General features: G+C 48.3%; 1 protein-coding gene and 1 long non-coding RNA gene across 4 annotated transcripts; one reads left to right on the forward strand and one right to left on the reverse strand.

Moving 5' to 3' along the window:
* Positions 1–1,019: 1,019 nt before the first annotated feature.
* On the reverse strand, positions 1,020–27,250 carry XCR1 (X-C motif chemokine receptor 1). 3 transcript variants are annotated; one of them, XM_045199877.2, is made up of 5 exons: positions 27,142–27,250; positions 18,390–18,466; positions 17,801–17,980; positions 10,855–10,958; positions 1,020–7,167 (listed from the first exon to the last, which is right to left on the reverse strand). In XM_045199877.2, the coding sequence occupies exon 5, from the start codon at positions 6,328–6,330 to the stop codon at positions 5,317–5,319; it is 1,014 nt and encodes a 337-aa protein (XP_045055812.1). In that variant the 5' UTR covers positions 6,331–7,167; positions 10,855–10,958; positions 17,801–17,980; positions 18,390–18,466; positions 27,142–27,250; the 3' UTR covers positions 1,020–5,316. The 3 variants fall into 3 exon arrangements, with proteins under 3 accessions (XP_045055812.1, XP_045055813.1, XP_045055814.1); XM_045199878.2 differs by lacking the exon at positions 27,142–27,250 and having other exon boundaries at positions 1,020–6,347; positions 17,801–18,911; XM_045199879.2 differs by lacking the exons at positions 10,855–10,958; positions 17,801–17,980; positions 18,390–18,466; positions 27,142–27,250 and adding an exon at positions 8,749–9,905 and having other exon boundaries at positions 1,020–6,347.
* On the forward strand, positions 20,129–28,451 carry LOC123480311 (uncharacterized). Its single transcript, XR_008427494.1, has 5 exons — positions 20,129–20,866; positions 21,703–21,913; positions 23,620–23,892; positions 24,505–24,663; positions 26,996–28,451. It is a non-coding gene; the product is annotated as an uncharacterized lncRNA (long non-coding RNA).
* Positions 28,452–50,806: the final 22,355 nt, after the last annotated feature.

The raw sequence follows: 50,806 nt of genomic DNA on the forward strand, positions 1-50,806 counted from the left end.
ACTGGGGGTTAGGACTTGGACATGTGAATTTGGGAAGGCACAATTCAACTCATAACATGCCCTACGCTAATGGAGATGCAACCCATGACATTATAGGCCCAAAGACTTTACTTTTTAATCATGGGAAGGGATCTTTGACATCACTGAGTTCAAACCTCTCCAATGAAATTGAAAAAATACTCTGAAGGAGGGAAAGTGCCTTGCTTAAGAACCCAGCCAGAAAAGTGGGTGTGGCTTCCTATTGCGACCAAAATGTGTGGATCCTCTAATTTTGAAATAAGCAGAAGATACTTTGAAGAATTAGCAATGTTTGGTGTTATTGTTCTTTTAACTTGTATTTTCTTTACTATTGGATGAAATCAGAGGCAGATTATTGAACTAGTCGTAATCAAAGTGGGGGGAGCAGATACAGGTGGGTCCTTCCTTCCCCAAACTCCCATAGTTCATTGCAAAGTTCCTTGGAATAGTTTCAGTGGCAAGTTTAAGGTGTGTATTCCCAGTTGTGTGGACAATCAGGCCAGGTTGTTTTCTCAGAGTCCAGAGGGTTCATTCAGATTATCTGGGAAAAGGGCCAGGAATCCCCCGGGACTGGGGTGGTCCCTATGGAAACCTTTCTCCGAAGGGGAATGGCTGGAGGATGACCAGCTTGAGAGTAGGGTTAATTCATCTCTGCCGTCTCCCTCCCCCCAACACAGGCTTCACACTGGCTTGGCATAGAGCAGGCCCTCTGCAAAGGAGGCCAGGAACCACCTAGAGGTCTACACCTCCTCCTGTCAGGCCCCTCCCTAGTCTCTAATCCCTGCAATCATCCAATGTCCCCTGTCCATCTGTCGCCCATTTCTTCTGACTATGAATGATGCTCAAGACTGATTTTCTGAAATGGTCAAAGTCAAGGAATTGGGCTGTTTTTGTCTTCTTGTGATCCTTACTTGCCACACTTCCTTTTGTGGGGGCTGGGGAGGCTATGCGGGAGGGGACTGCAACAACCTCACACCTGAAATCTAGACTGTAATCCCACTTCCCCTTCCCAAACTCCTCCCCAACCTATGAAGTATCTCCTACCAGATCTTCACATGCCTGAAATTCCCAGCAGGAAGCAGTATCATCCCTTCTGGTTAGAGGGAAATGGATCATGAAATAGAAAAAAAGCCCTGGACTTGGAGACAGAACACTTGGGCGTTCGGCCAGAGGAGAGATAGGAACAGAAAGGCGAGCCACAGAGCACTCAAGGCACACTCGGCTTGAGACAATTTTTTCTGAGGCCTAAATGGAGCCAATTTCTCACCATCCTAATGCACACGGAGCTTGTTCCACTCTTCATCTCCCTTCACTCCATATCCTAACCCAGTGCCCCCTACAAGCAGAGAGCTTTGTGGAGTCTTATGTAATGATCTGGGCTAGAAATTTATTTGTGCATATGATACAATGAAGCTTTCTGTTTTCATAAGACAATCACAAGAGTAATTCATGTTAGTCTGCGGCCGCATACTTTACAAAGCAAGTATTTGTACACACATGACCTCAAGTACACCTTTATTATGTGGTTAGAGTCTGTCTTTGTGTTGTTGACATTTATACAGTTTAACAGATGGGGACATGGAGGCTCTGAGAAACCCAAGGTCACAGTGAGGGAGTACAAGAGCTTGGATTTGGGGTCTGGGTCCAGGGCTCACATTCCAAGAGCCTGCTCAGTTTACTTTGGGAATGTGTTCTATTAGGCTTCCCATACTTGGGAGTCTCTTTGTCGGCTTTCCTGAATCAAAGCCTTCAGGACTTCAACGCACCAGGTGATGTCTGGGCTGGTGGGCTCCAGAAGAGAATTATGGGAAGCCCATGGGTGGTACCAGGCATTGACTGGAAGATGTAATATAAGCAAAGTATCGGAAGAGGAAATGGAAGTAGAAAACAAAATAAAACAAAAGATGGTCTCCTATCCACTTACTCGGCCAACTACAAATAGTTCAGGGCACCAAGGAAGGTTCTAGACATGCAACACAGATTGTGCTCTCAAGGAAGTTCCACTCTGGCTGGGGTCATTGGAGGTCGGGGGCTGCCCTGGGCTTGGAGGCCCATCCCTATTTGGCAATCAGCAGTTCCTCTCCTCTTGCTTTTGTTTGAGAGAACGTGCAGATGGAAATGCTGTGATGAGGGTCTTCCTTAGGTACCGCTGGGGACATTTTAGGCTCCAGAAGGGTAGGTCTTCAGCCCAGTGTCCGGGACATCATTTTTTAACTGTTGGGAGAGCAATAGTCCCACAAGAGTCTAGCTGAGGTTGAACAGTGGTTTCAGTGGGTGGAGGGAGGGGAAAGCAGGAGGTTGTGGCGAATGGAGGGGGTAGTCAGAGAATGTAGAGTGTGGTCCCTGGTCTCATCCACGCCCCCTTTCTCATAGGATGTCCATCTGTCTTCCCGTTTCTATCTGTCTGTCTCCATGCCTCTCCCCTTGGATTCTCAAGGAGCTGGATTAGGAGAGGACTCTTGGTTAGAGATCTCTCTGAGAGCTGGTCTATCAGGAGTGCCCAAACATCACTAGAAATGTAAAGAGATAAACATGATCATATTTAATGAAGTGCTCCTAGGGATATGGCTGTACATGTTGAAGGAAATACTTGGATACACATCTTGGGATTGAAGGAATGGGAGGGGGCAAGGAGACAGTGGATCGAGCCTCTCAAAGGGTATGCTCCATGGTGTCACAAGACCTCCCAAACCTGCCTCCTAAGAAGAGTGGGCTCAAAACCCACTTTGGTTTGGCCAAGTAGGTGTGTGAGCTGGAAACTTCTGTCCTTCTGCTCCTTCGGCTCAGCCTGCCACTAAATAAGAGTTGAACAAATTTTAATACTATCCATTTGAGGGGTGCCGAATGATGAGCCTGACAGAAGCCCCCAGGCTTAGCTCTGACCCTGAAACCACCTCACCGTCTCCTTCCTTTTGCTGTTTCTTCCATCCATGGTGAGTGACGGCCCCACCTGCTGGTTAGCTAGTCCCTTCTCTGGTTCACTGCCCAGCCCTCCCCAGCAGGTGTTACTGACCTAATTCTTAAAATTAGACCTTCACTCTTCCCCAGCAAGGTCAAACTCCTCCATGGCTGGTCACCCAGTGGCAACTGGATCATTGAAATTGTAGCTGGAAATGGAGGAGAAAATGCCGTGTAAGCTCTCTAGGCTCCAGCCCAGGGCGGTCTTTGTACTTTATTCAACAAGCATATATTGAGTGACGCTGTGCAAAGTCCTGCTCAAGGAACTGTGGAAGATCCTGGAATTCCCATTTTCAAGGAGTTGTGGCCAAATGTTTCTGACTAGGGCGCATGCCTGGATCACCGGGGGGGCTTTTGCAAAGGCTTCACTCAGGAGCTGAATCAGGTGACAGATTGGGACCAGATCTGTGTGTATGGGAAAGTTTAGAGGGTGGCTTTTACCTCTGTCCTTGGATGTGAAGCTATGGAACCATGTAAGAGACAGGCATGTGTACCATGAACTAAAAAGCAAGGTCAAGTATAGTCACTGTCATGGAAAAGATTAAGTAATGTACCCTGAGTGTAGACTAGGAAAGAAAGGCTAATATCTATAAAGAAGCAGCCTGGGGCAAGGAAGGTAGAAGGTCCCCAGGGCACAGCTCTTCAAAAAGCACAAATTAGAAGAAGAGTGACAGCTGTCATTCTTTGCTCCCACTTAGTACACTGTGACAGACCACCAGGGTCCCTGCTTGGCAGGGCGTAGGACCAAGTTCCTGCCCTCAGGTGGCTTGCAGTCTCTTGGGGCAGGGAGATAAGCCATGTACGTGCGTAACTATGACATGTGGTAGAAAGGACAAATAATATTTTTGAGGGCACAAGCAGAGTGCCACAACAGCCCAGAGAGGGCTCTCCTGATCTGAAGATTGGGGAGGGCTTTCTGAAGGAGCTGGCCTTTCAGCTGGGGCTTGTACATTAGGGAGCAGAAGGACAAGTGTCCAGGCCCAGGTGACAGCATGCCAGAGGCCCAGAGGAAACTGGGAGAAGGATGTCTGGAAAAGAGCCCGTGTGTGGTCTTTTGTGGTTGGATCCCCAGCTAGTGGGAGTGGGGCTTTAGCGTGGAATGTGAATGGAAAAGTCAGTTGGCACTGGATTGTAGGGGCCTTGGAGCACTTGCTAAGGTGTTTGGCCTTTATTTCTGTGTGATAAGGAGCCGCTAAGGGTTTTGAGCACCCTGATTTCAATGCAGAGGACACCGGTGGGGAAAGAGATGAGCTGCAGGAAGACACCAAGGAAGTGAGGCCATTCGGGGACGGATCCGTGGGTGTGCAATGGCAAGAACAACTGTGAGAGATCCTGGGAAGGCGGAGTCAATGGAACTTGGCCATGGGAGTGACGGGAAAGGACAGCAGGGCTTGAAGATGACTCAGGTTTGGAGGGTGAGCGACTGGAGGGGAAGCTGGTGCCATCAAGCGGGAGGAGAACATTTCAGGTGGAAAGTGATGAATCTGAAGTGTCTATTCAACATCCAGCTGGAGAGAATGAGATGTGGGAGGCATCTGCACCTTAGGTGCCTTCACCGAGGTGGGTACTTACTTATCTGCACCTTCGGAGCTGGGCTGTTGGCACCTGGTGGGGAGCAGCTCTACCTTGTTTATCTTTATCTCCCCCAAATACATGCTTCATGCAGAAGACAGCCTTATTGCATTCATTTCTTTCAATAAAAGACATGGACTAAACAGGCAAAGCCAGTTCTTGTGCTAGAAACTGTGCTAGAATTATGATACAGAACACATCTCCAGCCCAGCTGCCGGCTTTTAGACTCCAGACTTCACTCTGACTATGATTATTTGAGACTAGGGTTACTTTTTGTCCTGCAGACAGTCTCATCCAGTCGTCACTGAGGCATACAGAACCAACGCTCTCCGAAATCAGCTGGGACAGCCCTACAGTCAGGATTGGCAGAGACTGCCTTGCCAGCAGCCTTCACTTGCACAATTATCACTCACAGTGAGTTTCGGCCCCTCATCAAGTCTTGAAGAATGCTCCTTTCAGGCTTTAGATTCATTTAGAACCTTCTGAAGTCAGCAATGATAAGAAATACAGGTCTACGTGAATGCGTCCATGAAGGAATGAATAATAAACTCAGAATGCCAGAAATGTTTTTCTCGAGAGCAATATAAAATTTCCGGACAGTGAGCCACTTTTCTGCAGAAGAGGGGGCGTGATGTATTTCGTTCGCCCCCACCCCTGCAGCCGGTAGCATCGCCAATGTTGCGCCTTCTGCGATGCTCCTTCCCGTACCACTTCTCTTTGCTCCCACCCAGCTCCTCTGTCCACCTCAACCTGCAGCAGCACTCTCTTCTAATAGAAGGAGGCACCCTCAGAGTGGAAGGCACGTGGGGAGTGAGGTGACGAGGAAGGGCCGGGTGCCTGTGATCGGCAGGGCCAGAAGTTCTGGAGCAGACGTTTGAGGTGTCTGCGGAACTTGACGCCCACGAAGACGTAGAGCACTGGGTTGAAGCAGCAATGGGAGAAGGCAAAGTTGCGGCAGATGAGCAAGGCGTAATGCAGCTGCTCGATGACCGTGCAGCTCTGAATGACCTCCAGTTTCTGGAGCGTCTGCAGAAGCAGCACCAGGTTGTAGGGAGCCCAGCTGATGAAGTGTGCCAGGACAATGGTGAGGATGAGCCTGACTGTCCGGTGGTGCCGTTTGGACGGGGAGCGGAACAGGGTCCTGAGGATCTCCACGTAGCAGAACAGGATAACGCCCATGGACAACAGGAAGAAGACGATATGCTGGTAGGCCGAGGCTAGGAACCACTTGGTTTCAGAATAATCACATCTTGACGTTTCGGGATCATAAAACACTTTGTGGAACATGGTGTCGGGGACGGAGGACAGGATGCTGGCTGCCCACACAGCTGTGGTCACCAACACTCGGCGTCGGAGGGTGTGGACCCGCAGGGACGAGAGGGGGCTCACCACGGACTGGTAGCGGAGGATGGTCATGATGGTCAGGAAGAAGATGCTGCTGAAGAGGCTGGTGGAGAACATCATGTTGGAGAGCTTGCAGAAGAAGTCTCCCAGCACCCAGCCCCAGTGGTAACCCAAGGTCCACAGAGGCAACAAGCAGGCGAACACCAGGTCTGAGAGGCACAGGTTGAGGATGAAAACATTGGTGAGGGACTCCAGGCTCTCGTACTTCACCAGGACCCACAGCACCAGGCTGTTGCCCACCAGGCTGAGGAAGAACACCAGGGAGTACAGGACGGCGGTGTTAAAGGCAGCGAAGGTGGAGGTCTGCAGCTCACACATAAGGCTGTTAAGATCATAATCCACAAAAGTGGTGGACTCTGGGATGCCTGAGGGCTCCATCTAGACACTGGGAGCATCTGAAAGGATACAGACGTGGAGTTTAAAGCCACGCGGTTAGGCTAGCGTGCAAGAGAATTCATATTACAGACATGGGTGGTCCATGGACCCGCTACCGGTTGGTGAAGTATTTGTAGTAAGACTAGGAACTTTTTACCAGAACATGGAGTCATTAAGCATACTCTAGTGTGCTTAGCATTTTTTGCTTAGCAAGATTTTCTTGATGAAGAAAGAAGTGAATTAATTTACATTCTGTCATAAGTCCCTTTTCTCCTTGAAGATTGGTGTTTGAGTAGCACTAAGCTAGACCGGTCTCCTAGGTGCAGGAAAAAGAAGTGGAACTGGATTCAAAGATGTAAGATCAAATTCCAGCTCCATTACTGGGTTCCCGGGCAAGTTATCAGTCCTTTCTGAGACTCAGGTCCTCATTTCTAACACAGTGCTAATGAGGCCACAGTCACGCCATAATTTATTCAACAAATATCTGGTGAGCATTTACTACTTCTGCCATCCCCCTCCCTCCTTCTCTCTTCCTTTTCTTCTTCCTCCACTCCCTTCTTTCCTTCCTCCCATATGATGTTGAAGTCCTGATGTCAGGATACCTTCCAGTCTCCTGGAACAAGTTCAAACAGACATGACACAAACGGAGCACAACTCTCTCTTAGGAGGGGGCTAGAGAGCAGGAGCCCCAAATTCGGTGCATATCTCTGCCGTAGAAATGTTTGGCTGACCACTCCACCATGAACGCGCCAGTGCAAGCTAGAAGAACTGAACTGGGATTCGAGCTGCTGCCCGCTTCAGGGAGTCAAAGGTGAGAGTTGAGCCAGCCACGTCCATTGTCTGCTAAACAAACAAGCAACATACAAACAGTACTTATCAGAAGAATAAAACAGAATTCAGTCTCCACAACACAGCTTTCACGATGTGCAGGATATAGTACACAATTACTCAGCTTACGAAGAAATAGGAAAATATAGCCCATATTCAGAACATAAGACAATGCAGAAACTGACCATGGGATGACCTGGATGTTAGAATTTGCAAAAAGGATGCAAATGCAACTATTATAACAATGCTCAAAGGTAGAAAGGAGAAATACTCATCCTTATCATTTCATCATGAATCAAAAGATAAGGAATTTCAGAAGAAAAGGAAAATTATGTAAAAGATCCAAAAGGAATTAGAAATCAACAACAATAAAATATGTAGAAAAGCCTCAAGAATGTGGAATTACAACTTCCAAAAAAAAAATCTATGAGTCAAAGAAGAAATCACAAGGCAAATTGTAAAATACAGGGTCCAGCAGAAATAACAGTGCTGGGGTGTGGTTGGCAGGATAATAATACGGATGTAATAAATTATAGTTTTGACTTGAACATTTCATCTAAAATGTCATATGGTGTGCTTGAGTGTGATATTGTTATGTTACAGAATTACATGCTTATGATTTTGTAATATAAGATTTTGTAATAAAGGGGGGGTGTTATTTGTGCCGGACCCTGCATTTTTGAACTGACTAATGATGAAAATAGCACATATCAAAATTAATGCGAGGCAACTAAAGCAGCGCTTGGAGGAAATGTTACAGCTTTAAATGCTTTAATTAGGAAGAAGAAAGCTCTAAATCAATGCTCTAAAATGAGTGACCAGAAACCAGAAAGAGAAGGACAAATTAAACCCAAAGTAGAAGGAAGGAAATAAAGGTAAAAGACGACATACAGAAGTAGAACATAAAAAAGAGAGAAGATGTACAGAACAAAAACTGGCTGTTTGACGAATATCTGTAACGGCACTAAAACTCTGGCTAGATCCACCGCAGACAGAAAGAGAACGGAAACTGTCAACAACAGCTGGGACGAAAGCGAAGTCATCGCTGCAGAGCTGACCGACATCAGAAGGTGAAATAGTGCATTAATTTTATCTTAACAAATTCAGCAACTTCAATGAAATGGAAAAAAGCTCTTAAAAAATTTGTTTACTAAGACTGATCTGAGATGATATGGCAAACTGAAATATCCTGCATTTTATCATAGAAATTTAGTCAACTATAAAGAAAAACTTTCCCACCAAGAAAACTCCAGAACTACATGATTTCTCTAGTGAATTCTGTCAAACATTTATGGAAGAAATGACACCAATCTTATATAAACTATCTGAACTATAAGGCGGAGTCCTTCCAAAGCGTTTTATGAGGCCAGCAATATCCTGATACCAAAACCAGACAAAAATATTGCAACAAAAAAACAACAACTACAGACCAAAATCCCTCACGAACATAGAAACAAAAGCCCCAACCATCAAATCCAGCAATATATTTAAAAGGAATAACACACTGTGACCAAGTGGTGTTTATCCTAGAAATACAAAATTGGTTTAGTATTTGAAAAATTAGAGAAAAACATAACGTTAAAAGGAACTCACCTATATCTACACCTCTTTACACATGACTGGAGGCAGAAATCGTGCTTCCCTATTTTGCTCAAAGAAACTGCAACACCTGCCCTGCCCAGGAGGCTGGGGGAAGGTGAGTAAGGCTGTCTGTCGTACCCACTGACAGATGGAGTCTATTAATCCCTCCTCCTCCCACCACCAGCCTTCGGGGTTGGATCCACCTCCACACCCTCTCCTGCCCTCCTGAACCTCTTGTTAGAACCTGGCCACAGCGCTGCTCACACAGAGAAGAGCTGGTACCCAGTCAGCCTCCATAGACAGGTGGGGTCCACAACGTAGGGGTCATCGGAGCCCTGGCTTCCACCAAGGGTAGACTCAAGTAATTTTGGAGTTAAAAGGGATGTTAAAGGATGATGTATTTTTTTTAATTTCTATTTTTATTTTATCAAACATTCTATTTGATTAAGGTACCAGTTATATATAATTGTGATTGTTTTAGATTGAGATAAAATTCATGTAACATAAAATTTACTATTTTAAATCGTAGAATTCAGAAGTTTTTAGCATAGTGACAATATGATGTACAGTCGTCATTACTATCCAATTCCAGAACATTCCCATCACCGCCCCCTCCCCCAGAAAAATCCCAGGCTTGTTAGTAATCCATCCCACTCCCCACTCCCCTCCATCCCCTGGCAAGCACTAAATTGCTTCCTGTCTGGATGATTTTGTCTATTCTGGACATTTCGTGTAAACGAAATCATATAGACTATGCAACCTCTTCTGTCTGGCTTCTTCCCCTCAGCTCAGTGTTGTGAAGGCTGGTCCTGCTGCGGCCCATTCCTTTTCATGGTTAAACAATTGATTAAGTAATGTGATCAAATAATTCCACTGTATGGTTAAATCACATTGCACGTATCCACTCATCAGCTGAAGGGCAGTTGGGGTGTTTTCACTTTTTGGCTATTGTGAATAATCCTGCTCGGAACATTCATGTCCACGTTTTACATGGACGTATATTTTTAATTCTCTTGGGTATATGCCCAGAAGTAAAATTTCTGGGTTGTATGGTAACTCCGTGTTTAACTCTTTGAGGAATTAACAAACTGTTTCCCACAGAGCTGTGCCAGTTTGCTCTCCTGCTAGTTGAATAGGAGGTTCAATGAGTCCACATATTTACCAACACTTGTTAGTTTCTTTCCTTTTTTTTTTTAAAGTAGCATATGAAATGGTTACTCATTATGATTTATATTGACATTTCCTTAATAAATCACAATGTTGAGTATCTTTCCACGTGGTTGGTTGTTTGGTTGGTTGTTGTTTTTTTTTTTTTTTTTTTTTTTTGAGAAGTATCTATTCAGAACCATTGCCTTTTAAAATTTGCGGTTATCCGGGTTTTTATTATGAAATTAGAAGAGTTGCTTTATATATTCTGGATGGTAGTCTCTGATCAAATATGTGATTTGCAAATAACTTTTCCAAATTTGGCTCCTTTTTAATTTGTTGCTAGTGTCCTTTCACACACAAAAGTTTTTCATTTTGACAAAGGTACATTTATAAATTGTTTTTGTTTCTTGTGGTTTTGGGGTCGTATCTAGAAACTGTTGTCCATCTCGAAGTCACAAAGATTTGTACCTATCTTGCCTTCCTAGAGTGTTTCAGTTTTAGCTCTGAACTCTAAATTATATTCAAATTAGATTCTCCCATTCTCTAGGTCTAGCCTTTGGCCAACTTTACACTGTTCTGATTTCTGTAACTTTGCAGTAAGTTTTGAAGTCAGGAAGTATGCGATCCCAAATTTTGTTCTTTTTTTTCTATTTAAGATTATACATGTAGATAGGTTTTTCTGTCTACAACTGGTTTCGACAACGGTGCCAAGACCACTCAGTGGGGAAAGACCAGCCTTTTTAGCAAATGGTGCGGGGGCAGACTATTAAACACACCCTGCCACACGCTGGATCTCAAAACGATGCTGGATGAGGGAAGTGAGGAAGAGGATATAGACTGTGTGATTCCATTTATATAACGTACAAAAGTGAAACTAATCTAGTGACAGAAATCAGATCCATGGTCGCCTGGGTTACATATCTCCATGGCCACATCACATCTAACGTGTGTTCTGAATCAGATACTTACAAAGGCAAAGTTCTAGGTCACTATCCATGTATTTGATACCTTAGGGCACGTTAGTCACACTAAGGTGTGTAATGAGTGACATTGGCTGGTGGCCCTCCAGAGTCCTAGAGAAAGAAAGCAAAGAAAAGGGTTAGCTCAGGGCTTCAGATTGTCAGCTCCAGCTCTGCATAAGTGATATGAAAACTTCTATGTTTGTCTTTAAAGAAATCCTATCTCCTGTAGCCACCAGGCTGAGATTTCTGGAAGCCAAGCCACCTCTCAACCTGCGGTGGACGAATTATAGTGCAAACAAAATCCACAGACTTGCATTGTGTCTTCTCATAAAGGGAGAGCATTGACTGGGGGAAAAAGAGATCCTGAAAATCGGAATGGGAACACAGGGGAAGATCCCAAGGAAGCTGGGGGTATGGAACCCCTAAGTTGCCAGTAGAAGCAGTCCTTTCACCTCCGTGTGCCCCACCATGCCATCAACCGGAGGTGTTTTACATGAAACTGGGACTAAGGAGACCCCGAAAGCACAAGTAAGTTAGACCTTTGATCTCCTGAGGAATTCCCTGAGTCCAAGTGAACTAGGAGAGTCACTCTCACGCCTGGTGTATGGATGGCTCTCCTGCCCCGCAGACACCACCCAAAAGCGCTCAGGTGGAGAGAATGGCAGCCTATTTCTGGGACATCCTGGCGGACAGACTGGAGGGCAATCCGTCCGTGGGCAGAACGTCGAGCGCTGCACCTGGTTGTTCGCTTGCTGGGAAGGGGTGATGCGCACCCACACTCTCAGGCATGTCCTTCAGAGACAGCCTCCGGGTTCAGGACCGCGGATCTCAGCCTGCGCGCGCCAGATTTGCTGGCGGATTCCGGCAGGGAAATCTCAGTTCCTGATTCCCAGATTCAGGGACCAAGAGGTAAAGGACTTTCACTTTTACTTCTATGTAACATGTGGCTTACGTTTCCCACTTCTAGCCAAAAAGAGGAAAGGTGCTTGCTCACTTTCACTCCCACTTGGCCGAGGTCCAAGTATCTATGACCACTGTAGCCTCCAAGACTTTTGTTTTTCATTCAGTGTTACTGAGCTGGGTATAAGTCAGGGCTCTACCAGAGAAAGAGAACTGGTAGCATTTAAAATATATACATATTATATATATATACAATATTTAGATCTATCATAAATTATATATTTATACATCAATATAATCATATATTTTATATAATATATATTGTACATAGATTTATCTAATATATAACGTATATAATTTCTATAATATAAATTGTAGATATATACATTTGCAATATACATATATATTATAGATACATTTATGTAACAGGTATACACACATTTACAATGACAAAGTCATACTTCTACCTAACGTGATCTAACTCTCTTGCTTACAGCTGCAAGTGTGCTAACCTTTTCCCAGACAGGTTGCAAAGTTCTTAAGTGATATTCATTTTTTTCCTGGATATCCAGTAACTTGAATACATAATATGGAGTTGTTATGAATATATTTTATATTCGAGGGTGAGAGGGAAGAAACATTTATTTGCTGAATACGTATGTATACAGACATACTCATGGCAAAATAAGGAAGAGCAACTCCTCACTGTTATTCTTCTCAGTTCTGCATCCGACCACAGTGGTCATAGCTGGTATTGTAGTTACCTTCCCCCACCACTCATTCCATGGTCTCGCTGCCCTCGGCAGGCGCCTTAGCTGGTCGTGGTTCTTTGACTGGTGGGCAATCCAAGCTTTCATTCCTCAAACCTGGACCATTAGCACGTCAGCAGTTGGTCCTAAGAGACACCCTAAGAAATCACCTGTATTGCAGACATACCCCCACGTACTTGTATTGTGGAGTGGCCGGTCAGTTTCCTTGGGCAGCCAGGGTCCACCCCTGCGGCCAGCACAGCGGCTCCCTTCTCTGCCTGTTGATTCAGAGGCAAAAGGGACCCAAAGTGTCCAGATGGCTGTCTTAGCTTCTAGTTCCATGGAATTTTCTCCTGGTGGAAGCATTCCTCCCTTTGGAACCAAGACCACAGGACGAGCAGAGCATGAGAAGCAAAAGTTTTGCTGACGAATCCCTAGGGGTAAGAGTGAGTGGTACTAGTCTCACTTCTACGCTTTGACTCCTGGGCCGGTGACTGCTGGATGCTGGACCATATACTGGACGCTGCTTTTCAGCATCTTGGAGGACACTGCCCCAGTGCTACCAGGTATTGCCAGCTAGCTGGCATAGCACTGGGTCTCTAAAAACGGCCTTTCCGTTGTTCTGTCAAGCCGGCAGCTTTAGGGGAACATGGTAAGACCAGTGAATTCCATGGACGCGGGCGCATTGCTGCCCTTCTTATGCTGTGAAGTAAGTTTCTTAAGCGGAAGCAACGGTGTGTAGAATACCCTCATGGGGGGTAAAACGCTCTGTGAGCCCAGGGAGGGCAGTTTTGGCAGGAACATTGTGTGCGAGGAAAGCAAATCTCTATCCAGAGCAGTGTTAGTTCCAGGAAGAACAAAACACTGCTCCTTCCGTGATGGAAGCAGTCCAGTGGAGTCAGCCTACCACCAAACAAGCCGGCTGATCCCTCCGGGGCTTCGTCCCTGCTAGGGACTCAGTGTTGGTCTCTGCCGCTGGCGGACTGGGCCCTCAGCAGTGATTGTAACCAAGTCAGCCTCCGTGAGTGGGGTCTGTGTGGCTAAGCCCTCGCATAACCGCCTTCCTTACCGCCTTGGACGCTTGGTTCGTGAGCCCACTGGGCAATGAGCGGGGGATGTCTGGAGGAAGAGGCTGACTGGCACCCACAGACTGGGCCAACCTGTCCACTTGACTATTCCAATCCTCCTCTGCTGAGCTCGCCCTTAGGTGAGTATTTACATAAGACGTCCCCCTGCTTTTCTTCTACGTGATGTTCAGCACCCTTATTGAGAAGCCTTGGGCTGAAGCATGGTGTCTGGTATCTGGTGTGACCTATAAGGGCCACTCTCATGCCTTATTTCCTGGGTTCCCAGGACCCTCTGGGATAGGCCTCTTAGAATCGGAAGACACAACCTTAGCCTGTGGAGTTTGGAGCCTGCGGTCCTGCTAGGGGAAAGGATCACACGCTTCCCTCGGCCACCGCACTGCCTGAAAGCTCTGCCGGCCACCCTCCCCCTAGTTCATGACCCCTCCTCCTGGGCTCCAGCTTCACCCTCCTGAACACGTCAGGTTCTTGTGCTCTTTTGCACCTTGCCACTCTTCCGAGCATCTCTCTGCTTACAGCAACACCTTTACCCAGTCACAATCCGTTCAGCGACCACAATGCCGGTGGCCGGCACGTACCGAGCACTTCTAAGCTGCCAGACGCCATCATCACTTGTTAGACTGTCATTGGGACCACAGTCCCCTCGAGGGCAGGGGCGGGGGGCCATGTTCTGTCTTGTTCCAGTGTCTGGGTCAGTACCCGGCACGTTCTAGGGGCTCAGGGAGCGGGTGTGGAGAAAAGAAGCCCCACTGTGAGCCTAGCAAGCATTTTCCAGCTCTCCTCTTGTGCAGAGCAAGTAGGAGTGTGGATTTTTTACTGCTCCTTCTATTGAGAGGTGGGGTCTAACTCTCCTCTTCTTGAGTGTGTGCTAGACATAGTGACTAGCTTGACTAATAGAATTAGTGCAAGTGACATTCTGGGACTTCTAGGCCGTAAGAAGCCCCACGGCCTTCAGCAGGACCCCCAGGATATTCTCATCGGGATCCCTAAACCACTACTTGTGACAGCCACCTTCATGAGGCCACCCTGCTGGGGAGGCCACATGCGAGTGTCTGGGCCCTGGCTCTCCAGCCTCCTCTGCCAAAAACTCCGGACACCTGAAGGAAGCTGCCTTGGGGTAGCCCATCCTTCGGCTCAGTAGCCCCAAAGGACCTCCGCGGATACTGCACACAAAAAAATCACCCGACTGGGCCCTGCTCAAGTTCTGGAGTCACAGAATTATGAGAAATAATCATGTAGTTCTCATTTTAAGCCTCTGTATGTGGGCGCTTTATTAACCAGCAATAGTCAGACCACGTACTAGTGATTAGGGAAACCCCCACCCTGCCTTCGGCCGTCCCACGCTCTCAGCTAACCTGTGAACACTGCCATCACCAAGAGCCCCGCTAACGCTCCAGCAACTGCGCTTTGATGTGGCTGTAAGAGAGGAGCCTGCTCTATTTAGCTTCCACTTGCAACGCAGCCGGGAAATCCCCCAAGTGGGGGCCTGCTGGCTTCACGGCAAAGCCCCAACAGCTGAGTTGCTCAGGGGGGTCCCCCTGCCAAACCTTCATATGGCTCCCCTTTGGCCTTGGGCAACAGCCAACTCACTGGCTCTGGAAAAAGGGCCTTTCCTGAGAAGCACGCTCTGCCCACCCACCACGCACGGGTCTGGCTCGAGGGTTTTCACACTGAGAGCTGGGGCAACGCAGGCCACTGGCCGGGGCTGTCCCTGGTCGTACCGCCGCCTTCTCCCCACCTTGCAGAGGATGGTGCTTCTGGAATCACCAGCACTGCCTGGGAGGGGGGTCAGAGGGCAGCCATGGCGGGGGTTGGGGGGAGCAGTCCGAGGACTGAACCCCGGTGGGTGTGCTCACAATGCGTGGAGAGTTCTGGATGGAGCCTTTCAACGTTTCTGGCAGCACTCATAATTAAACGGACACCTGAGAAGCTTGAGGCCTCTTGGCCCACTCCAGGGTCTCTGGAAGGGGCCTTGGGGGTATGTGCCCCTGGCCTGGAGCATGTGCCGGCTCATCCTGGGCAGGGAGGGTCCCCTCTTCTCACTCCCTCCACTGCTTGGGTGGGTGGGTGGGTGGGGGCTGGTGGCAGCCTTCTTGGCAGAGAGAACAAGAGTTTGGAGAGGAGTAAGTCCGGGATGTGTTCATGATTTAGCAAAGCGGGCACATCAAGGCTGGACCTCGTAGGGTCCTGGACGCTCCTTGCGCTCCTGGGGCACAGCCGCCATTTCTTAGTGGGAGTTGGTGCTCTGTGAGGCTTGTGATGGATGCAGTTTCCCAGGCCCTACCCGGGCCTAGAGAAATGAGGTCTTCCGGTGGGCCCGGGCCTCTGCCTTTGTCCCAAGGGTCTAGGGGGTTCAGGAGGAGGCGGCTGGGCAGTGTAGAGTTTGACATCATGGGCTCTGGGATTGGGTTGCTGGGGTTCAAACTCAGACTTCAGGATTCCGTGCCCTTGTAATTTTGGTGCCTCAGTGTCCCTACATGAATTGCAGAGAATTACAGCATCCACCTCCCCCACTATGTTATGTCAGATATGGCATTATTTTATGTGTGGGGGGCTCCAAAGGAATAAATCATGTCCTTGCCCCTCTGATGCTCGAGGCTCACAGATGTGGAAACAAACAGTTGAGATGCAGTGTGCTAAGTGCGGTGTGAGGAGCTGGCTCCGGGTCCACCAGCCTTGGAGAGGACAGGAAAGCTTCCCGGAGGAGGTGATATCCAAGAAAATCCTGAAGGGCAAATAGGAGTTACCCAGGGGGAATACCAGGTGTTGGGGAAACGCGTGCCCCAGTGCATGTCCTGGGCCACCCGGAGGCTCAGAGCGGATGAGGCACCTGGTGTGTAAGAGGCAGGACTGGTGGGCCTGGAGGCTGGAAAGATGAGCAGCCTCAGCTGGTGGGGCCGGCTTGGGCTCCCTGATACCTTCAGTTCCGGCCACTCATCTTACACACTGCGCGTCCTTACCACGAAGGTCCCCTAGTGTGCAGAGGATAACACGCCCCCTGGCTCAGTCGGTTAGCGCTCTGCCTTGGTGTTCAGGGTACGAGAAGCCACAGAAGCCCGAATCCCCACACGGGGAATCAATGGTCACTCTCAGTGAGAGGAGTGCTAAATACTTTGGGGTCCGTGTTTCAAAACCCCCACATGGAGACGCAGGGGAAACTTCCAGGGGGAGATGACACGGGCTGAGTCTTGAAAGGTGAGTAGAAGTGAACAGGAGAGAAGAGGAGGAAGCCCATGGCGTGGAGACGATCAACAATGTGAAAATCAGGGCTGGTTTAAGGGCTCCCAAGGTAAAGGCTGGTGAGAGATTCCGAGAGGGAGGCAAAGGCCCTCGGGGGCTCAGCTAAGGAGTTTGAAATTCATCCTGACTGGAGAACCAGTGAAGGCGTGCTAGTGGAGGAATAAGGTGATCGGCGGATTCACCAGGATACGCCCAGCTGTAAGTGACTGAGCATGTGATTACAATGGCTTACGTAGGGAGAGGCCGCTAACTTCCCTGAGGAAGGAAATGCTGGGGCTGATGCAGCAATGTGGCAATGTCATAAAGAACCAGGGCTCTTTCTATCCCTTATGCCAGCCCCAGTACTTCTGTAGTATCAGTCCTCATGATTGCAAGAGGGCTGCCATGGCTCCAAGCATTGTGGATTTACAGGATCCAGAGCAGGAAGTGAGGAGGCACATGTCTAAACAAGTGGCTCTCATTGGGGGGCGGGGGATTTTGCAATGTCTGGGGGAATGTTGGGTTATTTCAACTGGGGGGATGCTAATGACATCTAGCAGGAAGAGGCCCAGGATGTAGCCAAACAGGACACACTCCCATGAAAGAAGATGACCGAAACGGCAACAGTGCCGAGGTTACAAAGCCCTGGTCTAAACCGACTGGGTGCCCTTAGCTTAGATGGGAAGGTGAAGTTCCCTCCTTCACTCTACATTCAGAGCTTAGAGTGCAAAGATCCCGTTCTCTGGCTCAGTCTCAGAGTGACCCTGCCAGGTATGGAAATGTATTATGAAGCTATAACCATATGGCTTAATTTAAATGCAAGAAATGAAACCATAAAACCTGGAAGACAGAAATAGTTATCAGATGGATAGGGAGGCTTTATAAATGTATGTTTATATATTGTATATAAACATAACTACGATATTGACTAAGCTTCTCAGCACATGCTGTTTGCGAAGGGAGTTACCTATCAGACATCAAATTGTTTTGCAGGACACACCTTTCTTCCTTTTTGATGCACCTTTAGTTCCTGGAAGTTCCATTCCATTGTTGTATGAAATCCAGTATCGTTCATTTCTTCAACGTTTCAAAGCAGAATGAGTGGATCGACCTTGGTGGGCCGGGGGCAGTGATGGGGGGAGGAGGGGAGGAAGTTGACTTGGAGGCAGGTGTTGGTAACCTACGAGAAACACAGCTTGTTTACTGTCAGCCCACACGAGGAAATATCTGATATTTCCGCCCGAGGTTTCTGGTTTGGCCTAATTCCTCTAGAGATGCAGTGCTGACCTGGTCCTTTTTTTACTTCCTTTTCCGGTTTCTTGTCTACCATGGTGTCTGCCATCGGTCTTGCTGTTGAAAACGAGAGTTTGTGCTCTGCTGGTGAAGTGGGTGAAGTGTGGGTATAAGAATGCCAGGCACATGTGTGTGTGCCTGCATGTGTGTGTGGTTTCATACATGTTTGCGTGTCAGCCAAGCTAGCTCACACAGCGCCAGGTTCCTTCAACAGCAAAGACTCGGCTCTCTGTAGCACACCCTCACTGTGAAATCGACAGCCGAACCATGTACAATGAAAGAGTAAACAAACTTACCATGCCTGAAAATCTCGCCAAGCGAGTTGTTGGAAATGAAGCACCATACTTTTAAATAACTCAAGGACCAAAGCAGTCTAGAGGGGAATAAAAATACATTAAATGAGATAAAAGTAAAACACAACGCATCACACTTTGTGGGAAGCTGGAAAGCAGGGCCGAGAGGCAAATTTATAGCAGTGAACACTTATATTAGAGAAGAGAAAATGTATTACATAAGTATCTAAGCTCCTATCTTGAGAAAAAACAAAAGGAAAACAAAATAAATACAAAGTAAGTAAAAGGAAGGAAAAAGAAAAGAGAAGAGCAGAAACAATAAAACTGAAAGCAAAAACAACTGAGAAATGATGCAAAAAAATTTGTTCTTTGAAAAGATCAGTAAAAGTGATAGACTTCTGGAAAGACCGACAAAAAAGAGAAAGACACAAATAACTAACATCAGGAATGAAACAGAAGCTACCACTCCAGACTCTGCAGCCACCAAGGAATAACTGGTGTATAATTGGTATATATGTTCTATGTATATAGAATACAGAATATATATACACCAGTGGTTCAACAAAATGCAGCCGTTCATGTTATTTTCTTTTAAATTAGAAGATCATTGAATTCATCAGCATCAACGTTAAGAGATAGGATTGTGAATCCTGATAAGTTCACATTTTCCCCAGGAAAGAGGGAAATGTAAAACCAGGGCTGAACCTCGTGGTCCTGAATGTCGCCCCCCAGGTCGGAAAGCCGGCCTTCCTGTCAGTTTCAGTTTGAAGATGCTAGAGAAATAGGCTGTTGGCCACTGCCCTCTGTTGAAACAATCCTGTCATTTTGAAGGAGAGAATAGTCAGACTGCCATGTAATTGCACTTGGACTTCAGCTCACTGGGGAAAAGGCTGACTCCTGCGTGAGCACTCACAGAAAATGTTGCCCCTTTAAAGAAATTCCTACAATGACAATAACTAATCTATGAGACTTTCTTATCTTTATTCTAAGCATTTGACATATGCTGTTAGGAAAGAAGAATCTATTGTTACCAAATACAACTCCTCACGCTGCAAACACAAGGGGCAGCTACTACCATTCTCTCCATTTCGTAGATGAGGAAACGGAGGCGCAGGAGGCAAGTTGCCCCAAGTCACGCAGCCAGGAAGCAGCGAAGCAGGCTCCAGAGTCTTTTCCTAACCAGCTCTGCTATTCTGCTTCTTGAATGCCTCTGAGTCCTTGAACTTGATCATGACAATTGATCTGCAGCCTGTATTATTATCCAAATAGTTTCCCCTACTCAACATACCCTTGTCTGTGCCCCATCCTGCTTTCCCTGGAAAGAACAGTCCACATCACCCTCTTCCTAGTAGTGACTCTGCCATCAGTTCTCACTCCCAAATCCCTCGGGAGTTTGGCCTTGACCTGTGTCTCTGATCTGCATGTGCTCTCCCATATATATACATATATGTAATGCCAACATACATGATCACTGAACCAAGAAACTGAGACTGTAACTAGATGTCATGAAAACCCCATGATGCTGGAGGAGTCCAAATGAATTCAGGACCTCTTTTGTCCCGCTCCTTCCTCTACCTTCACGCTCTGGCTGGACTGAGCCACCCGCACCCCCAAACAGCACCGCCCCCCTACCCCCAGCACCTCCCCCCTTCTCTGTGCTTTCCAGTGTTTGCTCATTCTAATCTTTTGGTCTCCCCTGTAGTTTCCTGTGTTGTCCACCTGGGGGCGGTCTTCCCCTAAAGCCTCGATTCGTCCTTGCTTTTCACAGGTCAGGCACACACTTCCAACCACTGGGCTCTGCAAGTGTGGCTGGTGGGAACTGCGATGCACTTGGGCACAAATGATACACCAGCTATTGACGATTCAGTACAAAAAGTGGAATGTGAAAGATCTTAATGCATGTAAAAAATTGGTGACATGTTGGAAGATGCTACTAAAATTAACTTTACTTATTTATATTTTTAGGTTTTTTTAAAACGTGGCTACCAAAATAATTTAAAGTTGCGTATGTGACTCGTGCTCTATTCCTACTGGACTTCAGATCACGACCCAGGTGTTCTATGCCCTATCGTTTCTTCTTCTGTTGTGCCGATCCTTGACTGCCACACCAGGTTGTAGGCACAAGACCCTCTGCTGGGCTGTTAAGGTCCTTTATCAAGAAACGTCACTCCCTCAGGTCTCCCCCTTGTTCCCTTCCACAGGCCCACACAGCCAAGGGGCTGCTCTCGGCCACAGCCTCCGCCCACCCCACGAGCATTTCTCCGCTTCCTGCTGCCAGCCCCAGAGGGAGTGTTAGGCTGCTGTCTGGTGCGCCCTCCATGGTGCTGCAGCCGGACCTGAAGACAAGCAGCGACTGTTTACCCTTTTGTCTTAAGCCACCCTCTTGATGCACGCCCCCCATTCCAGGCTTGCCCCGGGGAATCGTAGTAGCTCTTACTGCAAGAAGTCCCATCCAGCTGGAAGGATGAAGAAACAGCCAGGTAGGCTGGCCCCGTGCTGACCGCATGACCACCACACGTGGTCACTAGGGAGAGCTCACGTAGACCACGGGCCCAGTCTGCGGCCAGGTGACTGGCGATCACATGGCCAGTGATTCACATAGGACCTGAAAGTGCCCCTCACTGGGGTGACTTCTCTAAAGCAGATGCATGAGTCAGCAGTGGGGATGCTGGGAGGCCAGGCCGGTGCCTGAGTCATTGTCAGGGGTCTTAAACACAAGTCCCTGCACCCACAGGTCCACCACAGCCCAGGAGAATTGCAGCATCGTGGTTCTGAGTAGCTTCCTTTGTGGTGGGGGGGTGAGGGGCTGAGGCCCAGAGCACTGTGAGCCTGTCTGCCCTGGGGCAGGGAGGGGGGTTGTGCGGGGTGATGTGTGCTGCCCAGCTGAGAAGGTCTGCATGCTGGCTTGTCTCTCCTCGTCATGGCGACCCCATGCAAGCGGGAGCAAGGGTCTCGCCTCCTTCCCCAGCCCTGGGTTCCTGGGGAGGAGCCCTGTTGGTCCAGGCCCTGAGTGTGGCCAGGGTGCTTGCGCAGTCACTGCCCCGAGCTGCAGCCTCATCTCTCCCTCTTCTGGGGCCAAACTGGAGGCCTGCTGAGTCATGGGCTGTAAGAGGACCCGTGCTGTCTGAGTCAGCAATCACAAGATGAGGGAGGGCGCTCTTCCCAGTTCTAGCTGTGGGACTTCGGGCTAGTCATCCTACATCTCTGGGCCTCAGTTTCTCATTTGTACAATGGACAGATTAATTACTGATCACCCTTTAAAAAATTCCTTCAGAATTTAGTAGCTTAAACAATAAACATTAATTGTCTCACGCAGTTTCCTCGGGTCAGGATTTTAGGAGCAACTCAGTTGCGTGGCTTTGGCTCATGGTCTTTCGTGAGACAAGGTCGAGGTGTCTGCTGGGCCTGCTGTCCTCAGAAGTCTTCACTGGGGCTGGAGGACCTGCTTTCGAGACAGCTCACTCACACGGCTGACGGCTGACGGCAGGAGGCTCTCCCCGGCGCGGCCTGAGGGTCTTGCTGACATGGTAGGTAGCCTCCCCCCCCCCCCCCCCAGTGATTCTGAGAGAGCAGGACAGAAGCCACCCTGTCATTTGTGAGCCAGCTGCTGAAGTTAAGTTCTAGCCTATTTGCCACCCAAGTCAACCTGTTGAAGGATGCGAATACCAGGAGGTACAAACGCCCGGGGGTCACCTTGAAGGCTGATTGCCACAGTGTTAGTAACACCGGCCCTGCTCACCTCTCAGAGACTCGGTGGGGTTTTGTTGTTTGTGTGACCTGTTCGGGGGAAACCCTTAACCAGAGGGTGCATCTACTACGAGTCTAGGAGGCAGCTGCTAAACACGGCCGTACAAGGGGCTGGGGGACCAGACCTGGAGACCCGGAGAGGGGCACAGGAGGGCCAGCTGGGAGACTGGGCAGTTCAGAGGCCTCTGGCCCTCTCTGCTGTCCCCACAGGTAGGTACAGTGTGGAGACAGTAAGGGAATTGGCCAGCATGGTGCCCGTTACATGTGGGGCTCACTGAAGGGACGTTTTGCTCATCTGTTACTATTCTCTGTAAGAAAAATGGGTGTCACAGGCTCGGGAATTCCAGGAGGGGACTGAACAAAGATGAGACAGAACCGTGCACTAGCCCTCAGTTCCGACACTCGAATGAGTCAGTGGGCCCTCCAGGGACTCTAAAGGGCTACATAGCTATGACGGTCCCTTGTTACCACCCCCTGGCAAGAGTGCCCCAGGTCATTCCTCCAAGAGTCTCTCCGCCTGATTCCTTAGTAGCCACAAAAAGGAATTTAAGTATTTTTCAATGCTTTGCAACTATCAGAAACAATCTCTCGAAGCTGGTCTAAATCTTTGCTGGTTCCTTTAGGCCCGCTCCTCTCTAAGCATATTCTGATTGCCACCGAGGCGTATCTAACCACTCCGAAAACAAGGGTGTAGAAGAACATCCACTTCCTTTTGCTCACGATGCTCTGGGTCAAGCATTCTGGACAGGTGTGGCTGGACTGTTCCGCTGTGGCGTTTCTCATGGGGTTGCAATATGATGCCAGCCATGGTTTCGGTCATCTGGAGGTCAGCCCGGGCTGGAGTCCAAGGCGGCGCACACTCAGGGCTGGTGCCTGATGCTGGCCGTGGGCTGGAAGCTCAGCGGGTCCTCCGCATGGCTGCCTGCTCACGGTCTCTCCAGCGTGGCGGTCTGAGAGTAGTTGGATTTCTTATATGGTGTTGGATTCTCTTGCAGCTAGTGTTCCGAGGGAACCAGATGGAATCTGCATGGTCTCTTGAAAAGACCATCAGTTTATTAGATGTAAGCTACTGTGGCCCCCGGGTGCAGGCGGGCCATCCGGCTAGTACAGACCCAGGGGAGAGAATCAGGCCCATGTCCTGACAGCGGAGTGGCGAGGTCCCGCCGCAGACGGGCGTGTGGAATGGAGGAGCTGCTGGGGCCGCCTCTGGGAAGTACCACCTTCCACAAAGGGCTGGAGTCATTCCCCATACTTGAAGGCCCGCCTTCAGTAATCCATAAACGTCTCATTTCATAGAGTCGAAGACGACTTAAAGATCCTCTAGTTTAATCACTTTGCTATAAGACGAAAAATTCGAGGCCTCAAGAGCAGAAGCGGTCCCCCTCAGCTGATGCAGGGGAGCAGCAGTGAGACCCTGAGTCTGCAGCTCCTCCCCACTGTGCTCCATCCCGCCCTTGGTATCACCCTCCTTCCTTCCTCCTCACAGAAGAATGATTTTGTTCAGATGTGTGTCCAGCCCACATGCTTCATAGGCCCCAAAGGGAGCTGGCCCTGCGGTGCTGCTCGGTCCTCACCCAAGGCCAGCCTGCGGCAGCCATTCTCTACCAGCCTGCAGATGAAGCCACCGTCCCACAGCAGGCAGCGTCCAGAAAGTCACCGGGAAATGGTGTCGGAGCCCCTGGATTAGGTCCACTGTCTGCCTGCTCTGCTGACCTGCCCTTTTGCAAGTCAATGACCTTCAGGTTTTCACCCACTCCAGGTTTGGTCTCTGGTTACTTGCAGCTGAAGGCCTCCTAATGAAAATACTCCCTCTATTTCTGGGATTAGCCCTGTCCTTTGGAAGGGGCATTTAAGGAGCTGCAGTGCCACCCTCCAGGCCTAAGCTTCAGGAATGGCCAGGGGTTTCCAATAACTGGGGTTTTCTCTCACTCTCTGTGCCCCACCTCTATGGTCATGGGCTCAGAACCTGCTCTTCCTACCCCTGTTACCCTCAGTTTCTGCTCGGTGCTGGAGCTCTCTCCTCTCCCAGAGTCCCGCTCCGGTGGCTGCAGCCTTAGAACACACTGTTGTCCCAGGTGCCCTTCCTGAGTTTGGGAGGCTCACTGCTGTTGGGGCCCTTTTGTGGGGTTCTGCCCCCCTTGGTGCACAGCTGGCTGGACTCCAGCGCTGGATGTGCACCTGGTTTTTACCTGTTCTACTGTGCAGACCATGCCAGACACCCTGCCTCTCCCTGCCCCTCCCACAACTCCCTTTGTGTCTTCAAGAGGGCGTCTCCTTGTAGAACTTCCTGGTGGGCAACTTGGGGGGAAAATGCTTGGTTTGGGAGGCACGACATGCCATGTTTACACCGTCAATATCTACACCTTCCCAGAGCAAAGAAGCATTCATGTGTCGCAGCATACGAAGCTCATTGGTGCTGTTGGCGTTTGATCATAGTCCTCCCCTGGTGGTTGGGGAGCGAGGTCATGTGCGACTTTGAGAGCAAAACAAATAGTCCCTGCCTCCAACAAGATTTTGAACGAAGTAATAGGTGTGTATAAGTAAATATTCCGAAAGCTCATTTACATCAGCTCTCACTAAGGTCTTTGCTTGAGGTTTCTGTTCTCATGCCCATCCCCTCTCTGGGGCTCCTGCACTTGATGGGATGGCCTACCTGCTGACAAATGTCAACATTGGGGGCAGAATTCATTCTGCGACTTGCTCTTCTGGTGACCTGGAGTGAGGTTAAAGTGGGGTAGGGGACTTTCAACCTCTTTAACTAATGACAGCTGTTGGTATTAACCCAGAGGAACTGCATGGTTTTCACATCACTAAACTGGGAGTAGGAGGGTTGAAGGCACCAGTGAGCAGTGGGGAGTTTGCTAAAGATTTGCTAAAGGGGCTGGGGGGGACCAGGGGCAAGTTAACTGCACACCTACATGTCCAGCATGTTCCTCGAAACCTTCCTCCAGGCTGTGGAAGCCTCTCTCCCCTCTTCTCTGGCTTTTTGCCCGTGGCACACACCCTTCCTTTCTCTTCCTGCTCATTTGTGTTCCAGAGAAAGCCCCTGCTTTCTGCAGAAAATGTGGGAGGACCTCAACATCTAGGCTGGAAACTCCCTTTCTGCCCTTTGAAAAGTAGACCTCTCAAAGACCCTTTCCTCTCAAAGATGCTTTCATGCCAGCCGCTGTGAAGATGTCTCCCCGCAGTCTTTGCAATGACCTTCAGCATGCTGGGGAGGGGAAGGAAAGGGTGACAATTCAAGGCTGTCGCTAGGCACCATGAGTTCCCATCTCTTCGCACTTCCTGGGAGCAGTTCTGGGTATCCGTGGGGTGGGTGGACGGCGGCTGGCCTCGGCCTGGTTTCAGTCTTTGCAGCTGACTGCACCCTCAGGCTCCCTTCTGCCCAGTCTCTGACGGGGCTGCAGCCTGGACCCTGAGGCTCCCGTGCATGGTGGCCCCTTGCGTGCTCTGGTTCACGGTCACACACCAGCCTGGCTACTGGGCCTTTGCCTCATTGCCTGGGTCTCTTCTCTCTCCCTCAGGGACACCTGCTTATGCGTCGGTCTCACTCAGAATGGTCTGGCCTTGTGCCCAACACCCTTCCCCCCATCTTGGGGGGTGGATTCATGCCCCTGGTGGAACCCCGAGACCTGATGGGTGACAGATATTTCTGAGGAAAGCTGATGAGCTGCTGAGTTTGCGAGGGCACCTCCTACTTCCCATTTGGTGCCACAGAACCAGAAGGTCTCCTTCGGCTACTGGCAGCAGTCACCACTAATTCCAGGAGCCGAGGGCCAGTTCCTCCCTGCAGCCTCGCTCCAGGCTCCCACACAAGCAGGTCTCAGGCTGAATTCTGCCCCCAGAGAGACATTTATTAGCAAACAAGCACAAATCAGCTGCACTACCGCCTGTGAGCTTGATGAAGTCCAGACTCTGTTCTGCAGCGCTCTCTGGCAAGATTGTGCACGAAAGGAAGTTTCACTTGTGGTGGAGGTGACAAGGCCCCAGGAGCAGCACTTCATTCAGAGTCGGTGGTAGATATCATTTTACCAGAGTCCCCCAACCTCTGTATTAAGTCATAAACAGACTTCTTTGTCTTACACGATGTTATTCCATGGTTTTCAGCCCCTTGCTCAGTAAGTTCCCTGAATTATTTCTAGGGAGTTCCACTCACTAGAGCTCAGCACAGCCCCCCTTCAGCCCTTTCCACCCCCAGCTCCCTTTGCAATGGGCATTTGCTGTTGGGCAGGCCGACAACAGCACTCCCCATCTGAGGGGGCGCAAGCTGCTCCTTCCCCACTCCAACCATCAGTGAGGCTGCAGAGATGAGCCTGTGGCCTGCCTGGGCCAATCAGAGTAGCCTCATCCTTTTGGCCACAGTGATTATCCAGGAATGGGCAAGTGGCTTGCAAGGCCAATCAGGAGATTTTGTGGAGACTTTTGTCAACCCAGAGTTGGTGAGGACACTGTCTCTCTCTTCACTAGTATTTAAGTCCAAAGTTGCCTGCAGCCATGGCTTTGGTCTTGGTGGTGGAAAAGCTAAATTGTGAGAATGAATCCAATGTGCAAAGAGAATCAGAGACATAGGTTGTGATGAACTGAATGTTTGTGTACCCCCCTACCACCCACTTCATATTTTGAAGTCCTAACTCCTACCTCTGAAACCCATATAATTTTATGAACAAAGGTCCCCCCAATAAATTCAATAAAAAAAGAAGTCCTAACCCCCATGTGACAGCCCCAGGTTAAGAGGTGGGACCTTTGTAGGTGATTACGTTTGGATGAGGTCAAGAGGGTGAGGTCCCTGGGATGGGATTAGCACACTCAGAGGAAGAGGAAGCGCAGCCAGAGCTCACTCTCCTTCCCACATGCACACACAGAAAGAAGAGGCCGTGCGAGGACACAGCGAGAAAGCGGCCTTCTGCACGCCTGGCAGCTGGCCCTCATGGAGAACCAAACAGGCCAATTCCTTGATCTCAGACGTCCCAGCCTCCAGAGCTGTGAGAAATGAATGCTCTTCACTCACCCAGCCTATGGTGTTTCGTGTAGCAGCCCCCACTGGGGAGGAAGTCCTGACCCGACAACAGCTGATTCTCCAAATCTGGCCGTCCCTGGGTCCAGCTGTGCCGCCGCACTGCGTGCGGTTTGGTAACGCTGCCCACAGATTCCCTTTTTTGCTCAAGCTGGTTAGAGTTAAGTTTCTAATTAACTTTTCCACCAGCAGCAGTTGCCCTGCAGGAGCGACCTTTCCCTCCTTGCTGGAGCCCTGCGCTGCGGGGGCCGCTGGGGCTCGCCGCTCTGGACCACGGTCACCCACTGCGTCCTCCCAACGCTGCCCAGGATGTCTGAATCCTAACCTGAGGACCACGCAGGCCCTGACGGAGACCTCAGCATCCCAGTGCCTTTGGCTTGTGGCCAGCATGTGTGGCAGATGCCCACTCTTGGGGTTGCAGGCTGCCCACACCTCTGGCCCTAGTCCACAGCCGGATCATGCATATCGTGAAACAGTGAAGGCCTCACACGTGATGGGGGTTTCTGATTTTTGAAAGGTATATTGCCAGGCAAGGTATCACACTGGCCATCCTCTTCAGGAACCAGGAAGCATTTCTGCCTTCTGGAAGGGACTCCCTCCTCCAGGACCTGAGATTGATCCTGTCTGTCCCTCTTGGTGCTAGCCGGGTCCCAGGCACCCCCCACCCCTTTTTTTCCTACCTGTCCTCAGGTCTCACTGTGTGCACTGTGGCTAACTGGACAGTGGCCTCTGAGGAAGGCCTCACGCCAACGACATCTCTGTGAGGCCTGCGTGTTGGGGGCTCAGTGCCCATTTACACACCCCAGGCTCACATCTCGTCCACGGTTGTGTTTATACGGCAGACTTACCCTGCGCTTGTGGTCTCGGCAAACAGGACCCTCTCGCTCTCTCTCTCTGCACTTTCCACACAGAGGAAGCCAGATAGCATCGCGTGCCGATGGCTTGTTTCCATCTCTGAGCGAGAGGCTGAAAGCAGCAGCCCCTCGAGTGTTTTTTCTTCTTTGCCTGAGGACAGACGAGGGAGCACTCAGGGTTCTGTGGTCTCATCTGGGGGACAGACCACTGTGCAAACATTGCTCATACCTCCCCTCCCACAGGACTGTGAGCCCGGGATATGTGGCGACACTTCTGGGGGCCTCCTGCTGCTTAAGAGAAGGGGGCTTTCTGAGAGGACACCCCTGGAAGAGCAGGAGTGGGAGCTGCCCCACAGGGGGTTTGGGGCCTGGCCACACTCCTGAACCCTCTCCTGTGCCTCATGGCTGTGACTCTGCACGTCACCACCCATCTCCTCTCTCTCTCTCTCTCTCTCTCTCTCTCTCTCTCAACTCTCACCTGAGGACATGTTTCCATGGGTCTTGAGAGAGAGAGAGCGAAACATCGATGTGAGGAGAAACATTGATTGATTGCCTCCTGGAGGTGCCCCGGGCAGGGATTGAACCCACAACTCAGGTGTGTGCCCTGACCGGGAATCAAACCAACAACCTTTCGTGAAACAGTGGTGATCAACACTCTAACCAACTGAGCCATGTGGCCAGGGCCACCTCCTCTTACTCTGAAGAAACCATCGTTTCTGGTTTCTCCAGCCCCAGATTCCAGAGGGAGCTGGTCTGACCACCAGAGACTGGAGATGCCCCCTACTATTCATTCTCTCAAAAGAATAGAACTTCGAATTTTTAGTTCAGCACACAATACACGGTGGGGCAAAAGTAGGTTTACAGTTCGTATGAAAAATAATATAACAATTAATAAACTCTGTGTTTTGTGTACTCACAACTATAAGCCTACTTTTGCCCCACCCTGTGTAACCCCAGACTTTTGCGAGGCGCATACTATAACCCTGGATTTTTAGCTAGCCGTGGAGTTGCCTAGAATAGGACTAACATTTCCCAGCCTTCCTTGCCCTGCGTGAGGCCATGTGCTCACGTTTCGGCCAATAGGATATGAGTGTAAGTTAGCCAAACTTCCAGACTGTGCCTTTCAAGGGAAGGGGCATGCCCTCCGGGCTCCTTTTCCCTTCCCCACTTACCGGAATGCGGACATGCCGTGAGCCAGGTCTAGCAGTGCAGAGGAGGACAACACTATAGAGCGGGCAGAGCAATGAGACAGGGAGAGCCTGGGCCCTTTGCAGAACAGAGCTGCCACTCTAGCCCAGGCATCCGCAGGAGAGAACAGTGGACGTAGATCTGTTTGCACCACGGTACTGGGGTTTGGTCATGGCAGCTATGCCACTGGAAACATTTCAGGGAGCACAAAACAGCCCCTCAACTGGAAAGCCTATGGCTGGGCTCCCTCGGCCCAACCAGGGACCACTCTTGCACAGAGAGTAGTCGATCCCTGCCTCCCTGGGCTGTGGGGAGTGGGAAGGGCAGTTTCAGCCAGCAAGGGACATACAGTATGGCAGGGCAGGCATCAGAACCGGAAACTGCATGGCATGAGCCACACACATCACGAGATGTCACAAATTGCTTACTGTCGATGGCCCAAGGAGGATGTCAGCTGTGCTTGTCTGAAAGCCTGTGGGGTCCCTAGATAACAAGCAGGGTGAAAGCCGCCAGGCCCAATGTTCCCAGCCCACTGGTTGTGAGAGCTGGGGACATCAGCAGTGGCTGTTTGTGGCATCCTGACCAGACTCAGCAGCAGCCACGCGTCTGCCTCCTTCTGTCCCGTAACTTCAGGTTAAGGTCCCTGGTGAGGGACTCTGATTGGCTTACCTAATGCTATCACCTTGGTTTTCTCAGTTCCCTTTGCATCAGATCATGTCATAGATCACTGGCAGTTTATAGTAGGGTGTCCACTCCTTGTCCCCTCTATGGTCACTCCTGCCCAAAAGTCATCCCAGAGCTGCTTTCCCTAGGTGGGTGGGTGGGTAGGTGGGTTGGGGGCTGTGTGCCAGGCAGTCTTAGCCAAAGGGGACATAGAAGAAAAATACCTAAAGCATAAAAGAATTGACTGTAGCCACGTCTGGAGATTCCGGCAGGTTTTAGCACTGGGGGTTATATCCAAAGCAAGAGAAGGGGCCCAGGAATGGTAAGACCAGGTGCCAGTGTATGAGCCCAAAGCAAGACCCAGGCTTTAGCTGCAGCACATGCAGGCAGCACCCCGTCTCTGAGGAGTGAGGGAGGATGGGAAGAGTCTGGCTCAAACATGGCAGGGGGACCCCAAGAGGCTGCCAGGCCCAGGGGGAAAGGCCCACCTCTTGGGGTACAAGGTAGAATTTAAACCTCAGAATTAAGACCGAGGCCAGCTTTCAAAAGTGGAGCGCGGGGTCTGTCCACGGTCTTTCACTTTTCCGCCTGGCGCTAGGAGAACATTTCAGACCACTTGACCGGAATCACTTCCCCTCCCGCCCTGTGGTCAGCGTTTTTTCATTTGTTCTCCCCAGCTCCTAGCCACGGCTGACGGCCACCCACCCAGAGAATGCACAGCGGAGCCCCGCTTCCTCCTCCCCAGAGTAACGGCCAGAAAAGAGGGTCTCCAAAGTCGTGTTCCTCTACCTTAAGGTTTCCAAATGATTACGAGCAAGATGGAGAGAGGAGCAAACATCTTAATTACCCGTCAGCCCCCACATTCTCCCCTCCTTTTTTAGGAAAAGACACCCAATTTTTAGCCCCTTTGCAGTTTAAGGGTGGCCAAGGGACAAAGCAGAAGTTATGGCCTTACAAGAAAGATCTTTCAGAGGAGCTGGCTTGGCTGGTAGAAACACTATTTTTCCCTCTTGCTGCTGGCTTGGAGCCCGGATGGGCTGGCTGGGTCTCCAGGACCCTTCTTGGATCACAAGGCGATCTCAAGGACGGCAGCCATGTGCAGAAGAGGGAGGAGCACACAGCACAGCGTCAGAGCCTCTGAGGCTGCTAAGGAGCCCTGGAGCCTGGAGGTCAGCCGCCAGGTGTTCTGTACTGCAGCGAGGAACACGCTTCTACCTGGATGAAGCCCTCTCTTCTCAGTGTGCTTGGTGGTCCAGCAACACGGGCACCCCTAGCAGCTTGTCAGAAATGCTGAACCTCAGGGCCCACCCCAGACCTCCTGAATCAGAATCTGTTCTTAAACAAGATTCGTGTGAACACGGTGGCTTGAGGAGCTTTGATTTACATATGCCACCACCACCATCATCATCATCCTCATCATCCCTGCAGTTTGCAGCTGAATCTAATTCTTGCAGAGAGAGAAGATGAATCCCGTGTGGGTCACAAAGAAAGTGGGCCTGACAAATGGATTGCTGAGAAGCTCCCTGGTTGGACCTCCCATGTCTCCCTTCCCTGCATCCCAGAAAAGCAAGCATGACTCTCTAGAAAAGCGTCATGTCCCCAAGTCATACCATGAAGGGCCTGGGGAGCCTTGACTGGGGTTGTTCTGGAGCCTCGGCTCTTGGAAGTCGAGGCTCCTGTCAGTGGCAATTGCCTCACCCCACCCCCCTCTGTCTCCAGAGCCAAGGGCAGATGATGGTGTTTAGCTCAGAGGAGGTAGGTGAAAGGGCCCCGTAGTCATTTTGAAACCTGAAGGCATTATAAAATAGATCATCCTTCCTGGAAGCCTTGACCTTCCGTTTTGAAACACAGGCGCTATTTCCGGGGCTGGGTGACACATGCAGGGCCTCTGTGACTCACACATGTGTGTCCAGAAGAAGGGTCACACTCTCTGCTACAAAATTCTGGGAAGGACCCCTCCGAGAACATCCATGTCTACCCAGATGGTCAGGTGAGGGGTGAGAAAGAAGCTCCTAAGGATGCTCTTCTGGAAGATGGTTCTTGATATGCTACCAACCGGATTCAATGGTCCAAATGAATCACTTGAAAGCGTCCAACTCTAGTGAGGCAAGTGAAAGCAATGCTTAGGGACATGAGGCTGAGGTGCAAGGAGATCCTGTTTCAAATCCTAATTCCGCCTTTTACCGCCTTTGACTTTGGGCAAGTTTCTAACTTCTCCAAGCCTTCTCTCCAAGCTCCTGGTGGCCCAGCTCTGCTGAAGCTAACCTGGGTTTCCGCATCTGTACATAGGAGTAGCAATAACAAAGACAACAGTAACGACAACATTTTTCTTGGAGAGTTTTTGTGGGCTTAGCTACCGGACCTCGTGCACAGTGAAATGCTCAGGTTTTGACATGGGTAGGTGTGTGGACTTCACAGGTCTTGCATGCCCGCATCTCTCAAACTGTAGTGCCCAGATGTGTCACCTGGAGATTTGGGTAAAAGGCAGTGTCTGATTCCACAGGTCTGTTTGGGTTCTATGCGTCTGCACGTGTGAAAGCTTCCCGGGCTGTTCTGGGGGCCACACTTCCTATGGCAAGACTGTAGACTCCACCAGCCACCCGTGGGTATTCCTTAGTGCCTGCCCCTCAGTGTTCAAAACTTGATCTGGCAATTTCAGACACTATTTTACAAAAAGGAAATGAGTTGCCATTTGTTACACGACCTCACTACAAGCTTTCTCTCTTCTGTTTCTGTTCTGTTGCTCTTGTTAAGAACCTACCAGGGCCAGAGCTTCATTTTGGATGAAACCCCCATATCCTGGCCAGGACGTGGAGAGATGCTGAACCCTGAAGGCAGCGGGATTTGGTTCCAGCTGGGTCCTGGTGGTGCATGGTTTCCCCGCATTTCGAGGGCACCTCTCAGTTTGATGTGGCAGTTCTGTTGTGGTTGTGTCTTTCAACAAGCTTCCTGCGTTTCTTGCAAAACAGACTGCTCTCTTGGAGGCTGCAAGCCCAAATGGAGACAGGTTTCTTCGAGGGCTTGTGCTGGGCCTGGGCTACATCCTTGCTCCTCACTAGGAGGCCTGTGGCCTTTTCCTAAGCTCACGCCAGGGCTAATAATCTATGAGGACTTTGTACCTTCTGTTGGAGCCAACAACTGCCATTCCATTAGAAGAATGTGAGGTCTGCAGTGTCTCACAGCTTCGGGATTTGAGTGGAAATAAGCCCTTGACAACAGAAAAGAGAACCCAGCCATTCTGTAGTCAAGATGGCCTGGGTCACGTGATCTCAAGGGCAAAGCTCATGGTCGCTGGACTTGGAGAGAGTCATAAGCTCTGGGAGCTGAATGGGGCCTGAGAACTTGTCCAGACAGTGCCTCCGTGTTTCGGAGGTGGAAGTGGAGTCCAGAGGAGCTAAGTGACTTGCCCAAGATCACACAGCTAGCCTGGCCTCCGTGCCCATTGCACACGGGTTTCAGATGGCTTTCTCGGCCTAGTCATCCCCACTTCCTACAGCTTCTAACCATAATGTGGCAAAAATGATGCATTTTTCCATTATGGAAATAACAAATACCACATTACATGCAGTATAATTAGAAAATAGAGGGGGAAAATCTTTATCTTTTTACCTGATGCCTATCTATGACTTTAAAATCCTTTGGTGTTTTTCTTATTTTGCTTTTTAATTATTAAAATATAATTGGCTGGAAATAAAAATGGAAACCATGCAGAAAGCCCTAAAAAGTAAGTCTTCTTCCCCACTCCTTTCCCAGTTTTTCCCCTAATACGTATCTTCACTCGATTGTTTCTGCTTCTGTTTCTTCCGGTATTTACCTTCATGTTGTTAAATAGCATCTCATACCTACATCTGCGATGATCTGCTCTAAGCTCCATCGAGAGACTGAGAGAAACTTGTTCACTTACTGACCCCCTTCTTCTACCTCCATATCATGGACAGTTGTGTATTTTCATTTCTTCTGATGGTTATGATTTTATGTAACATTCAATCGCTGTTTACTGACCCATTAATTGTTGGTAGTAACTCTTCATTCACCTGTCTGTACCTTTGCTTGCCTCCACTGCTTCTCTCCCCTGTACGCCTCACCCTCTCTCAACTATACCACCTCTGTAGTGTGGCTACAGCTCATGTGTTCTGTTTGGTAAACTTGTTCTCCACGTTCTGCCAGTAAGTTAAGTCTGATCATGGAAAGCCGATGAATAAACTGTATTTAAAGTACAAAGATGGTGTCAGTATTAGCCTTTACAAAAGCAAGTGTTATGTTGAGATCTGTAGAGGGGAGTGTTCCAAGGTCAAGGCCAAATGGGTCTTCTCTTCTCAGATTCCATTGACTACACAAAATTCTACTTCTTTGTTGGTTTTATATTTGGGCTACAATGTGTATATTTCATAACTTACTATTTTCTGGAATTTTTCATGGATTGGCAAAGAAGCACGTACTTTCTTTATAACATCACAAATACTTTCCAGCTCTTATATCATCTATTGGGTGCTCCAAAATATACAGGCTGGGCCAACTGTACATCCATATGGCAGTGTGTTTTTAATTTCGTTTCGAGGCTGGTCAAATTGGTTTTAGTTCTCAAAGCTTTTTCTTGCTTGAGTGGTACATCATCGATTCATTTCATTTCCAGAAACTGTTTGGGAGTCCTGCGAGGTCCTGCATGACACTGCATGGGTAGTTTGGCAAGGTATCGAATTCTAGGTACGAAATTATTTCTATGGTATCATCTTCAAATACTATGTAGTTCTTTAAAGTGATGTTTGTGGACACTTTTTAATGGTGTGGGATAACTTTTATGATGGAACGCTTGGTGGGAGAAAAAAGGATATAAAATTGTATGTATCACGGATTTTGATGGTGTAAAATATGTACATTCATATTAATTAGTGTTCACAGTGAGGCACGAGAGAGTGAGCAATGCTTATTTCCTTATTTGTATTTGCTGTGAGTTTGTTTTTATCCTTGAAAGGTTGGTAGGGAGGGTTCCTATTCTGGAAACTGCCCTTCCCCATCTTCTTCCTTAAAAGTAGGGATTTAAGTCATACTTTTCACAATCTGTCCGCTTAGCTTCCAGTCCACTTCTCCCTGCTCGCTGCCCCATTTCCATCACGCAGCTTCGGCGGGGAAGCCACTCGGTGGTCAGAATTTTCTAGTTCTGCTTTTGACAGCGCTATGCAAAGCAGTGTGTTTTGTGACATTTGCTCCTGTGTTGGTTTGAGAGCCACTGGAATATTTTTGCGTGTATAGATTAGAAAAGAAAAAACCAACAAACAAACTTTGATGTTTGTTGGATTTATGGTGGAAAATATGACATCTGCTTTGACTTCCACCTCATATAATTAATATTGAAAAGCACAGACAATGTCCATACATTTCCCACTTTCAATTAAAAAAAGCACTGTTTGTCTTGGCTATCTAGTGTTTGGTTCTGTTCATTTCTAGTAGCCCTGGGCACAGACGTGTTAGTCTGAATGGGGCCTTGGTCTGACCTGGATTCCACTACTACCAAGAGCGGTAATGGGCCAATGAGTGGGGCGTTAACGAGCCTTCTGTCAACCATCGTGTGGCCAATAGAAAGCCACTTGGCACACACATAAAAACCTTAAATTGTGCAAATACTGTAACCCAGAAATTCCATTTATCTTTTAAAAAATCATGGATGGTTACTGTAGTGATACTTGGAGTAGGAACCTTGACCTTTCAAGGCTCAACTACAGGGGACTGTGACCAAATCAAGACTGTGGCAGATACTGATAGAGTGCTTACATGTGCCAGACACTGTGTGAAGAGCTTCTGACAGATTTATACTCACAGCAAACCAGTGGTAAGGAAACCCAGGCTTGGGGAAGTTAATTGATTTGCCGCAGGTCACCAAGCCAGGATTTTAACTCAGGCGGACCAACTCCCGAACTCACATTTTTTTAAAAAGATTTTTTTAAAGATTTTATTTATTTATTTTTAGACAGAGGGGAAGGGAGGGAGAAAGAAAGGGAGAGAAACATCAATGTGTAGTTGCCTCTCACATACCCCCTACTGGGGACCTGGCCCGCAACCCAGGCACGTGCCCTGACTGGGAATCGAACTGGCAACCCTTTAGTTCGCAGGCCGGCACTCAATCCACTGAGCCACACCAGCCAGGAGAACCCACACTTTTAAATCACTGTGTTCTACTTCCTCAGATAAGCCATGGTCCAAAAGTACCAAAAGGATGTTCTAGAATGCAGGGAAATGTACATAATAAGATTAAAGGGACAAAGTGGCTTCAAAGCAATACATTCAGTCTGATTCATTATTTTTTTTTAAGTATATACAACATGCACAGGACAAAGAATGGAAAAATGTCTATCAAGATGGGGAAATTATTTAGGATTTTAATTTTCTTATTTGCATTTTTTGGGATGTTCTTCTATAATGACCACTTCTTGCTTCTATAGCCAGAAAAAAATTTAAAGTATCATAATCATTCAGTTATTCAGTTGATATGAAGGTGCCACAGAGGAAGCAAGCCCAGAATCTGGGCTGGGGGGCTTGGTGGGAGGTGGGCAAGATCAGAGGCAGCTGGGGGTGGAGGAAACACAGGAAGACTTCATGCAAGAGGTGTTTGAATCAGGCCTTGAAATGGCACAAAATTAACAAGGAAAAGAACCAAGGACATGATGACCGATGGTTTCTGTTGCTTCTGAACACATCCTCTTTTTGTGCAGTTGTAGTCTGAGTCCTCTTGAGGTCTTTCTTTGAGTCTGTGCTGCCGAGTCTGCATCAGTTCTCTGGGGAAGAGGCTTCTGGGTGCAGCAGACTGATTTTCATTGATTACTTTGGGGGCTCCCCTGGCCTTCCAGAGAGAACTCCTGCTCAGGTTACAGCTGTCTCCGGGACACCCCTGATTTGAGGTGGGGGGATGGGGTGCCACGGGTGACATCTGTGGCTTGCGGGAGCAACTTTAGGAACGTCTGCACCTTTTTATTGCTGCAAATGGCTTAGGTGTCAAAAGGGGCCACACCAAGGGGAGTCTGAGCCCACAGAAGGAGACCCACGCAGTGGCATTTCTGAAGCTAGCCCTGTGACAAGAGTCGGTTTCACACGTGGACAAGCACTTCCTGTACACTGAGTTCTCATAAGTGTCTCAGCAACTGTGGACACCATGCTGAACTTCTGGCATTGTTCACAGAAACGACACCAAAGTGTCCTTGAAAAACATCACCTTTAAGCAAACAGGGGGCACCTGTCCTCCACCTCCCAGGTTGTGAGGACATTGCCCTCATGCCAGCCACTGCTCATCACAGCTCCCCAGTCATTTCCTTCTGGAAGTTTCTAGGGTAGCTGGCTATGGACTCTCCCGCAGAATTGGGGAAGGGAGACCCACACCCACCCAGGTCTTGGTGCCTTGCCGTCATCCATGTTAAGGGTAAATTAAAACACTGAACTTGCCTGGTGGCTACAAGGGAAAGAGACCTCCCCTGCCCCTTCGCAGAGCAATTCTGTGAGAAACCAAGTGTTAGTGAATCCTTCCTCTGGCCCTTTGACATGTAGGTAAATACCAGTAGAGGCAAAATCGTCATATTCATTACCAAGCAGTGCTACAGGGTCCCTGTAAGCAGGCCCCTGACATATATAGATGGGGCACAATGCTGCCCCACCCCCTCAAAGAGAGCTGGACCAGCAGATAACAAGGGGGTATGGTTGGTGTTACAGCCACTTCGGCAGGAAGCTGGGTGAAGAGATCACATCAGCTCTGTGCTGTCACCTTTGTTGGCCCTGCAAAGGCAGAGGTGGCTCGTTACCTGGTATGTTCTTTACATCAAGGTCTCTGAGCCTAAACCCGGCTCCGTCCAGGATGCTGGCTGGGGCAGCGGGTGAATACGAAGGGCAGGCTGATGAAATAGAGGGGTCTGGAAGGTTCTGCGCCCCTCCACTCACTTGCTCGCTGTTCCTCCCTTTCTCTGTTTTCCTCTGTGAGTATAAACCAGAAAGGAACTGGGGCCACTCCTCTCAGCTGAAAGTTTGCTTTCTAATCATTTTATCGCACCCAGTGGGCTTGTGGCTGCTCAGAGGTGCGTTTGTGTTCTGTCTTTGAGAAACCCCAACACTGTCTGTTCACACTGTGACGGGCCATGAGCCACTAGCATAGGGTTAGGCTCATGGTCTGACCCCAACTCTTCACACGTGGCCTTGGATTGGGCCACAGGGACTGGTGTTTTGGGCACATCCAGAGTCATATAAAAGGTGAAGGTTGGACTCTTGAGTACTGACTCAGAAAAAAACCATTGTAGGTCCCTCAGCCTGTGCTTCATACCAGCCCCTCCTGCCCCTCACTGTCTCCTGAAGACAGAAGAGCCCAGCTCCCTCAATGCCCCTGCTCCTTTAAAAGGAGAATTTCTTCCCAAGATTCTGGTGGCTGATTCAATAATCTTCCTGGAATGAGAAGAATTAAAATGAAGAAACACAATTTCAAATAGTCACAGCTTATGATGCTTATGATGTATAATAGATGTGGAATAAAAATTTTTGTGGGAGGAATTCCTTTTCAAATGCAGAAGGTGGGCTTTACTATTTAACAGAGTCTTGTAATATCCCTATTTGAGGAGAAAGCACCCAGCTATAATGAAATTGTGAAGCCAAAAATTTCCCGAATTTGAAAGTTCAGATTTTTACATAGATATTTGTCTTCAGTTTGTTTTTAAAAATTTGGTTGGGTGCAGTATCCCGACATCTTTATTTTAGCTTTGTTCTATGATTATGAAAGTAACACGTATTTCAGGTGTCATTTTTTGTACAGAAGTTTTAAACTTGACTGTATTCAGATGTACCGGTCTGCCCCCTTGCGCGGTGTGTGCGTTCTGTTTCCTGTGGCCGATTGCACAAGTGGCTGCAACCTTTTTGCTCCAGGCATTCCTTTCTGTTCCAGCAACGCGTCTTTGCCTCTCCTGCTGTCGGGAGGTGGGATGCGCTGCTCCCTACTGCAATCTCAGTACCTGCTTCGGCCAAGGGAATGTGGTAGAAGTGAGGTTGCAGCAGCCCTGAGCACAGAGGCCTTGAACTCTGCCAGCTGCCAGGCACACGATCTCAAGCTAGACTCTTGGATGATGGATATGTGGCCCAGACACCCCTGTGACCCCCAGCCAATAGCCAGTCCCCATCTGACCTGGCAGCTGGCCATAGTTATATGAATGAGCCTGGTGAAGATCATAAGAATTGGCCACTAAGCCTGCAGCATCGTCAACAGGGAAAGATGGCTGCTATTTTAAGCCATGGAATTTGGGGCTGGCTTGTTAGGCAGGAATATTGAAACAACACATGGCCTGTTAAGGAGAGTCTTCCCCACCTTGAGATCAGACAAAATCTTTTATATTCTCTTTTCAAAGTTTCTCCATTTCGCTTTTCCTATTTTTGTACCACAGCCTGGAATTAATTTGGAAGTAATTAATTAAGCTGGAATTCATTTTTTATTGTATGAGGTAGAGACCTAATGCATATCTGCTAGTTTTTTCTCGAGGTTTATTTTGTTTAGAGATTTTATTTTATTTTGGAGAGAAAGGAAGTGGGGGAGAAAGAGAGGGAGAGAAACATCGATGTGAGAGAGAGACATCGATTGGTTGCCTCTCCCACATGCCCCAGCTGAGGATTCAACCCACAGCCCAGGCACGGGCCCTGACCGGGAATTGAACCGGGGAACTTCGCTTCGCGGGATGGCACCCAACCAACTCAGCTCCACCAGTCAGGGCTCTATATTTTTTTAATGTTTAAAATATTTCATAATAAATTAAAGCCATTAAGAAAGAAATACATAGTAACAAAAATTTAGAGAAATCCAACAAAAATAATAACAGAATTTCACCAAATAACAAGACAACTCAGCAATAACCACTTATAACATGAAATATCTCCTTCTGGGTTTTTTTGGGTGAAATTGAGATCAAACCATTTTCTACTTTTCTCACTTAGCATGGCATGGTGAGTATTTCCTTATGTATCATTTCAATTCTCTAAAACAATATTTTTAGTCACATACAGTTGGTCACGCAGGTATGCCATAATTTATTTCACCAGGAGCCTGCTGTTAGGCAGTGAAGCTGTCTCTCATTTTCAGTATGAACGCTAGTAGAGCATTGAATGTTCTTGCACACATATCCCTGATTAGTTCTCTAGGATCATATCTAGAAATGAATTCCTGGGTCAAAAATTTCAGGATCTGAAATACGGTTAGAGAAAAATACCCCCTAGAGAGGGTGTGAGTGTCCACCCACCTCTGGCAGCTGTGAATTCGAGGTCCATTCACCTGCACACTCCATCCTCATACCTTTGCTGAAATAAATGACAAATTTAATCTCAGCCAATTCATTTAGTTGGCACAAGGTCCATGCTGATGGGAACGCAAAATGTGGGGGAAGCACACAGCGAGTAGAGAAGTCTGTAATAATTTTACTGACATGACAGTTTCAGTTCTTCCTCTTGAATGTATTTAACCAAAACAAAAAAAATTGCCTCAGTTTACAGAGGCCCTTTCTGTCCTGAGTGGTCCCCTGCTATCCACAGCCTGAACACGAGAAGCTGATGATGCTCAGAACAAAAGAGGACCTCGGCCAGGCATCTGCCACTCCGCTCGGGTCAGGCCAGAGGGGCTGGGGTGGCTCATTCAATCTTACCAGTGTCTGTTCTTAGCCACTCACTGCCCCAGGGCCTGGGAACACAAAATGACCAGCCTAGAGAGAAAATTCCAATTCACAGAGGTGTGAAGACTCTCACAGGACCCAGCTGCAGGGCACTGTGAAAGCACAGGGACAAGTGTCCCATGTACCGTGGGGTGTTGGGGACAGCTTCCCATCACGGCAAAGCGAGCAGAGTGACAAGGAGCAGCCGCAGCTGCAGGAGGGAAGGCAGGAGGGAAGAGAGTGTCAGGAAGGGGACAATGCAGCAGGTGAAATAAGTCCTGAGCAGCCTCGATCGCGTTTTATAGTTGGGAAGCTGCCCGAGAGGTACCAGCAAGGGGCGGAAAGGTCGGCAGGCCCTGAGGTAGGGGCGGAGCGTGCACAACTCTCTGTGACATGAAGTGTGAGCAGAAAGGCAGAAGCTGGGCAGCAACTTAGGCGAAAGAGATGGAGATGTTTATTTTTTAAAAATTGCATCTATCTGATTCCAAAGCTATTATTCTTTTTAAAAAGTTTTCTTAAACTTCTACTTTCAAGATAATTACAGATCCACAGGTAGTGAATAATAATAAGCACAGAGAGGTCCCATGGGCCCTTCACCCAGTGTCGCTAATGGTTACATCGCACACAATCAGAGTGTAATGTTAGCAACAGGAATTTGATGTTGGTACAAGGTGTGTGTGTAGTTCTATGTCACTTTTATCTATGTATCGATCCATGTAAACACCCTCGCAATCAAGGCACAAAACTGTTCCACGACCACAGACACCTCCTGTTGGCTACTCCTTAGTCATCACACCAAGCCCGCTCCCTCTCACTCTCTCTGACGCCTGGCGGCCACTGACTTCTTTTCCATTGCTATAATTTCTTTTCGTTTTGAGAAATGGAATCACAGAGTCTGGAATGTTTGGGGCTTTTCTTTTCCACTCAGTGCAGTGCCCTGGAGATTCATCCACGTGGTGGTGTGGGTCCACAGTCCCTCCCTATTAGGCGTGAAGCAGTGTCCGTTTCCCTTTCACAGAAACCCCCCCATCAATGCCTGACTCTGCGCAGTGCCACGCTGCCACGTGTCCACGGGTGGTCCGATCAGTACTTCAGCTGTAGAAATCTGGTGAAATGAGCTCCATAGAGAAGTTTTCCCAAATTTGTTCAATGAGGAACCTGGTTTCCCTTGAACACAAGGGGGCCGACCAATCTGGTGTTAGTGTTGGCCCCAGCTTGACTAAACCTCAGATAGATTTCTTCCTGACCTCAGCCCCCCGATCACCTTTTCTTAGAAAGTTTGTGCAGTTGACTCCTGAACAAGGCAGGAGTTCGGGGTGCTGACCCACTGCGCAGTGGAAAATCTGAGTGTAACATAGGTTGGCCCCTGTGGGCATAGATTCCAACCGTAAATGGAAAATACAGCTGACTCTTGAAAAATGGGGGTTTGAACTGCCTAGGTCCACTTATTCCTGGATTAAAAAAAAAACTTTTTCTCTGCTGTTCTGAAATGTAGATAAATCTCCCAGCCTGCAGGTTTCACAATCAATGAATGTCTTTTTCAATGACCTGGGAGTCATCCCTTTGAAATTTAACCGAGAAAGAGAAGGCCCCTATCTTTCAGTCTCTGTGGGAGGGGAGAAACCTAAGTTGATCAGCAGAAATGAGCAAACACAGATGGCCTACTTGTCACTGAACAACCTCCCCACTTACATCCTCCGGTGCTTTTCACTAGCGCAGCCCCCAGCACCCCACCCCTGGCACTTTAAATTTTACCTGCTTTTTATTTCAATCTCCCTGTTGTAATAGTCTCAATCCCTACCGGAACAGTCCTGCATCAAATCTTCCTTGCCTCTTGCTGCTGGCTTGGTGCACTTTTTTTTTTTTACATCCTCCAGTCTGATGTTTAGCTCATTCTTTCAAGTTTTTAAAAATTGGTTATTATATTTTTCAGTTATAGATTTTGTTTCTCTGAGACTTCATAGTTGCTCTGTTGAAGCGTTCTTGTGATAGCTGCGTAAACTCATTGTCAGGTAATTCTAACATCTCTTGGTGTAGCCTTTAGTGATTCTATTTTTTAAAATTCAGTTTGAGATCTTTGTGGTCCTTGGTAGGATGAGTGACTTCTGATTAAAACTTGGCTATACATACTTCCATTAAACGATGACAAATCTCAAATCAACAACTTAAGTTTACACGTTAAAGAACTAGAGAAAAGAAGGGCAAACTAAACCCAAAGCTATCAGAAGGCAGGAAATGTTAAAGATTACAGTAGAGATAAATAAATAAAGAGAGAACAGAGAAACAATAGTGAAAAGTCAGCAAAACCAAAAGTTCTTAAAAAGATCAACAAAATTAACAAACTTTAGTTAGATTGGCACAAATAGAAGAGAGAAGACTCAAATAACAAAAATTAGAAATGCAAGTGGGGACATTATTATTGATTTTACAGAAATAAAAGGATTATAAGAGAGTACTATAAACAAACTGTATACCAACAAATTGGATAACCTAGAGGAAATGGAAAAATTCCTAAAAACACACAACCCACTAAAACTGAATCATGAAGAAAGAAAAAATCAGAATAGATCTATTGCAAATAAAGAGATTGAATCAGTCATCAAAATATCTCTCTACAAAGAAAAAACCTGTGTCTCTTGGCTTTAAGATGGCTTAACTGGTGAGTTCTACCAAACACTTAAAGAAGAATTAACACCAAACCTCCTTAAACTCTTCCCAAAAATTTAAGAGGAAGGAAGAGTTCCTAACCCATATCTATGAAACAAGCTTTATCTCAACACCAAAGCCAGATGACAAGACAAGAAAACTATAGACCGATATCTCTTATGAATATTGATTCAAAAATCCTTAACAAAACTCTAGTAAATCAAATTCAGCGGCACATTAAAAGGACTATACGCCATGACCAAGTGGGATTATTCCTGGAATGCAGTAATGGTTCAACACACAAAACTCATTCAACATAATTAATACACCACATTGACAGAGTGAAGGAAAAACCCACATGAGCATCTCAACGCAGAAAAAGCTCTTGAGAAAATTCAATACCCTTTCATGATAAAAACACCCAACAGACTAGGAATAGGATGAAAGTATCTCAGTGTAATAAAGGCAATATGTAAAAATCATACTCAGCGGTGAAAAAGATTAAAGCTTTTCCTCCAAGATCAGGAACAAGACAAGGATTCCCACTTCTGCCACTTGCATTTAATATAGTGCTGAAAGTCCTAGCCAGAGCATTAGGGAAAAAAAAAGAAATAAAATGCATCCAAATTGGAAAGGAAGAAGTAAAATTATATGAAACATAAAAAACTCTAAAGATAACCCCCCCACACACAAAAAAAGCCTATTAGAACAAATAAATAAATTCAGCAAAGTTGCAGGATACCAAATCAACACCCCCAAATGGGTTGTACTTCTATTCAGTAACAATGAGCAACTTGAAAAATAAAAACACAATTGCATTTACAATAAGATCAAAAAGAATAAAGTACTTGGGAATAAACCTGGCCAAGTAGTTTAAAGACTTGTACACTGAAAACTACAAATATTATAGAAATATATTTAGAAGGCAAATGAATAGAAACATGTCCTGTGTTCATGGATTGGAAGAATTAATGTTGTTAAGATGTCAATATTACCCAAAGTGATCTACAGATTCAACAATCCCTATCAAAATCCAACGACATTTTTTTTGCAGAAATGGGAAAATTCACCCTAAAATTCATGTGGAATCTTAGGGGACCCTGAATAGACCAACCCCCCCCCAAAAAAAAACAAAAAGAGGAAGGATGAAGTTGGAAGTCTTACACTACCTAATTTCAAAATCTACTACAAAACTATAATAATCAAAACAGTATAGTAATGACATAAAGACAGGCATATAGATCAAATGAACAGAGCAGAGAACTTAGAATTCAACTCTCACGGATGATTTTCAACAACAGTGCCGAGACCATTTGTTATGCATTGAACTGTGTCCCCTCCAAATTCACATGTTGAAGTCCCAACTCCCAGTATCAGAATGTAACTGTATTTGGAGAGGTCTTTAAAGACATCATTAATTTAAAAATGAGGCATTTAGAGTGGGGCCTTAGTCCAATGCAGCTGGTGTCCTTACAAGAAGAGGGAGGCGGTGGGGTGGGGACATGGGCACAGACGGAACACCTTGTGAAGTGACAGCAAGAGTGGGACCATCTGCAAATCAGAAAGACAACCTCAGATGAAGCTTAGTTCTTGAGTTTCCAGCCTCCACAACTGTGAGAAAATAAATTTCTGTTGTTCAGGCCATGCAGTCTGAGGCCCTTTGTTACAGCAGCTCGAGCAAACATTCGATAGAGGGTAGAACAGTCTTTTCAGTAATTTGTATTTGGAAAACCTAGTATCCACATGCAAAAAAACCCCAAAATGAAATTGTACCCTTACCGTCCACCAGGTGCAAAAATTAACTCAAAATAGATTGAATGCATGAACATAAGAACTAAAACTATAACACTCTTAGAAGAAACAGGGGAGCTTCATCACATTGGATTTGGTAATGATTTCTTAAATATGACAGATTGGATTTCATCAAAATTAAAGCTTTTATTCATGAAAGGACATTATCAACTGAGTAAAAAGGCAACCCACGTAATGGGAATAACTGTTTGCCAATCATGATGATAAGGGATTAATACCCAGAATAGGGAATTTCTGAAACTCAACAGCAAACTGACCATAAATGGGCAAAGGACCTGATGAGACATTTTTCCAAAGAAGATACACAAAACCCCAACAAACACGTGAACGATGCCCAGCTTCACTAATTAGCAGAGAAATGGAGATTAAACCCATACTACATGCCAGCTCACTCCCATTACTGTGGCTATTATCCATACACCAGAAAATAACAAGTGTTTCAGAGGGTGTGGAGAAATTGGAACCCTCACGCGTTGCTCGTGGCAACGTAGTATGGTGCAGCTGCTATGGAAAAACACTGGAGCTTCCTCAAAAACAGTTAAAAATAGAATTCCACTTCTGGGTGGATATCCAAAAGAACCGAAAGCAGGAACCCAAGCGGACATTTGTAGGGCCATGGTCACAGCGGTACGCTCACAACAGCCGGAAGGTAGAGACGGCCCGAAGGTCTGTCATCGGAGGCAAGGACGAACACGGTGTGGTGTACAGACACCATGGAATAGTATTTCATAATAAAAGTAAAGCAAATTCTGGCACACGCCACAACACGGATGAATCCTGAAGACATTAGGCTGCGGGAAATAAGCCAGACACGAAAGGATAACACTGCGTGGTATCAGTTGTGCGGGTACCAGGACGCGTCAAATTCGTACAGATGGAGAACAGGGGTCTCCAGGGCTGGCAATGGGGACTTTTCAATGTTTTGTGCGCGGTGTCCAATGGGCCGAGAGCCTCAATTTGGGAAAATGAGCAAGTTCTGGAGGTGCACAGCCATGTGAATGCACTTAATACACTTAAAAGTGGTTAAATGGTAAATTTCATGAACATTTCATCAAACGGTTAAAAACCTGGGAATTTGAGACATTACGTTATGAGACTTAAGAACCTTCTGTTTGAGCTGGCTTTGGCGGGGGAGTGAGTGTGGACGTGCTGGTTCCTCGATGCACCCCTCCCCCCCACCGTAACACCAGAGTGGGGTGGACTGCTCATTACTACCCAGCAGAAGGGGCAGTTCCCGCTCCCTGCTAGGCCTCTCATTGAGTCAGGGTGGTAGGAAGGGGGAGGGGCACCCAGTTACTGTCAGATGGGGCGGAAGTCCAGGCCCCCCAAAGGATCTCCACTGACACCTGAGGTGGGCTTCTCAGTACAGCCTGGTGGGAATGCAAGTCCAGCTCCCCGCTTGGCCCCCGCTGACACCGCAGCGGGGGAGTTAGGGAGAGCGGGCTTCCCCTCCCTGCCCATTAGTGTTTCCTGGTTGCTGGCTTCTTCAGCTCCAATTCTGGGGGTATATGAGACAAAAAGAAAACCGAGGTAACTCACCACCATTTGTTCCCCCAGCCCTGGGATCCCTAGTCGGTCTGTCTTCTCTCCGCTCCCAGAGCCTTCTTACATTTGTCTTATCCGGAACGCCCCAGGGGTGCAGTTGCACTGAGGGGAGGAAACAGGAGAACATACGTTGTCTCCATCTTCTCAGAAGTGGAAATCTCTTTAGGTGTTTGCTTTTTGGTTGCTAGAAGGAAGGGGCCCCCTGGAGAGGTGGAAGGCCCACGACAGTGAGGGATCTGCAGATGGAAGCCCACACTGAGAGCACTGGGCAGCCCGGGATCGGAAGGCCAGCTGGGGGGATTAATTAGCCTTGGGCAGGAGAGGGGCCCCTCCTAGAAATGGAGGCAAGAATGAGCAGAGTGTGTAGACAAACGAGAATGAGCCAGGATGCCGAGACCTGCTCTAGTGGCTTCTGTCTCCTCCGTGAAGGAGGAGCTGAGTGGGGAATGGTCACAGAAGAGGCAGATGAGGGGTTGGAGAAGGAAGGAGAAGGCTTGGGACAGCTGTGCCTCATTTCCCAGAAACCTCCACTTGTGCACGTGGTGGTGGGGGCGGGGGTGTCCAGCCACGGCGATCGTGACTGCTAGTGTTAGCCGTGCGCCCAGCTCTGCTCCTCCGCAAACCTCTACAGCAGCGCGTGCTTTCGGGATTCCCACGTCGTGGTGAGGAAACCAAGCCTTACGGAGCCGAAGTAACGAACATTTCCTGGCCTGAAATGGCAGAGCCAGGACTTGACCCCACAGGTTTATAATAATGGGCCCAGCTCTCCTGGCTGCTGAGGGCCCAGCTGAACTTGGAGACCATGGGTCTGTGGTGTCTGCACACCTGGGTTACTTTCTCCAGAAGGCCTGGCATAAATACAGAAATGGACTTGCCGGCAGAGCCGGGGCTGGGGTTCCTGGGGGAGGAGATGTGAGGAGGGCAGTGTGTCGAGTGCATTAGAAAGAGATGGACTGAGGTAGCGACCAGGTGTCTGGCTGGATGAAGAATCAAGTCAAGACAGCCCGGGGCTGAAAACAATTGCAGGTTTGAGCTGCCAGAGATCTCGATGGGGTGGGAGCCAGGGGGGAGTGGGGTACGGAGGAGAGTAGGGACGGTAGAAATTTGTGGTTCGAGAGGGAGCTGTTGTGTTGAAGATTTCTTGGTAAGGCAGATTCTGGAGGTGACAAGGTTTACAGGGTGGGTGGCTGAAGCTGGTGAGGACAAAGGATTTGAGGTCAAGAACCTCCAGGGCGGAAGGGTGAAGTCATTGTTTTATGCAGCCAGTCACCAGGAGAGAGGACATTTGTTAGAGAAAAAAGAAATCCACTCACACTGGCAACAGCACTTTATTCCAGCCGTCACACTAGCTGCAGGGCCCCTGCAAGGGCATCTTGCAGTGGGGCAGAGAGATGGGGCTCAGCTCCGCACACAGCATGGGCGAGTGGGAATTTATAAGCAAGGAGTGGGTGCTCAGGGCAGAGGATGGAAAATTACAAATAGGAAATGCCAAGGGTGTGGGGTGGGGGGGGACGGGGGGGTAGTTCTGGAGAAAGCAACAGGATGAGGGTGGAAGCTGAGGAAGCCAATCAGGGGGTGAGGATGATCAGATATTAACAGTAGAGGTTCTGACTAAAATCAGTCAGCAGGGTTCTTCCTAAAACGGAATTTTATACAGAAGCACACCCATGGGTCTAGGGGAAGGTTCAGGAGTCTGGCAAAGAATCTTCGTTCGAGTTAAGCCAGACTTAGGATCCAAAAAGGAGCTGTCAATCAGGGAGCAAAGAGTGGTGGGGAAGATGGGGAGGGGCACAGGTAGATGTCATGATTCTCAAAAGAGAGGGGTATTATGGGCATGGCTCAGCAGAGACATTGGGGTAAAGGGGGCACCTCCATGTGCTGTGCCTGGTGCGGAGGAAATCACAGCCCAGTTTACAAAACCAAGTGACAACAGCTGTTCCCGGAGCCAGCAGGGAGTGACCGGCCTGGTCTGGGGGAGGGGCTGGGCTGGTGGATCAGGAGGTGATGCTTAGGCCACCTGGAGGGACATTTAACAGGTGGGCACTCTGGATCCCTCGGAGGGAAGGGACACAGCTGACAAAGAGCCTGGTGGCCTGGTGTGGGGAGCACAGGAGCCATGTGTCAGGAGTGAGAACAGGCAGGGGTCTCCAAGGCACGCTAGGTGACATCCACACCTTAGCCTGAGTGTCCTATGTGGAGAGGAGTGACAGTAAACTATTCACATTTTAGAAAGTGAGAAAAAGCAGAGGACAGCAAAGAACCCAACGGCTTCAAGTGTATAAAACGTCTCACTAGACCGGCGTGTGTCAAAATAAACAGGTTCACAGAGGAAAATTACGTTCTCTTTCCTTGTCAGGAATTTTCTTTATCGTGACCAGTATGTCGTTTTCATAACAAAAATGTGGTTAAAATTAAAAGGGAACAAGCCCGGGGTTTCCAGAATCACATTTTCCTGGCTGGAAAGAAGTCACAAGAAAGCAGGACAGAATGAGTGCTTCATGTTCTCCGTCTCTTCCCTCAGCCCCAAGGCGAGGCTGCCCAGGGGGCTTCCTGGTCTGGAGAAGAACACCTCGCTCCAGGAAGGAAGGATTCGGGGACAAAGAGCAAACAGACTCCGATGGACGGTAACTGGGGCAGGCAGCAGGTGTGGCAGGAAGGTGTGGGGCTCTGAGCACCCCCAGCCCTCACACAGAAATCCGCCTGCCCAGAGAGGTGTGTGGGCTAAGGCAGTCGGCGGTCCTTCCAGGGGAAAATTGGCTGAAAAGAGAGATGTGGCAACTTGATGCAAAGCAGGACCCCAGGTTGGCTCTGGATTGTGGGGAGACACCTCGCCAAGGTCTGTTTCAGGGCAATTGGCAAAATGTGACTATGGACCAGGATCTGAAAACAGCGTTGGATGGATGCTAAGTTTCCTGATTTCCGTCATTGTTCAGTGGCTACGCAAGAGAATGTCCCTGTTCTTAGAAAATACACACAGCAGCCCTGGCTGGTGTGGCTCAGTGGATTGAGTGCCGGCCTGTGAACCAAAGGGTTGCCAGTTCGATTCCCAGTCAGGGCACATGCCTGGGTTGCAGGCCAGGTCCCCAGTAGGGGCACACGAGAGGCAACCACACATTGACGTTTCTCTCCCTCTCTGTCTACTTCCCTTCCCCTCTGTCTAAAAATAAATAAATAAAATCTTTAAAAAAAAGAAAATACACACTGAAGTGTTCAGAAAGTGTTCAGGAACATGAGGTCTGCAACTTGCTCGCCCTTGTCCAGGAAAACAGTGCATACATGAGACAAGGAGGGGAGGAGAATGACAGGGGGGGCCCACTATTAACAATGGGTGAATCTGGATAAGATGGTCTTTGAACATGAGTTCTTTGAAACCGTTCTTGAAATCTTGGTGCAAATTTGAAATGACATCAAATTGAAAACTTCCAAAGACACAAACACAAGGCTCAGGGTTGGAACTTAAACTCAGGGTGACAATAAACTCAACTTTGAATGGGGGCCACTGAACCAATACTGGGTGTTTTGTTTTTTTTAAAAAAAATCACCCTCTGTGGAAGATGAACTTAAATGTATTCTGCAAATACTATGATTACCAACTACCATGTAGTCTTGCTTATGTTATCGTTTGAACAGTTTACTCTCTATATTATTTTCTCACCAGGGGCTTCCAGAATGAAGGTCGTCTGGGAGCAATTGCCCCTGAGAGTCCCCATTTAGCTCTGCAAACTCACGGCAGCAAGGAGGCTTGCTTTTGGAGAGAGGGCAACATACATGTGCTCCATGTGGTCTCGTGAAAGCCACCTCCCCGGGCCCCGCCGGTAAAGGAAGCTTTAGGGAGGGGAAACCATGTCAGACAGGGAGCCGAACACCCTGGAGAGGGGAGGAACTGAAGATGTTACAGGTTGAGAAGATCTGGCAGAGTGGCCTGGGGTGACAGCTAAGGATAAGGGCTCCCAGAACAAATGTCCTCGGGAGGACTGAGCACAATGCAAGATCCTAAGGCTTTGGAGGGTGGGTGTGAGTCTATAGGGGTGGTGATTTTGAAAGAGTATGCAGCTCAGACCTGGGCTGACTGTGGCATGGCGTCACCCTCCCGGGAACCATGAGTGGGCAGAAGGAACTAATCTGGGAGGCCAGTGTGTGACCCCTCTACAGTGGCCTGAGCAGAGCCAGCGCTACCAGGGCATCGCCAGCTCAGGCCCCTTCATTTCTCCGCCAGCCTGTGTTTGAAAGCAAGACTAAGCCTTCTCAAGCCCTTAGGGTGCCCTCATGATCCGAAGGGGAGGCCTCAGAAGGAGACAC

Source organism: Desmodus rotundus, chromosome 8 (assembly GCF_022682495.2).
Source record: "Desmodus rotundus isolate HL8 chromosome 8, HLdesRot8A.1, whole genome shotgun sequence".
NCBI classification, from domain to species: Eukaryota; Metazoa; Chordata; class Mammalia; order Chiroptera; family Phyllostomidae; genus Desmodus; species Desmodus rotundus.

Excerpts from the sequence above, each read along its gene's own strand:
- XCR1 (XM_045199877.2), bottom strand. The coding sequence starts at position 6,330 with ATGGAGCCCTCAGGCATCCCAGAGTCCACCACTTTTGTGGATTATGAT.